Genomic DNA, 71,752 nt, shown 5'->3' with positions numbered 1-71,752 from the left:
AGAGACAGCTTTATAAGAAAAACTTTGACAGTGGCCTACAGGAATACAAAAGCTTACAAGCAGAAATTGATGAAATCAACAAAGAGCTCTCCCGCCTAGATAAAGAACTAGGTGACTATCAAGAAGAAAGTGAGGAATACATGACTACTGCTGATGAATATAATCAACTAAAGGAAGTTAAAGCATCTGCAGATTATAAGAATAAGAAGAAATATTGCAAGCAGCTGAAAAGCAAACTGTCTCATATCAAAAAGATGGTTGCAGACTATGATAGACAAAAATCATAGTCAGTGACTTGAAGTGTTGAGAGACTATGGAGTATATACCCTTGCCTTCTCTGCAAATGACTTAACCAATGTTATCAGAAGACAAAATATCTCTAGAGTGTAATCAATGAGAAGATATCTCTTTGTGATCTTTCTAAAGTTTTGGTAGCTAAAGCTAATTCAATTCAATGGCATCAGTGTTGATACCTTTTTAATAATACTTTTTTGTAACTTACCTTAACATTCTGACGTTAAGGGTTTTAGCCTTTCAATTTGGGTCCTACTATTAAGTACTAAATAAATCTGTTCTGAAGATGTAAACCTTAATGACTTCAAATGTCACCAGTGCTGTGACTTACACTCTAGTCTTCTCTGTCTTCTCAGCTGAATATGTAACCTCATTGAAAAGCTGTCTCTGCAATAGAGTTGTTCTAGCTCACAATCCAGGTGAACTCCATATAGAGTCTCTGACAATATGAAAAAATGAAGTTTTTTGCCTTAAATATATTCCTGTCCACTGTGTATGCTGCATTCTAAACCACAGCCCCACTGATTTCTTCTGAATGGCTTGAAAATTGTTTTTATAAGAGTAAACTATTTTCCTGAGCTGATGCTCCATAACCAAAATTATGCAAAAATATCAAGTGTATTAAATTTAAAAGTGTATATATTTTACTTTTTTAATAAGGGCATTTAGATTCATTATGATGTAGGTTAGAATTTATGTCCTGTACTTTTAAATGACTGTCGTTCACCTGTTATGGTTTACATATTGTTTTTTGGTTGTTGTGGGTTTTTTTTAACCAATTAGATGGTCTGTATAATAAAACATAAATTACTTTTGTATTACAGTTATAACTTGAATTCTATCTTGCTGGAATGTTTAAGCCCTGTACATAATTTTACTGAAAATTCAACCTGGTTAATTAACAACACACCCTTTTTTGATATTATGTGAGTGCTCACCATGTTATTAGGATGTGGAAAAACTTCGTGCTCAATGGAAGTAATTCTGATGGTAGCAGTGTGAAGGGTTCTATTCACACTATGCTGGTTGTTAATTATGCTGATTGTCAGGTTGCCAAGATTTTGGATGTAGACAACGGATTTATGTGAACACTGAAGATAAATGGCAGTTCATGGAATAGAGATGTCTAGTGGTGTCATCCAGTCTAAGTGTGTTTCATTTGTTCTAAAGTTATAAGTAGTCAAATAAATTTAGCTCAACTGGTGCTGACTGCTGTTCATCTTACCTACCACAGTTTAGAAATGCTCTTATAAAATCCCATGTTGTGCTTTTACAGAACTATCCTGACTTAACTTTGCACCTTTAATCTTAAAACACAAGCTTTAGTGCATTCAAGACACTTAACAAGTATGACTTACTAATGATGATGAAGTATCATTTCCAAAGACATGAGACATTGGTAAAAGGATGAATGTATCCTGTTTTATTGGTTGTTGAATTAATTTCTTCAAATTGAAGAAATTTATTTTTTGTGTGCTATATACATGAAAAAGCATAGTCCATTAACCTCAAAGAACAATATATTTATACCATAAACTTTGACTAATTAAAAGATATTGCTGTATTGGAGAAAAAAAAAAAGAAAAATGACTAAGGGGGGCAGCTAGGTGGCACAGTGTATAGAGCACCGGTCCTGGATTCAGGAGGACCTGAGTTCAAATCCGGCCTCAGACCCTTGACACTTACTAGCTGTGTGACCTTGGGCAAGTCACTTAACCCCAATTGCCTCACCAAAAAAAAGAAAGAAAGAAAGAAGAAAAATACCTAAGGACCCCTACCTTTTCCTGTGACACTGGTGATGAGGTAGAGTACCAAAGTTAATGGGATTTTGCAGGATTACACAATAATAGAATAGCTGGGATGTGGAAAAGTTAGAGAACTTCCAAAGTAGTACAGCTAGCTAGGAAATGAGGGCATGTTCTGAGGTGAATGAACTTCTTGGGACCCTTTGGAGAGCAGAGGGATATTGAATTTTTGTGCTATTGGAGTTGTGAATTGCCTTGGCCACATATGTACTCTACACATGTTCCTCATAAGTCTAGCCCACTCTTCTTCCCTGAGGGATTGAGTGTGTTCCTGAGAGACTATGCCCCCTGATAATTGGGAGAAATGCTTTATGACCTTGCTGTGTCATTTGAGGGTTTGGAGGTTGTTTTTTTGCCAAAAAACTGAATCTACCAGCTGAGTAATGGGAAACCCACCAGTAAGAGCTAGTATTCTAGTGTTAAGGAGAATAATGTTGCCCATAGAACCCTGGGATTGTTATGTTATGGGCCTCTGGGTACCTCAGAAGTTTTCTGGGGTAAATTAAAGAACCTTCTCCTTGAGAAACTAAACCAAAGGACAGACACACCTAAAGAGATAAGTGGCACTGGATGGGGACTGAGTTAGCTCCAGGACCACCACCCTTCATTCCAGTCTCCCCCACCCCTCAAGGAGATAAGATTAGGTGTGGCTGCTGCCTTTGTGGCAGGAGGGGGAAGAGAGATGGCTTGAGAGATCCAGAGCTGCCCCTCACCCAACTTCCCCCAGCTACCACCAGTGGGGGATGGTCCTCTCCCATAAGGGAACTTTCCACAGTCAGATGATCCCCTTATTGGACCACCATCAATCCTCTATAAAAGTATCTGCCTATCTCCTGCTTGAGGAGAAAACTATCTCAGAGAGACACGCCTCTGTGCCTTGCCTTCTTCCCATGTGAAGTCCAAGGATTAGGGGCAGCTAGGTGGCACAGTGGATAAAGCACTGGCCTTGGATTCAGGAGGTCACACTTACTAGCTGTGTGACCCTGGGCAAGTCACTTAAACTTCATTGCCCCACACACACAAAAAAAAGTCCGAGGATTTCTCTCTTGGTTTCCTTTCCCTAGCACCTAAATAAATTATTAATTGGATTTGTGTGCAAGAAGGGGTAATTCTTTTGTATTTATTTTATTTTCCATTTATATGTAAGGATAGTTTTCGACATTCATTTTCATAAGATTTAGAGTTCCAAACTTTTCTCGTCCCCTCCCTCCCTTTCCTCCCCCCTCCACAAGATCTCAATCAGGTTATATATGTACAATCCACAAGTGTTCTTTTTATCACTTCTTTCTATAGTAAGCTTCCTCATTAATTCCTTGGGATTGTCTTGGATCATTGCACTGCTGAGAGTAGTTAAGTCATTCACAATTGCTCCTTGAACAATACTGCTGTCACTACTCACAGTGTCCTCTCAGCTCTACTCACTTCACTATACACATCGATATTCATTAGTCTTTCAAGGTTTTTCAGGGATCATACTGTTTGTCATTTTCTGTAGCACAAGTCCATTCCACTACAATCATATAGCACAGCTTTTTCCATCATTCCTCAATTGATGGACATTCCCTTGATTCTCAATTCTTAGCCTCCACCAAGAGTTGCTATAAATATTTTTTGTACAATTTTCCCCCCTTTTCTCTTTTTCATGATTACTATTGTTAACTGTTTCCCTTCATCCTATTCCCTTCCCCATGATATTTATTCTATTACCATCTTCTTTCGTCCTATCACTCTTCAAAAGGGATTTGCTTCTGTCTGTCCCCTCTGCTATTCTGCCCTTCTTTTGCCCCTCTCTCTTTATCCCCTTCCCTTCCTATTTTCTGGCAGGGTTATAGAGATTACTCCACCCAATTGAGTGTGTCCATTATTCCCTCCTTGAGCCAATTCTAATGAGACTGAGGTCTTTGAGCCAATTTTGATGAGTGTTAGGCTCATTTACTGCCCAGATTAAATAGATTACTCCACCCAGTTGGGTGTGTCTGTTAGTCCCTCCTTGAGGCAGCTCGGATGAGTTTAAGATCTTTGAGCCTTTTCTGATGAGTATAAAATTCATTTACTGCCCTTCTCCTCTCCCATCTCTTCCCCCACTCCATAAGCCTTTTCCTGTTACTTTCATGTAGGATTTTACTTCTGCCCTTCCCCCTCCCCCTCCACCAGTGAATTCCTTTTACCCCTCAATTTAACCCTAAAAATGTTATCATCTAGCTAAGTGACACAGTGGACAAAGCCTCACCCCTGGACCCAGGGGGATCCCAGCCAAAACCCGGCCTCAGACACAAGACAGTTGCCCACTGTACGACCCTAGGTATGTTCCCCAGCTCCATTTTTTTTTAATGGTTCTCTAGGGTCTTGTATTTGAAAGTCAAATTTGCCATTCAGTTCAAGTCTTTTCATCACAAATATCTGAAAGTCTTCTTTTTCATTAAAGTCCCATCTTTTCCGCAGAAATAGAATGCTGAGTTTCGCTGGGTAAGTGATTCTTGGTTGTAATCCCATTTCCTTTGCCCTTTGGAATATCATATTCCATGCCCTCCGGTCCTTTAATGTAGAAGCTGCTAGATCTTGTGCTATCCTGACTGGGGCTCCACAGTACTTGAATTCTTTCTTTTTGGCAGCTTGCAATATTTTATTCTTGACCTGAGAGCTCTGGAATTTGGCTATAATATTCCTAGGAGTTTTCTTTTTGGGATCTCTTTCTGGGGGTGATAGGTAGATTCTTTCAATTTCTATTTTAGCTGCTTCTTCTAGAATTTCAGGGCAATTTTCCCTGAGAATATCTTGGAAGATGGTGTCTAAGCTCTTTCCTTGATCATGGTTTTCAGGTAGACCAATAATTTTAAAATTATCTCTCCTGGACCTATTTTCCAGGTCAGCAGTTTTTCCCAGAAGATATTTCATATTGCCCTCTATTTTTTTTATTCATTTGGATTTGCTTTATTGTGTCTTGGTTTCTCATAAAGTCACTGGCTTCCATTTGTTCAATCCTAATTCTTAGGCAATTATTTTCATCAGAGAGCTTTTGTACCTCCTTTTCCATTTGACTTTTCAAGCTATTGACTTTTTTCTCATGTCTTTCCTGCATCATCCTCATTTCTCTTTCCATTTTTTCCTCTACCTCTCTAATTTTATCTTCAAAGTCCTTTTTGAGCACCTCTATGGCCTGAGACCAATTAATATTTTTCTTGGAGGCTTTAGATATAGGGGCCCTGATGTTGACATCTTCCTCTGAGGGTGCACCTTGGTCTTCCTGGTTACTGAAGAAACTTTCTATGGTCCTCACCTTTCTCTGTCAGCTCATCTTGCCTTTCTTTTACTAGACTTTTAGCTCCTTAAAGTGGGGGACTGTTTCCAGGCTGCAGTATCCCAAGCTTAAAAAGTCCCAGGTGGTTTGATTTAAGGAGAATCAGGTTCTTCCCTCACCTGGCCTGTTTCCTGGTCCTAGATGACCCCAGACCAACTTGCCAATCAACCAGCTTTGTGTGTTGTGGTTTTTAGCTCTGATGAGCTTGTGCCCCTCCCCCACCTGGGCCACTTCAACTCGAGCCTACCACCTGGTTCTCAATAGGGGTTAAAAATCCAAGTTCTGCCTTAGCACCAGCATAGACTCCTGTAGTCTCTCCCCTGCCCAGGGCTCAGCCCACTCACCTGACTGTGAGCTGAGTTCCAGACGACACTGGTGCTTCAGCTGATTCAGAGGCTCTGGGGGTCTCCTTCTCTGGTGAGAACTTCCTGAGATTGGACCTGTGTCAGGGTGACTGTGGGGTTGGGCATGACTCCTGTATCAGCACAGCAGCTCCCTCCTTCTGACCTTCCAAGCTGTTCTTGGTTAGAAGATGATTTCAGCACATTCTTCTGTGAGTTTTGCTGCTCTGGGCATTTTCCTATGACCTTATTTGGATGTTTTTTGGAGCAATTGTGTCATGAGTTCGGAAACTCACTGCCTTTCCTCCTGAGGGTGTAATTCTTTAAAGAGGAATTCCCAAGAACCTCTATCCCAAACCCCTATCCATTTCCTCCATAACAGTTACAACCACTGCTCTAGGGACCCAACCTGCTGCTGGGGATATTGATATGGGCAGGTGAGCCCTGATTGGAATGTTACACTATTAACACATATTCTGAACTCCATAAGGTCACAACATATCCTGAATTTTTGTTTTATTTTATTTTGTTTTGTGGAGCAATGCGGGTTAAGTGACTTGCCCAGGGTCACACAGCTAGTAAGTGTCAAGTGTCTAAGACCAGATTTGAACTCAGGTCCTCCTGAATCCAGGGCTTGTACTTTATCCACTGTGCCACCTAGCTGCCCCCCTGAATTATTTATTTAAAAATTTTTTTATGACTAGAAATTTATTTTCCAAAATATATGTAAAAACAAATTTTGACATCAATTTTTAAAAAACTTTGTATTCTAACTTCTCATCCTCCCTCCCTTCCCACCCCCCATCCACAAGAACTCAAGCACTGAATTTATTTTTAATTAAAAATTTCTAACTGAACTTTTTTTCTTGTCTCAGAACAGCTTTCTTTTATCTCATTTTAAAACTGACCATTATGATATCTTCAGAATTATTTGGAAACTTTTTGTTGTTGTTGTTTTTGTGGGCAGTGAGGGTCAAGTGACTTTTCCAGGATTATATAGCTAGTAAGTGTCAAGTGTCTGAATCTGGATTTGAACTCAGGTCCTCCTGAATCCAGGGCCTGTGTTTTATCTACTGTGCCACCTCGCTGCCCCTGTAGACTTTTTTTTTTTAGTGAGGCAATTGGGGTTAAGTGACTTGCCCAGGGTTACACAGCTAGTAAGTGTTAAGTGTCTGAGGCTGGATTTGAACTTAGGTACTCCTGACTCCAGGGCCAGTGCTCTATCCATTGTGCCACCTAGCTGCCCCTGCCCCTGTAAACTTTAAAAACTATAATCTGATCTCTCCACCCTCATGACCTCCCACCTCCCTAATCTCCAGAAGTCACCATTTATACTGGTAGTCATAGGGTGAGACTGAGGCTCTCTCCCTCATGGATAATATTCTCAGTTCTCATCTTCACTTCCACTCCCATTCCCTTCTCTAACATCCCTGAGCTCAGCAGTATTCACATTTATAAGATCAGTGTTAATTACTCAGTGTCACCTGCAGATTTAATGTCTTCAGTGATGCCATTGACCTCATTCTTAGTATCAATTTCCTTTCATTGAGTATTCGTGTCTTCACTGTTTTTCTTGACTTGTGGACTTAATGCTGTAAAAAAAAAAATCCATCAAATTTCCACTTGTCTTATGGAAAAGTCTTCTTTGTGCTTTATGATTCTCTCCTGTGCTTCAATGTGAGTTAGGGTAAGATAAGTTCATTTTATTTTCTATCCTTTGCTATTAGATTTTTTATCTTGTTCTCTGTCCCAGCTTTTTTGTCTATGTATGATTTTCAGTCTTGGCTTGTTGATCTCCTGTCTTGTTTAAAAGATGTAACTTTGGGCTCAATTAGGAGATCAAAATGTCATGGGGAAAATGGGGTAAGGGGTAAGGGATAGGGGTTTGGGGTCCTTAGAATTCCTCTTTTAAGAATCACACCCTCTTGCACACAAAAGCAGTTAGAATAAGATAGTAGTTTATTTAGAGGAAGGGGAAGGGAAACCATGAAAGAAATTCTTGAATTTCTCATGGGGAGAAAGGCACAGAGCGTGGCTCTGAGATACCAATCTCCTTGAGCAGGAGACCGGCAGGTACTTTTATAGAGGACTGATGGGGGTGACCATCTGACTGGAAAGTTCCTTTAGTGAGGGAAGACCATCCCCCACTGGTGTTGGCTGGAGGAATTGGGTGAGGGGTGACTGCAGATCCCAAGTCATCTCCTCAGGACACAAAGGAAGCAGCCACACCTAATCTTATCTCCCCAGGGTTGAGAGAGACTAGAATGAAGGGTGGGGGTCATGGAGCTAGCTCTGTCCAATCTGGTTCCACTTATCTCTCTAGGTGTGTCTGTCCTCTGGTTTAGTTTCTCAAGGAGATGTTTCTTTGATGTGCCCCAGAGAACTTCTGGGGTGCTATGGGCCCATAACATTAACATTTTACTTTTGAAGCAGTCCCATTTGTTTTTTTCTTCTAAACTTCCTCCTGTTTTCTTCTGTGCATTTTCTTTTAAATGAGTAGGTGTTGGTACAAACAGAATCCACATATCACCTCAGGGTAAGGGACAGATTGCCTAGGAGAGACTTATGACCCATCAGCTACTTTGTCATAGATGATCCAGACCTGTGATGGAGATTAGTGATGATTTTGGAGATACTGTCTTCTGTGTTGTGAAACTGACATTCACGATTTTGTTCCTGGTCATTGTGATTGTCTTCTATTAGAAGATCTAATCTGCTGAAAGTGGGCCGGAAAATGAAGTAGATGATTGTCATAATTCTGCTTCGAATGCAATGGAATGAGCAACTTTGGGAAAGTTTGGAAGGCCGGGGAAGAACAGGAACTCTAGTCAGCGTAGTCAGAAGGATGGAAAAGTAACTTGTTAATAGGGTAGTTGGGCTACAACTGAAGCAAAGAGACCTTGAACATCATGGTTTTTAATTGGGGAATTTCCTTCCTTCCAGGGCCAAAAAGCCAACCTGCTGTCCCGCAGTTTGGGACTTTGGGTGATCACTTGCATCTATCTTCCGAACTTTCAGGATATGTTTTTTCTTTTTTAATAAACATTTTTACTTGAAGCTTTGAGTCCCAAATTCTATCCCTCCCTGAGGTGGTAAACAATCAGATATAGGTTATACATGTACAATTACATAAAACATTTTCAGGATATTCCCTTTTTCTTTTTTTTGGTGGGGCAATGAGGGTTAAGTGACTTGCCCAGGGTCACACAGCTAGTAAGTGTCAGGTGTCTGAGGCTGGATTTGAACTCAGGTCCTCCTGAATCCAAGGCCAGTGCTTTATCCAATGTGCCACCTAGCTGCCCCCTCAGGATATTCCTTGAAGCATGTCATCTCTTGGAAATGGACTCTCCTTCACGATTGTTATACATTCAAGGGAATTATATATCTTTATATATGTGTATATATGTAAAAATGTAAATTATATATTTAAATGTAATATGTATATAAATAGAAGATCTAATCTGACCTGGCTCTGATAATACCCTCATTTTATGAGGGTATTTATAGGGTGCCCTATATTTTACTTTGTAAAGTAAAAATTTTGCTTTTGAAAAATTGTAGTTTTATGTTTTTATGATTTGTATTAAACATTTCCTCCATGGCTGCTTATGCTAGCAGTCTGAAATCTGATGAATGCAGAGGTAGGGGGTGTCAACCTGAAATTTAATGAAAACAATGTAACAAAATCAAGGTCTTTAATTGGGGCGGAGGAGTTATAACTTGTAGCACTGCATAGCAGATGATACAGTACCCAAAGAGTGCAGCTGGAAACAATTTTTAGAGGGTACAAAGATGAGAGAGTAAAGGAACTTCCTTTGAGAGCATCAATTACCTTATAAGATCTTTTACATAGCAAGCTAAGAGAGTGACAAGATTACCCTTGTGAGAGTTAAGTATCTCGAGAGACTTCTGGGGTGGAGCCAAGATGGTGGAGGAAAGGCAGTGAGCTCTTGAACTGGTGACATGATCACTCCAAAAAACAGCCAAATAATGCCATTGGACAATGCCTGGAGCAGCAAAACCCACAGAAGAATGTGCTGAAATCTTCTAACCAAGAAGGCTTAGAAGGTCGAAAGGAGGTGACGTGGGCTGGAATTTGGGGTCAAATTGATTGTGAGTCGTCCCAAAAGAATTACAAGACTCAGTGACTCAGTTTCCTAAGTTTTATTGCAATATTGTGGGTGACCACGGGGAGAGAACCAGAATATTGGAAAGGTATCTCTCAAATAAGGAAAGACAGTTATATTAAAGTATGGATAAATTGATTATCAGTCTCATTATAATAATCTCCACCTTGGGGAGGTACAAGGGAGGACCTGTCCTACTCATTCTAATATTCTCCACCTAGGGGTGTTACAGGGGAGGGCTTATCCTAATTTGGAGTTCCTGGGGATCCTAAGCCAACCCCCAAGGCGGGTACCTTTTTCTGTGGAGGTGTGTTTTGGGGGTTTACATGTCATAAAGTGAATCTGGAGACCAATTTGGCCTTTTCTGCATATGTCTCTTTCTGATTCCCATGGCTAGTTTCAAAATAGAATCATTTTTCATTAAAATTTCTAGGGGCAGCTAGGTGGTGCAGTGGATAAAGCACCGGCCCTGGATTCAGGAATACCTGAGTTCAAATCCGGCCTCAGACACTTGACACTTACTAGCTGTGTGACCCCGGGCAAATCACTTAACCCCCATTGCCCCGCAAAAAAAACAAAAACAAATTTCTATAGGTTGTCTTTTTCCTTTATTGTTATTTTGACCTGACCCGTTCTGGTCCATCATGGATGTTGATCACTAATGGGTATGAGAACCTAACATAAGTTATCCATTAACTGGGATCTGACTCCCTTTTAGAGCTAATATCTGTACTAGAGCTTGGGTCTTAGATTTTTCTATTAACCCTTTTTTGCCTCCTACATCAGAGGTAGCTGCTATACTGAGACAGGAATGGAGCCCAACCCCACAGTCACCCTGACAGATCCAGTCCCAGGAAGGCCTCACCAGAGAAGGAGACCCCCAGAGCCTCTGAATCAGCTGAAGTGCCAGTGTCCTCTGGAGCTAAGCTCACAGTCTGGTGAGAGGGCTGAGCCCTTGGCAGGGGGGAGACTACAAGGGTCTGTGCTGGTGCTGAGGCAGAACTTGGGTTTTTCACCCCTGCTGGGAACTAGGCTTGAGTAGCAGTGGCCCAGGTGGGGGAGGGGCACAGGCTCGTTGGAGCCAAATGTATACCGTACAGGTGGGGCTGCAGGAGTGGGGTGGGGGACTAGGCTCTAGTGTTTATATAGTTCTTTAAGGTTTGCAAAGCAATATACACATTATTTTATTTGATAATGTTTAGATTGAGGAGGATGGCAAAGGTAAGGGAGGATAGTCTGGATCATCATGTGGTATAGTAACACTCCCAGAGAGACTTGCCCAACATCACACTGATACTAAGTTGCAGGTCCTGGATCTCAACTCTCTGGCTCTAGATGAACTTTTCCCAAGCAACATGGTTGCTAAATTTCCTCGTAGGAGAAGGAGCTTCAAGGCCTACACATGTTAAATTAAAACTTGCCCTATATTTAAGTTTACAATTACTTCATAATTAACCTTGCATTATTCTGTAATTGCTAAACCGGCATCACTCTCATTTTTGCAACTAGAAGGTAAGCTAAGGAGGGACTCCATCCTTTAATGGTGTAGGCTAGGCATTCAAGGAAAACTCATTTGAAGGATTTTTCCACCTCCTATCTACTTCTCTCTCCTTCCATCCTCTATTTTAATTTTAATTCCAGCCCAAACGCCTGGAGAAGGAAGAAACCATGCCCTACCATCGTCCCGGCTTCCGGTCCTGGGCGAGATCTCCCAGTAAGCACCACTTTGATTGGACTACCAGTGGGTGTCGCCCAAAGCCGGCCAATAGAGGTCCTGCCTGTTGCTTGGTGGGTGAGGTCACTAGAGACAGCTGTTTGAAGGGAAAGGAACTATCGGGAAAAGGTGGGACTAGGGCCGGCAGGTGGAGGTGAACCTGGGAGACCCCTCCGTCCGGCGCCCCTCGGCCACTTCCCGTTTCGTCGAATCTCAGGCTTTCGAAGCAGGGCGGGCGTTGATCACGCGGTCATCCTTGACCGTGCCCCGAGATCTCGGCCGCCTGTGACTAGGGGCACGGGCGCCGGCCCGGCCGGTGACGTGACCCGTGACGGCACGGCCGGGAGCCGGACCCCTCCTCCCCACCCAGTTAGAGCTGAGCGGCTGCACTTCGCTCTTCCTCCGAGGGCCCCCGAGGCCAGGTAGGCGGGTAGGTGACCAGCCCCGGGTCCCAGGAGCTGGAAGAGAGGGACAGAGCCCCAGCCTCGCGCCCAGCTTGTCTGGGCGGAGGACTGGCTCGGGGCCGGGGAGGGGCGCCGCTGGGGGCTGGCCTCTGGAGGGGCCCGTGCTAGCCGTGGTGTTCAGCTGAGTGAATGGCTGCACTGAAGCCCCTCATGTTGAGAAAATCTTTAAAGGGTTCCATCCCTTCTGGTGTTGTGCCCCAGGAGGTGGAGAGAGACGGGAGTTAGGTTAAACAACACTCAAAATAAGTCACTATTTCCTCACCCCCCCCCCCCCGAAACACGCGTTAAAGTTCTTGGTGGAGACTTTGTATATTTTTTCTCAGAAAAGCTCCCAAATAAAGTGGTTGATGGTCTCAAAGTACTACTTCTATAGAAAACAAGTATTTCATTTCTACCTCCGTCTCCTGTAATTGGCATATAACTAATGCCTACCCTTGTGGACTCATTGGTAAGTGCTTGCAGTCTGGCCATCTGCCTCCTTTTTTTTTTCTTTTTTTGATGAGAAAAGGGTAAAAATACCCCCGATCCTCAAGCTGCAGAAGGGATTAGGTTGTGATAGAAGAAGTTAGTGCCTTAGTTGACTCATCTGTGAATTGGAATAGTGCCACCTTGGAGAGATGCAGCAAAGTAAAAGAATGACTCAGAGGTTTTTGTTTTTGTTTTTAAACTACTCTTAGTAGGTGATGTACAAGCAGATATCCATTCTTACTGATCTTACAGTGAGATCTCCCTCAGTGCCTTTCTATATTACATTTTGATTATTATTAATTTTTTTAGTGAGGCAATTGGGGTTAAGTGACTTGCCTAGGGTCACACAGCTAGTAAGCGTTAAGTGTCTGAGACCGGATTTGAACTCAGGTACTCCTGACTCCAGGGCCAGTGCTCTATCCACTGGGCCACTTAGCTGTCCCTCAGTGCCTTTCAACCCTTTCTGAGTCAGTTGTTGTAGCCAACTTTGGATTTGGATCGAACTACGAGTGTTAATACTTTTTCTCATTTGTAAGAGAACCGAGACTTGACAAGGAATTTATTTCTCCTGAGTTCTTAATATATATACAATTTTTGTCGGTTTAAACTGCCAGATGGGCTTATATTGTTGTTGATGCTTTGAACAACTCCCCTTATGCTTTTTTTTTTTAAATAATCAACTTTAAATTAGTCTTCCTGGTACTCTTCCCAGAGAAAGTGGCTTTAAGAAGAAGCCAGCCTATTATGCCAACCAACTTCACTAACTCTTCTGGCTTTTCCCAATGCCAGTATCCCTAGTAAATTTACCTAAAATATAGATTGTACTTGGATAGTTTTACTACTGGGGAAACCATTTTCTTTTTTGCCTGGGAAGGAGTTCCATCTTGAAATGATTATAGATAAAGGTTAATATTAATTCCTCCTTTCTTGCTGTCCTAACAGCTTAATTTGCATGATTTCAACTGAGTACCTTAATTACACTCTACTTTCTGCTCCTCCCCCTCTTCTCTCTACTAGAAAGACAATTCATTTGAACATCTACTCTTCAAAACTCTTGCTACTCACTGAGTGGGGTATAAAGATTACTAAGAGGGGGCAGCTAGGTGGTGCAGTGGATAGAGCACTGGTCCTGGAGTCAGGAGGACCTGAGTTCAAATAGGGTCTCAGACACTTAACACTTACTAGCTGTGTGACCCTGGGCAAGTCACTTAACCCTAATTGCCTCACACACAAAAATTACTAAGACATAGGTCCTGTTCTCAAGGAACTTTTTAGTTTTGCACAAGATCTACACAGTGGCCACAGAGCAATGTGTCTGAAGCAGGATTTGATCCCTTTTCTTTCAAAGTTCAGCACTCACTCTATCCACTGTCCCACACTGCTTCTTATGATACAAAGTATCATAAGTAAACTGTGGTGAATGACACTTTTTCACTATGCAAAGATTTGGCCTAGATGACAATCCATTTATGTGAATTTGGACCCCCAGTAACTGGACCCGCAGGTATAGATGGATTGATGTCAGTTTAGGACAGGTGTCCTGGAACTTGTGGTTTCAAAAAAAATGATAACTTGAATTTCATTATGATTGGTTTCCTTTGTAGTCCTATGTATTTTTGTTTTAGTTTATACATTTAAAAACATTATTCTGGAAAGAGGTCCATAGGCCCTACCATGATACAGAAAAGATTCAGAAACCTGGAGAAACCTTTATTTAGAAGGAGTTGTCCCAAGGATCTGTCCTGTTCAGCATTTTTATCTGACTTGGATGTAGGCAGAGAAGACATACTTGTCAAATTTACAAAATAACATGACACTTTTTTTTTTTAGTGAGGCAATTGGGGTTAAGTGACTTGCCCAGGTCACACAGCTAGTAAGTGTCAAGTGTCTGAGGCTGGATTTGAACTCGGGTCCTCCTGAATCCAGGGTCAATGCTTTATCCACTGCGCCACCTAGCTGCCCCTAGCAAAGGGTGTTTTGACTAGACAGCCACTAGGATGGGGATAATAAATGGAGCAAAAGGGACACTGATCAATATGACTGTTCTGAAAGCTTGGGCAATATTTTGAGTACAGTTCCCAGAGCAGGTAGAGGGAGTAAGTATATTGCAGGGCACAGGATGGATAGCTGGAGAGAGCATGGTTTAGTGGTTGCTGGCTGGCAAAAGAGAGGTGCTATATGAGTTTGTGCTCATCAGTTAAGATCCAAGGTACAATCTTTGGAGGTTTAATAAAAGGAGGAGGTTTAGTAAAAGTGGATAGGGGGGGCAGCTAGGTGGTACAGTGGATAGACACCGGCCCTGGAGTCAGGAGTACTTGGGTTCAAATCCAGCCTCAGACACTTAACACTTACTAGCTGTGTGACCCTGGGCAAGTCACTTAACCCTCATTGCCTGCCCCCCCCCCCCAAAAAAAAGTATGTAGCCAGCTGAAAGTCCTATGGCAAGAATATGGTAACTTTTTTTTCCTTTTTTTGTTTTGTTTTGTTTTGTAAGGCAATTGGGGTTAAGTGACTTGCCTAAGGTCACACAGCTAGTAAGTGTTGTGTCTGAAGCCAGATTTGAACTCAGTTCCTCCTGGATCCAGGGCCAGTGCTCTATCCAATGTACCACCTAGCTGTCCCAGATGGTGACTTTTTTGTTGTCTAGTTGGAACATGAAACTATGTCAGCTAGTCAGTTCACATACTTAACTTTTGGATTTTGTGTTTGCATTTATGGTGTATGTATAGGCTATCAATATGGATTGATTAAGTGTCTATTGTGTGCAAGGCACTGTGCTAAGCATGGGGAAACAAGAATGAAAGCCCCTCTCCTCAAGTCGTATACATCTTAGGAGCACACAAAATCTACACATATAAGTATATACAAAATTCTAAGGTAGTTTTGGAAAGTGGGAGGCAGTAGCCCCTAGTGGAATCAGGAGGTCTCATGGCATCAAAGCAGCACGAAGAAATACAGAGAACAGAAATTCAGAAGAATATACAAACCAGGTGATTTGGTTACTTTTTTTGTACTTAGTATATGCTTTTTTTTTTTTTAATAATTTTTTTTTTTGCGGGGCAATGGGGATTAAGTGACTTGCCCAGGGTCACACAGCTAGTAAGTGTCAAGTGTCTGAGGTCGGATTTGAACTCTGGTACTCCTGAATCCAGGGCCAGTGCTTTATCCACTTCGCCACCTAGCCACCCCTAGTATATGCTTTTAAAACTATGTAACTAGTTTGCAGTTTCATCTATCGTACTTCTCTGTTTGTTGTATTTTCAAATGTTTGTTGCTCTGTAAGTTTGCATTAGAAAATAAATGTATTTTGTAAAGGTTTCGTGGAGGAAGTGCAAATTGAACTTTGAAGGAAACTGGGGGTTCTAAGGCAGAGATGAGGAAGGAGTGGGTTTCATGGTGGTCAGCCTATGCAAAGGCAAGGAATTAGGAGATGGAATGTCTTATGTGAGGAATAGCGAAAAATATTCCTGTTGTACTAAAGGGTATGGAAGAGAGTATAATGTGTAATAAAGCTGGAAAAGTAGATTGCAGCCAGGTTGTGAAGGGTTTTTAATTCCTAAGACAGAAGTTTGCGTGATCCCATGGGTAATGAGCTACCATAGTTGATTGAATAGGGTAGTGACATGGTCAGGTAAATGTCACTTTGGCAGCTGTGTGGAGGCTGGATTGGAGAGGAAGAACCTTGAGGAAGGGAAATTAATTAGGAGGCTATTGTAATTGTCCAGGCAAGAAGTGATCAGGACCTGAACTAGGATGGTGGCCATGTGAATGGGGATAGAAGATGGATACAGATGTTTTAGAGGTAAAATTTTTGTTTGTTTGTTTTTTGGTGAGGCAATTGGGGTTAAGTGACTTGCCCAGGGTCACACAGCTAGTAAGTGTCAAGTGTCTGAGGCCGGATTTTGAACTCAGGTCCTCCTGAATCCAGGGCCAGTGCTTTATCCACTGCGCCACCTAACTGCCCCTAGAGGTAAAATTTAAAAAGATTTAGCAACTGATTGGATATATAGGAAAAAGGAGAGGCCTCAAGGATGATTCTAAGGTTGGTAACTTGAATGACTAAAAGTTTGTAAGAGGAATGGGTTTGGGGGGAGATAATTCTGTTTTGGACATCAGACAGCTTCTGCTCTGGGATTTAAAGATTGAGTGTGTTATGTGCAAGGTCAGAGGCTGTCTCTAGAAAGGTCTGAGAATACAATATGGTAGAAAACTAGAATATGAGTGACTCATGTAAGGGCCTAAAATTCTAGCTATGATGTCTAAAATCTAATGAGTGGTCACTTTAAATTAGAAACTTTAGCAAGAGTTTAGATTTTTAAGTATTTATTAAAGTGCATCAGAAGTTAGTGAAGAGAAAGAGGTAAAAAGCAAACTTCATCAAACTGTCTAAGAGAGCCCAGCATCTATCCTCCTGCCAAGCTGCAGTCTGGAAACAAAAGTCTTGCTCCTCTCAGAGGCCTCCTGTGAAACAGGAAACAGGGCCATCCACACACACACACACACACACACACACACACACACACACACACTCACACACACAGTTCCAAGCTAATTGGTTGGTAGCATTGATTGACAGAATCCATGGGTGGCAAACATCACTTCCTGTTGCCGATCTGACTTTCAAAACCCCAGAAAAGGTCGCTTCCGGATGCTAAAGTCACATGGTTACTTTTCAGGCCAGAGCTCACAGTGTCCCTCCCAGCAGAGGGTGTCATTCAAATTCTCACACTCATTAATATAACATTTTACCATTTATAAACACCTTTCTCCCTTACAATAGCCCTGTGTTGTATTACAAATATTATTATTATCCTTTTATGGATGAAGATATAGAAGTCCAAGGCCAACAGAAGGGCAAGTAAATACTTTACATCTTTTAAGTGATAGAGCTGACCAACCCATATCTTCTGATTCCAAATGTAATTCTCTCTCTGTTGCTTCTGGCTATTTCAAGATGGAGAATGGCGGCCATTAATTTTATAGCAGGGGTAGATGTGATGCTGATGAGCTCTTTCCTTTGGTGATTGAGGTCTGTGGATGGTTCTCAATGGAAGTATTGGTACATGTACATATCTTTAGTTTTAGAGCCAAAGGGACTCTCTACATGCCTGAACAACAGATAAATTGAAGCTGTTATCAATGAGCGCACCTAAGCACCACACATACCAATAAAATAGCAAGTATAGGTATCCTTCTCATGCAAAAGTCTAGCAAGATTGGGTTTAAAATATACTCAGGAAAAATGAATATTTTTTCCCTATTTTTTGTCATAAAACCATAGATTTCCTATGGAAATAAGAGAAAAATTCTTGGTGAGAGAATTTAGAGGCATAGCCATTTCCATACAAAGCTCTGTATTTAGTCAACAGACATTTATTTAGTACTTACTCTGTGCCAGGAACTGTGCTAGGTGCCACCGACTCAAATAAATAAATAAACATATGTATTGTGATGATTACCTAGAGATAGTTTCTGGGTAATTTAATCATTTTATTAATAAGGCCAGCATGTTTATCAGTAAAAGGATGGTCATTTGGCCTGCTCTTGGAGACCAAAGACTATCGTGGCAGGCTCTCAGTTTATATATCCTTCTAACATTAGGTGACATCATGTCACCCTGGCACCAAGAAACTGTCTCTCTATTCTTAGATCACTCAGCCTGGGGCTATCTAGACAAAAGAATCTTTCTCCACCCTAGTTTGAGTAGAACATAATGAGCTTCCTCACTTTAGATTAAAGTCCTTGTAAAGTTAGGTGGGGTCTGACTAAGATTGAGTAGAGTTAATTCAATCTCATCAGTAATGTCCTTGGAGAGACTGAACTTAAAATCAGGACTTTGGAAGAAGGGGAGGGCTCTGAATCTCCCCAAGATACTGGTTATTAATAAACATTTCTCTCAATAGATACAAAAGTGAAAAATACATATATACACACATAAAAGTGAATTTATAGGTATATATGTATAGTCGTTGCCCCAAAGGAGTTTTTTTTTTCTACTGAGGGATACAGTATTTTCATAGGTCAATCATTACAAGATACATACTTTTTATTTTTTGTTTTGTTTTGTAAATACTTTTTCTTTCTTTTTTTTTGGTGAGGCAATTGGGATTAAGTGACTTGCCCAGGGTCACACAGCTAGTAAGTGTCAAATGTCTGAGCCAGATTTGAACTCAGGTACTCCTGACTCCAGGGCTGGTGCTCTATCCACTGTGCCACCTAACTGCCCCCTGTAAATACTTTTTTTTTTTTGTGGGGCCATGGGGGTTAAGTGACTTGCCTAAAGTCACACAGCTAGTGTCAAGTGTCGTAGGTCGGATTTGAACTCAGGTACTCCTGAATCCAGGGCCGGTGCTTTATCCACTGTGCCACCTAGCTGCCTCCCTGTAAATACTTTTTAAAAAACAACAAAATAACGTGACTAGACAGGAACAATACTAACAACTGGGAGAGTTAGGAAAGGTCTCTTAAAGTAAGAGGCTAGTGACTTTTTCTAGAGAGGCAGCATGGTATTAGTAGAAAGAAAAACTTGGACTAGAAGTCAGAAAACTTAACATGTTATTTCTAGCTTTGCCACTAAGTTGCTATGTTAGTCAACAAGCATTTTATTTTATTTATTTTTTTAGTTAATCAACAAGCATTTATTAAAAAATGCCTACTATGTGTCAGGCACTGTGCTATATGCTAGGGATACTAAGAATGGCAAAAGACATTTCCTGTTCTCAAGAGTTCCCAGTTTGAAGGGGGAAACATGGAAACAACTATAAAACAAACAAGATAGATGTAGGATATCTTGTAAATATGTAGGCTAAATTGTAAATCAACAGAGGGAAGGTAATAGCATTAAGATCAGAAAAGGATTCTTGTAGAAGGTGAGATTTTTCCTGGACCTTTTTTTATATATGAACTTTGGACCACTTTCCAACTCGGGGTCTATTTCCTTAACTAGAAAATGATATTGATCCCTCCCAGTCCCTCAGGCTTGCAACTCTGGCTTCAGAGACTTATTAGCTGTGTTATGCTGGGCAAGTCACTTAACCCTATTTGCCTCAGTTCCTCATCTGTAAAATGAGCATGAAGAAGGAAATAATAAACTGCTCCAGTATCTTTGCCAAGAAAACACCAAATGGGGTCATAGAGACTCTGAAATGACTCAACAACAACTCAGGTGCTCCAAACTCCAGGCTTGGCACTTTATCAACTTACCTGTCCCACAGTAAACATTTTTTTTTTAAGTGAGGCAATTGGGGTTAAGTGACTTGCCCAAGGTCACACAGGTAGTAAGTAAGTGTTAAGTGTCTGAGGCCGGATTTGAACTCAGGTACTCCTGACTCCAGGGCCGGTGCTCCATCCACTGTGCCACCTAGCTAGTCAATGGTTATCGACTATTGACTTCATATTCGTATTTTCCTATTGCTCAATAATATTTGTTTAGTTATTTCCCCAATCATGAGCACCTACTTTGTTCCCCATTGCTACTTCAAAAATTGTTGCTATTAATATTTTTGTATATATTGGGCCTTTCCTTCTGTCTATCTCCTTGGGATATATGTTGGCTCAAAGAAAATGGTTGGACCAATTCACACCTCTAGTGACACTGAATTAGTGTGCCTGTCTTCCTATAGTTTTTCCAACATTTATCATTTAAAAATTTTGTTATCTTTGCCAGTCTGATCCATTTGAGTTGAAACCTCAGAATTCTTCTAATTTGCATTTCTTTTATTAGTCATTTGGGGCATTCTTTCATTTGCTTGTTAATAGCTTGCATTTCTTTTGAAAACTGTCTTTTCGGGGGCAGCTAGGTGGCGCAGTGGATAGAGCACCAGCCCTGGAGTCAGGAGTACCTGAGTTGAAATCTGGCTCAGACATTTGACACTTACTAGCTGTGCGACCCTTGGCAAGTCACTTAACCCCAATTGCCTCACTAAAAAAAAGAAAGAAAGAAAGAAAGAAAACTGTCTTTTCATATTTTTTGACTATTTATTTATTGGGGTAGGATTGTTTTGCCATAAGAATTTCTCCTTGGCTTGGAAGATCCTGAGCTCCACTCTCAAATCTCCCAGAATTTAACTACCCTTCTTTGGTTTAGATATTTACAGGCTCAGATAATACTGATCTGTAATATTACATTTTGACAGTAGGTGCCACCATCTACCTATGATGCACTCCCAAGTTTCAGGTTTTAAGTTCTATAAAAATCAGTAATAATAATAACAACAATTTACTACTTTATTAGCTTTGTAGGTTCAAGATTGTGACTATTGGGTTTATTTGGATAAGTGGTTCATGGTTCACTACCATTTTCCTAGAGCTACAGGACTCTGACCTGTCAGGCATCTCTTGAATACCACCTGGCCTTCCTCACTGACCCTAAATCAGATTTTTTGGAGATAGATAAGAGTATCTGTGTCTTTTCCCCTAGCTCAGTGCAAGGTATTTACCCAAGAGTTGCTGCTGAGCCAGAAACATAATTCAGATCTCTAGATTGCCGGTCACTTACCCCAGTTATTGTGGTCCTAACACCTAAGGGATTGGGTAAGCAGGAATGAAAGAAGGAAAGATGCATGAATGTGAAACTTCAAGCAGTATGGCTAGAACTCAGAATATTTCAGGAGCTTTCTTTTTTATTATTTAAAAACATGGGTAGATACCCAGTGGCATTTGGGGTGGTCTCATGAGAGTACAGAACTTGGTGTTAGAACTCCTGGCTTCTTTTCCTCTATGGATCACTGAATGAAAATGCATCTTCCCTGAAATGAATTTTGGTTTCCATCTTTCTGCTTGGGGACTAGGATTCATTCTCCCATCTCTCTGTCTCCCTGGAGTGAAGGTGGCAACGTCCAGAAGGTGCTTAGAACAAAGAAAAGAGTCGGCTTCACACCCATTCCCTTCCTCCCAGTGGCTCCACTAGCCTTCAGCTAAAACTAAAAGATGGCAGCCTCATGTGCAACTTTGAAGGGAGTGGCAGCACCCACTGACTCATCAACATCTCTTCACTCTGGAGGCCAGTAATTGGCAGATTGGAGAGGAATGAATGGTGCAGGCTGCTTAATAGGCTGGGTGAGGATTGAGATCACTCTCTGGTTTAAATAGCTGCTTCTCCCCCATAATGAAAGATTAGGAATGAAGAAGCTGTATATAAAAATAGTACTTAACAGTTAACTGGAAAACAATATATTTTTGCAACTGTTGGTTCCATGAGAAAATAATTGGGTCCCAAGGCAGGGAATGACTCGTTTTCCTGAATGATTATATTGATCACTGGAGCAAAATATGTACATTCCCTTTGGTAAGCAGTGGGAGGGGGAAGCTTCTGGCTTATGTATATGCACCACGTGAAATTCAGGGAGCCCATTGAAAGGAAGGGGAACGGGCTGCATTAGAGATGCAGGTTAGTGAAGAAGAGGGTCCCTGGCTGTGTATGAATAGTCTTGTAGCTCGGGACTGGGCAAGATGAGAAGCCAGAGGCCTGTTTCTCCCCTGAGTTCTGAGTTTCTCTGTAGGGAACGGGGATGGAAAGGGATCTTTCCTTTTAATATCTCAGTTCCATACTCTCCATGTATCCATTTATAGGATGTTCTTAAACATTTCAATATGAGAGACTTGCCAGTGGTACATGTTTATGTGGAGAGAAAGCCAGGCTGAGAGGTCGATGCCCTTGGTTTGTCCCAGTTTGCTGTATGACTTTGCTTCTTGATCTTTGTCCCCCATCAGAAAAGCATGCCTAGGGGCAGCTAGGTGGCCCAGTGGATAATGCACTGGCCCTGGATTCAGGAGGACCTGAGTTCAAATCCAGCCTCAGATACTTGACACTTAATAGCTGTGTGACCCTGGGTGAGTCACTTAACCCCAATTGCCTAACCAAAGAAAAGAAAGAAAGAAAGAAAAAAAAGAAAACCATGCCTACCTTTATGGAGTTAGGACCATTGGATCAATGCTCTGTATGGCTGGATGCTTAGTGACCTATAAGGTAGCCCATAGTTTGCAAAGTAGTGAGATAATTCCAGTTGCTTTCACCAACACCATCTTTCCAACAGCCAATGTACATAAGAAACAAAGAGATGTCCCATAAAGAAAACTTTATTTGGTAAATAAACTTTCTTTTAGTATCATAAAGTTGTTAAGAGTTTGTCAGAATACTTATGACATCTGAATGCAGATTGAAGCATACTCTTTTCACTTTATTTGTTGTTATCTTTTTTTCTTGAAGTTTTCCTCTTTTGTTCTGATTCTATTTTTACAATATGACTAATATGGAAATATGTATAACATGATTGTACATATATAACCTATATCTGATGGCTTGCCATCTTGGGGAGAGGGGGAAGGAAGGGAGAGAGGGAGAAAAATTTGGAACTCAAAATCTTATAAAAATGAACGTTGAAAACAATCTTTACGTATAATTGGAAAATAAAATAAAATAAAATACTACCCCCCAAAAAATTGTCAGAATAGTCAAATGAATTGTAAGACCCATGATTCTCTTTCTTCTCAAGTGACAATTTTATTCTTGGTGTGGTTTGGGGAAAAAAGCTATTTAAATATGTTCACCTTCCAGTTTCTTTCTTTGGATTTGATTGAGGACTGAGAATCCTGATTCAAAGAGATAAGTCGTTATAAATAAGAACCTTTTGTGAGCACATTAAGTAAGAAGGAGATGTGCTTCTTCAAGGATACTCCAAAAACTTTATCACTGAATTGATTAGAAATCAGCTTGAAGTTTCTGGTTATTTTGGCAGTCAAGCTCACCTTTCACTGGATCATTGTTGCTATTTTTTTCTATTTCCATATGAAAAAGTTTTTCTATCCAAACCTTATTCATTTGATTTTGTTCAGCAGAAATTATGCTTGCAGCGCCTCTTTCAGATGTGCCATAATTTAGCTCCCTCTCTTTTCTACCCTGCCCCAACCACTTCACCTTTTTTTCTTCAATCCACAAATTTTTTCACCAACAATACTATTTCGGTAGTACAATACAGGATGATATTTCACCGGCTGAATACAGTAATTCACCAAATGTGGTTTGTATCCCTTTGACAAACTTCTACATATACACCAAATTGGGAAGGCCTGGCCTCATAGAACAGACATAGTATCATCTTCTATTCAGAGACTTTCATGGGATCATAGAGTTGGAAGGGACCTTCAAGACCATCTACTGCAGACTGCTCACTTTGGAGGTGAGGAAGCTGACTCTCAACTTGTGACTTTCCCCCCCAATCATCCTTTCTTCACAACTTTCTTGTTACTGGTGAGGGCACTACCATCTTCCATCTGACCCAGGCTGGCACCCACGTCAGCACTCAACTCCTCACATTACTGCCATTTCTTGTCATTTCTACCCTCACAACTTGCTCAGATAAGTCCCTTGCTCTCTACTCACAAAGCTGCCCCTCTAGTTCTTGGACTGTTGCAGTAGCCTTTTGGTTGGCTCCCTGCCTCAATCAAGTCTCTTTCAGCTCTTGGTATATCTTCTACACAACTACCAAAGGGATAGGAAGGCCTCACCAAGCCACCTCCTTCCTCAGTAAACTCCAGAGACTTCTTGTTATCTCCAAAACAAATGCAAAATGCCCCGTTCAGCATTTAAAGCTCTTCACAGCTTTGCCCCTTCCTACCTTTCAAATCCTACACTCGATTCCCCTGGTTATCCACTATTAATTATCCTGCTATACTGGGCTCCTTGCTGTTCCATCTCCAGACTTTTTTCACTGGCTGTATCTCAGATCTGGAATGTGTTCTAACCTACTGCTAATGCCTTCCCTTTGAGATGACTTTCCACCTACTTCATGTATATCTTGTACGTATATAGCTTATGGAATGTTGTTTTCCCCATTAAAATGTGTGCTTCTGCTTCTTCTTCTTTTTTTTGGTGAGGCAATTAGGGTTAAGTGACTTGCCCAGGGTCACATAGCTAGTAAGTATTAAGTGTCTGAGGCTGGATTTGAACTCAGGTCCTCCTGAATCCAGGGCCAGTGCATTATCCACTGGGCCACCTAGCTGCCCCAAAATGTGTGCTTCTTGAAGACTAAGATAGTTTTGCCATTCTTCCTCAAAGCTTTGAGAGTGCCTGGCATATAGTAAGCACTTAATAAATGCTTACTGACTGACCGACTTGATGGGCATCATGCACCTAGAAAGTGCCAGAGGTGGGATTTGAACCCAGGTCTTACTGTATCATGCTGCCTTTCTGAGGTCACTGTTAGCCTTTTTCTTCAGCTACTTTTAGTGCAAGTTTACTGCCCTTCCTCCATGTTTGATGTTCCTCCTTGAGTTCCAATTTGGATTCCTATCTGTGGAAATGTATGGTTTTGTTGGCATCAAAGGAATTTGCTTGCCCTCTTGTACACGTGGTCTAAACCAGGGCTTCTTAAACTTTTCCCATTCACTACCCCTTTTCACCAGAGAAATGTTTATTGGGACCCCAGGTATATAAAATAGGTATACAAATCAAACACTTAACTGCCAAAATTTTCACAACCCCCACATTCAGTTACTCAATCCCATAGACTCACAGTTGAAGAAGCTTTGGTTTAACCCACTAGTCAACAAGTATTTGTTAAGCACCTACTGTGTGTGCTAGATGCTGGGGATACAAAAATAAAAATGAGGGTGATCCCTGCCCCCAAGGATCTTCTGTTGGAGGAAGAAACTCACACTTCTATAAGTACGTACCAAAAAAATCCAAGATAATTTTGGAGGGGGAGAAGAAGGCACTAACAGCTAGAAGGATCAGGAAAAGGCTTCATATAGAACTCTCTCATCTCCTAAATTTGTAATCTTAAAAACTGCAAAAAAAAAAAATTAATCCAGGAAAGAAGACAGTGTGGGAGGTAACTCCAAAAAAGAGGCTGTTTTATTTGTGGGGTGACCCTAGAACTATTTGAAAGAAGCTTATTTTGGAAGAGAGCTTAGACTGAGAATTCCAAAAAAGAAAGAATTGGATGTAATTACAACTGTGAACGATCCACCAGTGCCTTTTCTCTCTTGGCTAGTGATTTAATCTGGGACTAATTACTCATTCATTTCTCAGTTTGCCTATCTCATAGGTTCTGACTAATACACTGTAGTAGAAAGAGCCTTGAAATGGAATTAACACCTGAATTGTAATCCTGATTCCTCTACCCACTACAGTGTTCGGGGTGTGCTGGTAAATATTTAACAACCAGCTTTCTGGTGTGTGTAGGTGGTGGTAGTGGTGGTGGTGGTGGGGGGGAGGATGTGGCTGTTACATCCTTTAAAGTTTAATCTGCATTATTAATATTTTATTCATAATTTTCTTGTCTAGACAATCAACAAAACAATAAATCAAGTCCTGATTTTGTAGCTTTTGCAGGTTTAAAAGGTGTTGATGTTTAACAATGCTCTCTTGAACCAGTTCAAACTAGCTCCTGCATACCCCTCCATGTAACGCTGGACAAGGCACTTAATTCTTTCTGGCCTTTGTACTTCCTCTTTTTTTTTTTTTAAGTGAAGCAATTGGGGTTAAGCGACTTGCCCAGGGTCACACAGCTAGTAAGTGTTAAGTGTCTGAGGCCAGATTTGAACTCAGGTACTCCTGACTCCAGGGCTGGTGTTCTATCCACTGTGCCACCTAGCTGCCCTTGTACTTCCTCTTTTAAGGGGGGGGGGGACTGGACAGATGAGCTTAAATCTCTTCCAGCTCAAATTCTTTGATTCCATGATCACTACCAGTGGAGTTTAGCTAACTGGATGCTGAAGGCTTGGTGTCCTGCAGAAGGACACTCTTTAAAAATTGGCCATTCATTTAACAAGCATTTTCTGAGTACCTGCTTTGTGAGGGTTGTAGAAAAGAAGTGAAGACTTGGTTTTTGCCCAGGAGTCCTTATATAGTCTTTCAGAATGCCCCATACGTGGCATGTTATAGCAGTAAGTAAAAGACCTAGAAGACCAGAGTTGGAAGAGGCATTAGAGGTCATCCCTTATCTTCTAGCCATGAAAGGGGGATTGTGATCACTTCTCTACCAGTCCATCTCCCTAGAACCTGTATTTGAGCAGCCACCTGGGGAGCAGGACACTCCTCAGTGCTTAGCTCTGCTGTTTGTACTTCTCAGCCTTCCACTTGCTGCCTATAAGTTGTCCATTCACTTTGCAGCTTTCATTTTTCTCTCCCTTGGCTCCCAAACTAGACTACATGTTTCTTGAGGGAATCCTGTTTTATGTCTCTATACACAAAAGGGCTCTATGAATGTCTGTGTGGTTAGTTAGAGTGTGCTTCTTGACCTTTAAGCCAAGGAGCCCGGAGCCATCCCAGGCTTGGATTTTTCATGCTCCTGGCCTTCTAGAGAGAGAACAGCTGTGCTTTGTTTTCACAGACAGACACAGGCAGATGACATGATTTGCCAGGGACAAACCTGAGGCTAGAACTTGCTTTTCCTAGCACTGTGTCCTGGCTGCATTGCTTTCTGTTATTCTGTCCAGAGTTAATTCTCTCCTCTCCATGAAGGTGTGGTGGTGGTGGTACCGTAATCAAAAGAACCAGTAGTATAAACATCATTTCTTTTTGCCTCTGGAGTATATTATTGTTTCCCTTCCCAGAAGATTGATTTTCCTGACTATGATTTCAATTAGATTAATATTAAAATGAATTTATCATGTTCTTTGGATGTCCTGAGAATCAGAGAGAAGAGATAGCCCAGGTTTGTCACAGGTAGATTAGGAATCAGGAGACTTAGTTGGGTGACTTTGGGCAAGTTCCCTAATTTTTCGGTGCTTCTACCTTAGCTGTCAAAGAAAAGGTTTGGGACTAACTCTCTACAGTTTGTTCAAGCAATTTTATAAATTGGCTGATTCTGTTAGTCCCTGGGGTTGGTAATAGAGAGGGGGAGGTGTACCCTGTGAGTCCCAGGGCTCCATCCAAACTCCTTTAATGTCACCAGTAAAAAAAGAAAAAGCCATTTTACTTGATGATGCTGAGCAGAAGAAAATATATCCGTTTTACTTCAGGAAAAATAGGCACGGAGTTGGAACAAAGAGTTTGGATCATAATGTATATTGCTGAGTTATCCACCAGTTAGGTGGTGTAATAGATGGAGTGCTGTACTTACATCAGGAAGACTGGAGTTCAAATCCTACCTCAGACATTACTATGAACCTAAACAAGTCACTTAATTTCTCTCAGCCTCAGTTTCCTTATCTGTAAAATGAGGATAATATTAGCACTTACCTCAGAGAGTTATTGTAAAGACCAAATAAGATAATATATGTAAGGTGCTATGTAAATGCTTTTTATTATTGTTTTTATTATTTTATTATTTGGGTGCTTCAACCAGGGTTCTAAGGCTCATTTGAATGAAATTCTCATATCTCTTCTATTGGTAGTATGAAAGTTGTCTCAAGTGACCACATTAGAGGGAAAATGATTGCAATTGCATAATATGGAACTGATGAGTCCATTGATTTCGGCTTCCCATTTTAGATGATAAATTCTTTTAGGAAAGGGTAATTCTTCATAGTGTCCAGTCAGTTGTCAATTATCTGTGTGAATTTTCCATGACAAACTTTAAAATTCTAAATTGGCTTTCCCTAGCACATATTTGGGTTGTCTTTTCCTCCATCACTTGATGTGTCCTTAGGGGAAGAAAATTAATTTCAGTATCAGCTAACGTAATCATAATTAGTATGGTAAATTTGCTGCTGCTGCAAAAAAGTAATCATATGACAAATTTGAAGGTCCATAAGAAATGGTTTTGGATTAACAATTGTTTGGGGATTATCTGTCCTACCATTCCCTTCAATCCACACAGATAATTGAGCCCTAATTCTAGATGACAAGGATATGGAAGGCCTAGCCCTCAGCTTAATTTCATCTAGCATGCAAGGTAGGGGCCCAGAATGGTATCTCCATTTGTTCCATTAGCTACAAAAATGCATCCTTGCTTTAGCAATGAGAGCATTAAAGGACAATAGGTAAGTTTAGAGGGGAAAAAATAGTTTTTTTCTAAAATGGGATGTCATCCCTTTTCATAGAGGCAGATTGGTGTTTTGCTAGGCCTAGAATGAGGAAGGCCTGAGTTGAAATCTGACTGAAGATACTTAATAGCTGTGTGACCCCAGGCAAGTCATGTAACTTTTGTCTACCTCAGTTTCCTCAACTCTAAAATGGGGATAGTATTACTACCATCCCCATTTTATTAGTATTAGTATTGTTGTGAGGATCAAAGGTGATAAAATTTGAAAAGCAATTAGCATAGTGTCTGGCACATAGTAAGTGCTTAAAAACATGCTGGTTTCCTTCCTTCCTTCCTCACCCCTCACACACTTTTTGGAGTATGAATCCTAGTTAGGGTTTTTCTCTGAAAATGAGATGAGAAGGTTTCGTGAACAGCCACGTTTTAAAATCTTTGATGGGGGATATTGAGTTACCTTTTATTTAGGTAACTTGGATTTTTTTTTCCCTGTGGGTCATTGACCTTCATCAGTAGAAAAAAATCTTCATCCTTGCTATAGATTATATATTAGATTAATTTACACATACAAACATTTCTGTCTTTAGTACCCCCTCTGAGTCACAGAGCCTTCTAGATTCTAGGGGAAGACCTAGAACCTCTGTTCCTCTCCCCTCCCCCTCTTTAATCTGGCCTCAGAATAGCTGTGTGACCCTGGGCAAGTCACTTTATCCTGTTTGCCTCAGTTTCCTTATTTGTAAAATAAGCTGGAGATGGAAATGGCAGACCATTCCAGTATCTTAGCTAAGAAAACTCCCCCAAGAGGAATCACAAGTCAGACACGACTGAACAACAAAGCTCTCTAGTCCTCAGTTACCTCATATGTAAAATGGACTAGATAAGCACCGAGGTCCTTTTAAGGACCTGTGATCCTGTCATTTCTCAGGCAGCCTCCAGTATGTGGGAAGAGAAAGGACACAGCTGTGGAAACAAAAGAGCATAAAGAATACGTGCACGGGAAATGGGCAACCAAGTAAAGTGAATAATATTGTAACTCACCATTTCTCCTTGGTAAGTTCCTCCTGGAAGCTCCATTTGAAGGAAAGGCCCCAGGCCCGGCCAGCCTTCCATTCCCCTCCTGGCTCTGCTTCTGACTCTAAGCTTTGCTGCTTTGTCACCCAGAGGGAGCTCTCCCCTTTGATGTCATCTTCCACCATTAGAATGTAAACTCCTTAAGAGCAGGGACCATCTTTCTTATACTTGTTCCCTAGCACTTAACCCAGTGGCTAGCACATAGGAAGCCCTTAATAAATTATTATTGATGGACTGACTGATAACTAGTGGTTGTAAGATAGTCAATGCCTCGTCCGCAGCCCCCAAAAGTCACTTACATTGATGCCTTGGCTTAGTTAGACCCTGTGAAGACCCTCTTTGCCCTAGAATTTCTTCTTGGCAAAAACCCATGTTCCAGCAGGCTTAGTGGCAGCTGAGCATAAGCTGCTGTTTGTGTCTGAGCTCCCCATCTGGACAACTCTGAGATGAGAAAGGAAGGATTATTTAGCTCAGACAGACTCAAGTCACTCAGCCCTGAGGCCAATATAGGTCTGAGTGGGGGGATTGCTTTGCCATCTTCTTGGGAGGAAGCTTCAGGGAATATCTGGCAGGAGGGCTGGGCTGAGTACTTGGGCACCTGCAGTGAATTTTTATTTTATTTTTTATTTTTATTGAAAAAAATTTTTTTTGCAGGGCAATGAGGGTCAAGTGACTTGCCCAGGGTCACATAGCTAGTAAGTGTCAAGTGTCTGAGGCTGAATTTGAACTCAGGGCCGGTGCTTCATCTACTGCACCACCTAGCTGCCCCTGGAGTGAATTTTTAAGGTCTCCGGTGATTTCTTTGTGTGCTTACAGGCATGCTTTTTCCTTTCTGTGAGCCTCAGTTTCCCAGTATGGAAAATGTCAGGTGACCTATTTTTCACCTTTTTTAGACAGAGGGAGCTTTTTTTTAAAGCACACCTGTAATTTCATCTGTGGGACCTTCTGGGGTAGAACTCCCTCTATCAATACAGATTGTCGTTTTCTCTGTAATTGAGTCCTAGAGAGTTATCTTTGGTTAAAGGTTAAGTGACTGGTCTGGGTCATACAGCCAGCATGTGTTAGGTGTGACTTGAACCCTGCTCTTCTTGACTCTAGGGTGAGATCTCAAACCACTAAACCAGCCTACCTCTCTTTTCTTTCTTTCTTTTTTTTTTGGTGAGGCAGTTGGGGTTAAGAGACTTGCCTAGGGTCACACAGCTAGTAAGCGACAAGTTTCTGAGGCTGGATTTGAACTCGGGTCCTCCTTAATCCAGGGCTGGTGCTCTATCCACTACACCACTCAGCTGCCCCAAGCCTACCTCTCAAAAGCTGGTTTATAAGAATGCAGGATTATATCCTGGATATGCCGTGAGTTTTCCATAGACAGCTGTTAATCTATTCCTCATTCAAAACCTGACTCAATAAAACTTGTATCTATTACAAGGGAAGTGTTTCTTAATTAACCCCACTTGACCTTGTTCCAATATTCTCAACACTTACACATTTAGGTAATACTATGCAGGAGTATAAACTCCACAAGGACAGGGATCATGTCTAAATTATCTCAGTGTCTCCCCTTGTGTTGGTACACTAATAGGTACCATTTATTAAAATGGTTCCTTGAATGAGGCAATAAATCAATAAGCATTTATAAAGCACTTACTACATGACAGGCACTGTGCTAAGCACAAAGAAAGGCAAAAACAACCTCTGTCTTCAAGAAGCTTACATTCTAGTGAATAATTTGCCTTCATAGAGCTAACGTGCATTAGGATTTGTTGTTGCTATTCAGTCGTTTACTGTGTGACACTTGCCCATAGTTACATAGTAAGTGTCTGAGGTTGGATTTGAACTCAGGAAGATGAGTCCTCCTGATCCCAGACCTGGCATTCTATCCACTGCACCACCTAGCTGCCCTAGCACGTAATATAGGACACTTTCAGTATTCAATCACTGCATAAATCATCATAATACAGAATACAATGGGATGGGAAGTACAGTATAAGACCTGAAGAAAAGGAGGGTTTCATGAAATAAATGGCATTTGTGCTTATTGTTAGGTTTCTTAGTAATAGTGTTCTTCATTCCTTTCATGTAAATGTATTCTATCCTCCCATCTAGACTCTTAGCTTCTCAAGAGCTTCCTCAAACTATAAATTCCTCAAAGGCAGAGACTTTATCTTTTAATTTCACACTGTATCCCCTTCCCCATGACAGACCAAAACATACTTTATGGGAACAGGTATGTTCTTTCCAAAATTCTGGTCTTAATAATGTGTTTGCTTTGTTACCTAGGGATTTCCTGGCCCCTCTCCTGTTGGACTGGCTGAGCTGACCCAGGCTTGCTGAGGCAGGATGTTTCTGGTGGGCCTGTCAGGGGGCATTGCGTCAGGAAAGAGCTCAGTGGTTCAGGTGTTCAGGGACCTGGGATGTGCTGTGATTGATGCGGATGCCATTGCCCATCAGGGTGAGTTGGGGGAAGGAAAAGGAGGGGATTCAAGTCAAAAAACACTAAGCTCTTCCTATGTCCAGAGATAGATGCAATACAGATCCTGCACTCAGGGAGTTTATAGTCTACTAGGCAGGAAGCATAGACATGCCCTCTTCCATGTCCCCAACACCTTTTACAACCTTCTTCCCTCTCCCCTTCTTTTAGTTGTCCAGAAGGAGTTGAGAGTGTTCCCACTATTCTTTCAGGCCCCATAGGTGGCAGAGTTGATACTTACTTAGCCTAATTTCCTTTTCTCTTTTTCTACTTATTTCATCATCTGTCCTCTCTTTTAAAAATTCTCTTTCTTGTGGAACTCCTTCCTTGCACTTGTTTCTAAGGTAAGGAATTGTTTATTCTCCTTGGTCCTCTACTTCTGCATCTTTATTTTTTTATTTTTAAAATTTTTCTTGGCAGGGTAATGAGGGTTAAGTTACTTGCCCAGGGTCACGCAGCTAGTAAGTGTCAAGTGTCTGAGGTTGGATTTGAACTCAGGTCCTCCTGGATCCAGGGCCGGTGCTTTATCCACTGAGCCACCTAGCTGCCCCTTGCATCTTTATTTTTACAACTGAAAAGGTAAATTATACCTCTTCCTTTAGGATATTCAGGCCCCACATCAGAGTGCACCATTTGTCAGATTATATCACCATTCTTGCCTAGAGACTTTTTAACAGCAATGGGACTGAGTCTTTCAGGAACCAGACCTGTGCTTACCTCTTTTTCCCTCCCTTGCCAGTGGTAAAGCCAGGTTACCCTGCCTACCATCGTATTGTGCAAGCCTTTGGACATGAGATCCTGCTAGAGAATGGTGAGATCAACCGCCAGGTCTTGGGAAGCATCATCTTCCACTCTTCTGAGAAGCGCAAACTGTTGAATGCCATCACCCATCCAGAAATTCGTAAGGAGATGCTGAAGCAGATCCTGAAGTACTTGGTTCAAGGTGAGATGCCAGAGGCTGGAGATTGAGGGGAGGGAGGGAGGCTGAGGTGCGATGTTTCCCTAATGAATGCTGGGACAGAAGCCTTTGTCCTTCTTCTTACCCTTTGTAGCAAGTCAATTGTGGTGACAAGAATAGGGTGATGGCACCAAGTTGACCCCACAAGAAGGAAGGTTACATGTAGAACAGAAGACATATTTTCCTCACAATTGAGGAACTTCAGATTTTATATGATGATGCTTTTGACTCCGTCTAGTGGAGGTGGACTCATGTTGACTTCTCCTTGGGAGTGGGAATATATTATACTGAATTTTATCTCCTCTCCTTTCCAATCCTCCTAACATGTGGTATCTATTTATTTGCAAGATAGCCAAGCAAAAGCAATGGCTTGAAATAGGAATTTTTCCCCATTGGGAAATAGGTAACCTTGACAGCACCGTGCTATAAGTATCTGGAGTAACTGAACCCTAGGCAAGTAGAAACAATGCAGTCATTCATGAAAGAAATACATAGAAGAATACATACATACATAAGAACTACTAAATATAATTATGAGGAGTAAGATACTCTAGTGTTCAAGGGAATAAGGAACAGAATGAGACAGTTAGGCAAGGATGGTTAGAGCTGGGTGCAGTCAGAGGGAGCATTTTCAGTGAAGGGTTTCTGGAGGAAGTGAGTCTTTAGCTGGAGCTAAAACAAAGTGAAAGGAATGAAGGAGCATTCAGAGGTGGGCCAACCAGGCTAGGGGTCTGGTCAGAGTGAGCCAGATATATGGAGAGACAGACGATAAAATGATTTGCTATGAAAAATTACTGCCATCTTAGGAGGAATTTAAGGTTCATAAAATTGGTCTTGATCCTCAGAGAACCCTTCTGAGGTTGGTACTACAGGTATCTTATCTCCATTTTAGATATGAGGAAGCTGAGATTCCAAGAGGTTATCATTTGCCTAAGGTCACACAATGAGCACATTTTGGAAGCAAGTTTTAAAGCCAGGTATCTCTTGATTCCTGGTCCACTCCTCTGGGCTACTTCTCTTCTAAGTCTGCAAATAATGGAAGAAGAATGTAGTTTGAAAAGGTTAGAGAGTACGAGTCATTTGGTTAATGCTTAGCTTAGCAGCCTTTCAAAAAATACTCCAAAATCCCAACATCTCAACGGGAAGAAGTATGGCAACAGCAACAGGGAAAAAGTAGCCTTCATTCTCTGACACATACACCATAGCTGTCACAGAACGAATGCATTTTGATTTTTTCCTTTCTCTCCCCGCCCCGCCCCCCCCTTTTTTCTCCCAAACTCCTAAATCTTAATCTTTTAAATTCCCCTTTGTGTAAGTGGCCACAACTACTAAGAGAAGTGGTATATTGAGAGCATTAAATTGGGAAGCAGGACTGGTCCAGCCTATTTCTGGCCACTTTGCCTGCTTCTTCTTTACAAAGCCAGGAGACATTCCTTCTTTCCTCATCTTTCTTTCTCTCGGGGTCTTTGCTGACAATATAAAGTCATTCAGTGACTCTGACTCAGGTTCAGACTGGGATCATGAGCCAGGTTTCCTCTCCTCCAGCCTGGCTTGTGTTTATCCTCTCTCTCCCACTGTCTCAACCCTCCTCTCCCCTGCCCTCTTTCTGGATGCTTGTGCCTTTGTGCTCCTTCCCCCCCCCCCCCCTTAGCTCCAGGAATGGAACCCTCTGCCTTTCATTTGTGCCCTTTGCATTCCCTCCCAGGCCAGTTACAAGTACATCTGTAGGGCTCGAAGGCAGCACTGTAGCTTCCCTTCTGAGATTACTCATTGGATAATGTCACCCGCTCAGAAACATTCTCTGTGCTTTCCCCACCCCACCCTGCCTCACTTAAATAAAAGCCAGAAAGCTCTTTTCAGCTCGATAAGGTGAAAAATGGGGATGACAGCTGTGGCTTCCACAGTCCCAGTTTTCCCCTGATGAGTATAACAAATACAACTGTCAAAGTTGGTATAATCAAACGTCAGATAAGATCACCAGCTGTTGGGGGAGGTCTCTGTGTAGGCAGAAGAATGTCTTAATAGAGTCAGGATAGTTTGTAGAGCTTATCAAGCAGGAGGAATGTGACAGCTGAATGGACCTTTACTGGTGAACCAAAGCACTGGCCACAGGCTCCCACGAGGAGCCTGGAGGAAAGGACAGATCGAGGGGAGAGGAGGAGATGGGAGTGGGGAGGCAAAGGGAGATAAGGTTTTAAAAGGAGCTTGTGTTGGCTCTGGCCCTGAGGTGGGTAAGCAGTGCTGCCAGCTTCCATTCTCAGTTCCCTTCATGCAGTCTGGTCTTTGTTGCTTTGGGGAGCCTCATGTGTTTCTCTTGGGCTTCTCAGTCGGCACAGCTAGGTGACTGGGAACCAGTTGGCCTGGGTTTTCTCCCTGGCTCACCAGTCTTGAATGTCAGCCCCACTGTGAGTCAAAGAGGGAATAATCCTGGAGCATTTGTGCATAAAAATAATTCCTCATATTTGTAGCATGTTTTACAGATTCCTAAGCATTTTCCTAGTGGGCAGCTAGGTGGTGTGGTAGATAGAGTGCCAGGCCAGGAGTTCAGAAGGCCTGACTTCTAATCTAGCCTCAGACATGTGCTAGCTGTGTGACCCTAGGCAAGTCACTTAACCCTATTTGCTTTAGTTTCCTCATCTGTCAAATGAGCTGAAGAAGGAAATGGCAAACCACTCTAGTACCTTTCCCAGGAAAACCCCAAAGGAGGTCACAAAGAGTCAGATGTGTCTGAAAATGACTATACACACAAGCATTTTTACTTAACATTTTCTCATTTGACCTTCACAAGATCCATTTGAGTCAGTCAGGACAGATGGTATTATCCCCACTTTGCCAGAGAAAAAACTGAGGCTGAGAGATTAAAAGCTTGGTGCTGATTTGACCAGTGGTTTTGTCCCCATCCAGTCCAGTTGCATACAAAGAAAATTTCTGTTCCCTACAGGGTTTCATCCCTTGAACCCAGTCAGTCTTTACTTTTTTTTTTTTTTTTTGGTGAGGCAATTGGGGTTAAGTGATTTGCCCAGGGTCACACAGCTAGTAAGTGTCAAGTGTCTGAGGTCGGATTTGAACTCAGGTCCTCCTGAATCCAGGGCCAGTGCTCTATCCACTGCACCACCTAGCTGCCCCCCCCCCCCCCCCCAGTCAGTCTTTTCACAGATTCCATTTGGTCATGAGGGGACTAGGTAACTGCAGCCCATCACCACAGGAGTAGAATTCCAATGACATGTTCCACTAATGTTTGAGGAGTGCCTTATTCAGATATAGAGAATGTCACGGCCCAAGCTTTTTGGAGAAAACATCCAGTCTGGGCCTTACTAGCACTGGCTTCAAAGGATGCACCGTGCATTTTGTCTCTTTGGAGGTGCTGTGGCCTTGCTTTAGAGTTATTGGCTTGGCCGCCTTGGGCAAATACACACATATCCCCCCCTTAAATACCAGTCTCTGTAGCCACAAGTTTCAGTGTGCCATATTTGGCTCTTATTCCTCCCTTTGAATGCCTTTGCACCTGCCTTTTCTTTTCTTTTCTTTTTTTTTTGTGGGGCAATGAGGGTTAAGTGACTTGCCCAGGGTCACACAGCTAGTAAGTACCAAGTGTCTGAGGCTAGATTTGAACTCGGATCCTACTGAATCTACAGTCAGTGCTTTATCCACTGTGCCCCCTTCCTGCCCCCTGCACCTGCCTCTTGATATCTCATTGCTCTGTTCTCTTCCTTCTGTGCCATGCTATCTAAAAAAAAACCCTTCTGTAGTTCTTTGCTGCTACTGAATAAAGTCTAATCTTCATAGTCTAGAATTCAGCACCCTCTCCCTCTGGTTCCACACAGCTTTATCTACTTCGTTTGTTTTGTATTCTAATCAAACCAACCATTCTCCAATACAAGGCCCCAAGGCCTTGTTATTTTCCCAGGTCCAGAACCACCTCACCAGCTGAGTCACAGTGCTTTTCTTGTTAGTTGGTTGAATGAAGAAAATAGTGTATCTGGAGCCAAAAGGCATGATGACTGGTTCTTTCTATTCTTTTGGGCCTTTTCCTTCCTCTTCCCAGGGTACCGATATGTGATCTTGGACATTCCCTTGCTGTTTGAAACCAAAGCAATGTTACGGTTCATGAAGCATACAGTGGTGGTATATTGGTGAGTAGAGATATGCCAGTTGATCTTGGGATAGGGATTCCCTCAGGGAGTAGTGTGACATTTGCCTGGGCAACAGTATACTATTCTCTCTTTGTCGAGATAGAGGTTAAGGCCTCAATGAACTGTACCAAGTGTGATGGTACACAGTTGTGCCTGGTGGGGAGGCTGTCTCATTCTTCTGATTTTTGTCATTGGTTCTCCAGGCGATATGGTGCATTGGGAGAGCTCCCCCTCCTGGCTGTTACAGGGATAAGGCAGTTAAAGCAAGATAGACAGGCAGTCATTGATAATAACCTTTCATGTTCCAAACAGATTGCTTTCCTGTCATCCTCCCAACATAAGGGTGGGAGAGGGATGATTATACCCATGTTGCCAATGAGGAACCCAATTGTGGACACACAGTTAGCGACTTGTCCAAGATTACTCAGTGGTTGAGCTCCTATACACTGGGAAACTGAGAGTAGCAGTGAGCAAGTAAAGCCCCTTTATTTTACATTTTCCCCTATGGGGTAGTGGGACAAGTCAAATAAAAATTCAGGCTTGACAAATGGAGGAGGATCAAACTGTCAAGGAAAAATGAATCATGGTCCCTAGCGATCAAGCGAGCAAGAACAGATTAAATACCAGAGCTGTCTTCTGCTCAGATGCTTCCTGGATGCCTCCCACAGTCATTTTGGTTTCTCAGGTATTTTGGATTCAGGGTGGTCCCTAGGAGAGGATATATACGAGGCACGTAATAGGAAGTAGTGCCTGGCATTCTACCTCAGTACCTGAAATATCCAAGACTACCTACTTTGTGGCTCTTTGAGGCCTTATCTTGTCTTAAAGAGTCCCCTATTTGGGGGGGGGGGCAGGGCAATGGGGGTTAAGTGACTTGCCCAGGGTCACACAGCTAGTAAGTGTTAAGTGTCTGAGGCCAGTTTTGAACTCAGGTCCTCCTGAATCCAGGGCAGGTGCTTTATCCACTGCACCATCTAGCTGCCCCCCCCTACCCCCCCCCCGCCCTATTTTTATCCCAGGAAGTGATTATACTTGGGCTACAGTCAACTCTTCCAAACTGTTACTGAATGAGCTGAATGAGATCTTACCTCTAGACTATTAGTTCCCTGACCCAATAGGGTCGCTTCCTAATCTGTGAAATGGGTATAAGAATACTCATACTACTTACCTCACAGTGTTATTGTCCTCAAAGTGCTTTGTAAACTGTAAAGCATTATATAAATGTGAGCTTCTATTATTAATTCAGAGCCAAACCACCCCAGCAGGAACTGACCCCATGACTTTAACCTTATTAGCTATGTTCTGCAATGAAATGCCAGTAAGATGAAATAATTGGGGAGTTCACTGTGTGGGTGAGAAGAGTTTGTTGTATATGTCTAACCCATTTATTTCTCCCTTGGTTATCTTGCCAAATCCCCCAGAAGGGATATGACAAAATCTTCCCATTTTTCAAATGGAGAAACTGAGGCCTGGTAGAAAACTCCAGAAGACCCAGAGGCTGATTCATAGCAAAGATGCCAAGAATCAGCCATTATGTCCAGATTTCTGAAAAGCTGATACAAACCTGCTATTTCACCATTTTCATTAATCTGCTAAGGTTGTCCACTGATCAAATGGGTATTAGAATAAAAACATTTCCAGGGTCCTGTGCAGCCAGCCAGCCCTTTTTGCACTGGGGGCAAACAAAAGGCTCAGAAAGGGAAGGCTCTTGGCGAGGGGGGGGGGGGGACACAGGACCTAGAAAGGGCTGCAGCTCCCTCTTCTCCAGGCTGGGTTAGCTTCCCTACAACTTTATAGCTTTATTCAAGAGGAAGGGACACTCAGGTGGAACAAGGAACCTCCTGAATCAGGAGTCACGGGACCTTGGTAGTAAATTCTAGATGTGAGGGGGATCTTTTGGATGTCTTTTTTTTTTTTTTTTTTTTTGGTGTGAGGCAATTGGGGTTAAGTGACTTGCCCAGGGTCACACAGCTAGTAAGTGTTAAGTGTCTGAGGCTGCATTTGAACTCGGGTCCTTCTGAATCCAGGGCTGGTGCTCTATCCATTGCTCCACCTAGCTGCTCCTGGATGTCTTGAAGAAAGACATTGGAGTGGCAGGGAGCCTTCCATTCCAGTAATTAGCTGACCCCACGAGCTGAGGTCATTTCAAATTCCTTCCAGCTCCTATGTGGTACATTGGACATGGAAGGCTTTTGATAAATGGTAGTTCAGTGTTGACTGAGTGGAAAGCCCTTAGTTCTCTCTAAACCTTTCCACTCCTCAAACACACACAGCCCTCTATGTGGCCCAAGGAATTAGCCACACTGGCCACATCCTCAGCACTGCTTGGTTGTTCCGCATAGCTTTCTGGATGGGGGGAGGGGGTGGCTGCAGGAGGACTTGGGACTGATCAGCCAAGGAGGGAAGCTGCTAGATAGCCCTAGGAAGCTATTCAGAATGCAGCCAGCAGCCTTGGGGTCTCAGGGGAGCTAGCTGAAAGGGCTTAGCTGGTCGAGACAGTCCTTTAAGTAAAGGTCACACTGACTTGGCCAGAAACCCTAAGGGAGAGGAGGAGAGAGCTAATGTCACCATCTTGGATTGCTGTTCATGAAGGGTTAAGTTGAAATTCTGGGCTGCAGGGCCATGGCATCACTAGAATTTTGCATACCTGGGGTTCATTTCAAGACATGCTCTTTTTCAAAGGCACCTTAAAGAACTGGGGAAGGGGGACGAGATATAAGTAGAGGTTGCTGACAAATCTCCATTCATAGCTAACCTTGTCTAGAAGCAGGGATCTGCTCTCTCTGGAATTGGGGATAGGACTATAGTCGAATTGGAACCTGGGCATCTGAGTGAGAGGGACCCAATATGTATTCCCTGTGTCTTTCTCCCAAGAGAGAATGTCCCTGGTGGGTGGAAGTGGGGTGAAGGTCTCCCTCCTATTTGACCACTGTTCCCTTTCCCTTTCTCTTCCTTTCACCAGTGACCCCCAGACCCAGCTGTCACGTCTGATGCAGCGGAATGGGCTGAGTCGAGAGGAGGCTGAGGAACGGATTGCAGCCCAACTGCCCTTGGAAGAGAAGCGCCAACTGGCTCGGCACATCCTGGACAACTCAGGGGAGTGGGAGGTCACCCGCCGACAGACCCTCCACCTGCATTCCCAGCTAGAGGATTCCCTGGACTTTTTACCATTGAGGCTTGGACTGTTTGCTGGTTTTGTCGGCCTCATATACCTATTCTCTCGGCACCTCCTGCTTTAATAGTGCCCCTAGCTCTTAAACACCTACCCCCAGAGCAGACAGCTCAGCCTCATGAGGCTGAGGCTGAGCAACTGGGTTTTGAACACTGCTCGGGAGAAGGCAATGTTCTATTCTGTCCTTCCCTCCCACAGATGGAGCTGTTTCCTCACCCTTCTGTTAGGCAAGCCTCCTGGGCTAAGAGGTTGGAGAAAAGGTTGGCACTATTGCCACAAAAAAATGACCTTGGAGGGGGCACCCCTCCTGTGTTAGGAACTAATTTACCAATGTCTCTTTTTCCTTACTCTGTCCCAGTGGCTTCTTTGTGCCTTTGGTAGCACCCATAGTTCGTGCTTTAGGGTGATTTTTTTTTAAACAATACAAAAACACTGGTAAGAATGATCCTTGGGAGTTATGAAGAGGTCTGGGAGAGAGAGGTGTTACCCAGCAGCCTTTGTATCAGTCCAGAGGCTTCATGGCTCCTGAGAGCTGAAAGATCCTTGGCACCACCTGACAGGAGATTGACTTTAAAGAAAGCCTCCTCTCTTCCCTGCTCTCCCTTCATCTGCATTTGAAGTAGCTCCTGTGGAGCTGTGGGCAATTGTAACTCCTTAGGACTAGTGTTGTTCCTATCTAGGAGTTCAATAAATGTCCGTGGATGAACACTCAGCTGTTCTCAGAGACCGTTTGGCTTTTGCCCTCCACTGCAAGCCCTCATGGGTGGATGTGCCTGTAGTATCCTTTCTGTAGGCCACTGGTTTGGAGCCCATGCACCCATTTTTGCAGTCTTGGATACTTCCATTTCTGATGCTATGCCTACAGTGGAAGGATGGGCCATGCCCCTACTGCCTGGTTTCTCTAGTGCCCCCTGCTGGTGAGGTTAGTGCAGCTTTTCCAAGGGGAGTCACTCTGAGCTTGGCAGGCCTGCCTGCTTTGGATTGAGAGGACCTCCAGGGCACTCATCTTCCCTGTCGTTACTGCACCCAGGGCAGCTGTGCTGCTTGTGCTGCCCTAGTTATGCCACTGCCTTGGAGTGACAGCAACATTTGAACCAAATGACAAGCACAGGATTTCTGGATTTGGTTCATCACCACCAACGGGGACACAGTCTGTGTCCAGCTTTGGAACTGATCCGTTTCCCCCCCCCAGCCCCCCGCTTTTCTCTTTCCTACTCCATACTAGCTCATCTACTTGGCTAAAGCACACATCCCTACCTGAGCCCACTAGTGACTCTGGCTCTGCCTCTGCAGCCCCTCCACTTTTCTGTGTTCTTTGCCTCGCCTCCAATCCTTCTATCCCTAGGTCTATTTTGCAATTAAAAAAAAGTCTTTTCCTTCAGAACATAGCAGACCTGCTGCTGATGTGTTCATCCTGGGGCAGGAGCATCCTATTAAGCCCAGAAATAATTGTGATAAATGTTAATAGTGCAGTGGCCACATTTTGTGCCCCTTTCCTCAGAGCTTGTGTGCTTCAGAGACACCAGCTCATTAACGCTCAATGAACCCCCAAAGGGAAATAGGTTCTTCTGGTTCACTGGCTGAGGCGAGATAGGCAAGGAGGAATTCATGTCCCTGTGGCCAATGGGGGAGGCATTATCATGGGGAATCAGGGCTTCTCAGGTCAGCAAAGGAAGCTTTTAAATGTCTCATCCTCCACCACTATCTTAAGAGAAGAGACTGGAAACTTGGGGAGTTCCTTCTAGAGGTAAGTGCTCCCCTATTGATGAATCAGCTAGGTGGTGCACTGGAGAGAGAACTGGACCTGAAGTTGGAAGGACCTGAGTTCAAATCTCACCCAAGACACTTACTAGCTCTGTGACCCTGGGCAAGTCCCTTAACCCCAATTGCCTTAAACATCTAGGACCAATTCCGGTCATCCTGATAGGGCTTGCCACTGGACCCAGATGGCTCTGGAGGAGAGAGTGAGGTGACTTTGCACAGCCCTCCTTCACTTAAATCCAGTTCACTGCAAACCATGACATCACCTGCTGATGTCATAGTCCTCTTCAAGAACGCAGGACAAAGGAGCTCCTTTGATGACCACAGTACTTAGGTGATGGGGCTGGGAAAGAGGGGAAGACATGACCCGGGGAGCATTAGCAGCAGCTCCAGCTGCAAGCAAAGTGGTGGGTGGGGTAGAAGAGCTGGAAACAATTGGAGACCTGGGGCACCCACTCTGAACTGGAACCAGAAAACAAATTCCAGAAGCCCCAGAGCTGCAGCTATGTAGAGGTAATGTCCCTTGTCCACCAGTAGGTGGCACCAACATCCTGAAATCAGCTCTAGTCTGTAGAGGAGAGCTGAGAGAGATGCTAACTTTTACATATTTTCACTGTTGCTGCTGCTGCTGCTGTCGCCCGACATTTCCTCCTGCCATTTCTCTCCATTTTGGTTTTGAGAATTGGCATCATCACTTTCCCCTTCCCGAAGTCTGGCAAAACCTATGGACCTCCTCTTGGAGTAATGTTTTGAAAAAGATAAAATAAATAGGATTACAAAGGAAACCAATTATATTGAAATACAGCTATCAAAACATTTTTTAAAACCAAGTTCATGAACCCCAAATTAAGAATCCTTGCTGTAGAGGGAAAGCAGACCCAATGAGAAAGAAAAAAGGGGAAAGAGGATAACTAGAACTTTGAACTTCTTAAGGTCTGGGGGCTTTCATTAAACTTGCTCAGCTTGTGGCATCTTCAGGCAGAAGGAGGGGCCCTCAGACCTGGGGTCTGCCTGCCCATTTATTTAAATTGTCTATCAAATATCCCAAAGCATATGCCAAGGCCAGGTGTGTTATTTTTCCCTTTAGTATAGGCATGGATACAAGAGGGTAGCAATGAGTTCATGTAACATGAGATTTTGTGATAGGACCCCATAGGTCCTACTACCAAAATCTTGTGTCTTAGGCACTTAAGCCTTTTCCTATCCTTTTGCTAGCCTACTTGGCTTAGAAGGTAATGAAGAGGGGCAGCTAGATGGCACAGTGGATAAAACACTGGCCCTGGATTCAGGAGGATCTGAGTTCAAATCCAGCCTCAGACACTTGACACTTACTAGCTGTGTGACCCTGGGCAAGTCACTTAACCCTCATTGCCCTCCAAAAAAAAAAAAAAGGTAAAGGAGACATTCTGGCAGAGGTTGTAATCCCAGAAGCAACAAATGGGGTCCAATCCATTCAACAAACATTCAACTGAACAGATATTAAGATTTTACTATATGCAAGTTCTTTTGATGAAGGTTAGGAATATAAAGATGATTGGCATTGTATCTTCCCTCAAGGTGCTTACTGTATATAAAAAAAAAAGCAGATGTGACATCTTTGCAAATAAGCATGCTACAAGGTAGGATGTGAGAAACACAGGAGGGATCTAGTTCTGGATAAAGCACTTAAAAGAAAATTTGAGGAGGGATGGATCTAGCCAGCCCAGGTTCCAGTGTCAATGATAGCATCGTGGGAAGAGAGAATGGGGAAAGTCCTGGCACTTGCCTTCCATAATGTCATCCTCATATTAGGAAGTGTAACCTGAGATATTCCTAATGCCCCTGTATTTACACATCAGGCATCTATAAATGATCTGAGGGTCATCACTATATTTTTGACCCTCTGTAAACTCTGGGGAATGGATTTCATTTGTTTATTGCCTACTTTGTATAAAATCATTTCTTTTGATTCCTCCTAAAACTATTTTCATCACAATCTGAAAGGGTACATATAGTAAGCTTTAAATTTTTTTGTGACGAATAATGCTAGTGGGTGGGCCTCTAGTCTCTCTTTTTTTTTGTTTAGTGAGGCAATTGGGGTTAAGTGACTTGCCCAGGGTCACACAGCTAGTAAGTGTTAAGTGTCTGAGGCCGGATTTGAACTCAGGTACTCCTGACTCCAGGGCTGGTGCTCTATCCACTGCACCACCTAGCTGCCCCAAGCCTCTAGTCTCTTAATAGAAGATGGGAGAGGAAGGCAGAGTTCAGGAAGAGTCTGCTGCATCACAGTCATAGTAACAGAGAAGGCTCTTTCACTAGGATGTGAAGTGAAGGCAGGATTCAAGCCAGTATGAGAGAAGGATCACTCGAAGCAGTGACCGGGACAAGACAAGCCTAGGAAGAGATCGGTATAGCTCAGAGCTTGACAGGTGGGGAGGCAAGTTGCTATACTGCTTTAGTGACCTTAAACTCCTATCCCCACCCCCCAGTACAGCTTTCTGGACCCTAGGAGACAAGCCTAACTCTCACCTCCTGGCTTGTCCACAGCTAGTAAAGGAAAGTCTCCTTTCCTTTGCATTCTATCACATCCCACCCCAACTCCCCCCTACCCCGCTTTGCTCACATTCCAATACAATTTTCAGCTAACCAGCACGTCAATAGAACAAGCCAGGCGACCAGATTGCTGGCCAATTACAGGAAATCATTCTGCTCCACAGCTCCTTTGAGAGCTCTAAGAGGGATGGGGAGGAGTTGGGAGCCTACACTCAGATTCCCCACACTCAACCACAACCAAGCACATTGAGAGAGAGAGAGAGAGAGAGAGAGAGAGAGAGAGAGAGAGAGAGAGAGAGAGAGAGAGAGAGAGAGAGAGTGTGTGTGTGTGTGTGTGTGTGTGTGTGTGTGTGTATTGGAGTGGGTGACACAAGGACTGATTCAGGAGAGGGAATCAGCTCACCTGGGTCTCTGTGAACAAGTTGGAAGTAAAGGAGCAGAGGGGAAAAGCTTTTAGGGAAATCACCCTAAATTTGCCTGCTTGCTCATGTTCATTCTCCAAACAATATGGAACCTCCCCATTGTGTGGAGAAAGGGACCAGGAGCTGGGAATCAAAGTGGTAGATGAAATCAGTCTGATCTAAGAGGGACAAAGAGGTTAGGTTTGGTGGTAGGGAGAGGGAAGGAAGTCTTCCAAAAGGAAGAAAGATAATCCAAGTTCGTAGGGACTGGGATGTGAAGGAGCCACCCCCCTGTTATACAGAAATGTGTTGGGCATCAAAGTAAATGGAGATGGGGCAGCTAGGTGGTGCAGTGGATAAAGCATCAGCCCTGGATTCAGGAGGACCTGAGTTCAAATCTGACCTGAGACACTCACTAGCCGTGTGACCCTGGGCAAGTCACTTAACCCTTATTGCCCCACCAAAAAACAAAACAAAACAAAGTAAATGGAGAGGAGAAGTCTGGAATGGAAGCAAAGGGAAACTATAGCGGGGTCGGAGTTTATTAAGACCAAAATGCTGTCAAGCCTGGAAAACAGCAACATGGTGGAGCATGAGCCATAGTGAATAGAGAACTAGATTTGGAACGCAGATCCTGAATCTAACTAGTGCTTGGCATAGAAAAAATGCTTATTAACTGACTTCTGCTTCTCATCTGTTACTGATCTTTGGCAGATCATTTTGCCTCTTCGCCTCAGTTTATTCATCTGTAGAATAGTCATGGTGATGGTGTGGACTAGGTAATTGCAAAGATGGCTTCCTGCTACACATCCATGATCCATCCACAAGGTTCTTCTGTCTCTGTCTCCCTGTCTCTGTCTCTGTCTTTCATACACACACCTTTCTATCTTATCCATATCTATCCGTCTCTCTTTGTCTCAGTCTGTCACAGTATTTGTGTGTGTCTCTTCCTGACACTCACTCTCTTTCTCTCCCTAGTTCATTGTTTTCCCTTCTCATCTATCATTCACCATATGTGGCTATATGTACTGTAATGTTTATGTACATATTTGACCTTTCTGTGTCAGCATCCCCTGCCCTTCAGACCTCTCATGACCTCTGGGGTGGGGCGGGGAGGAGCTATGGTTGCTGCAGGTTCACCTGTGGTTACCCTGGCTCCCCAGCAACACAGAACCCAAGCTGGGTCCGTGCCAACCTTCTGAAAGCTGAGGTTGTCAGAGACTGGGCACTGGGACAACTGGCTTTCCGTCATGGTTTTGCCTACCAAGGAGCCTTGCCTTTTCTTCCTTTTGGGCAGGGTCAGAGGAGAGGTGCCTTTGTGCAGCCCTGCCTGTGTCCCCTAAGTCGGGGTCTCACTCCTTATCCCAAGCCCAAGTCCAGGTCACGTCCTTCCCTGCCACCCACGCATTCCCCAGGGCCCCGAAGCGTGCTAAATGATTTGGGAGAAGGAAAGAGAAAAGAGCATCCCATTGCCTTCGTCCTTCTCCTGCCTAGCGCAGCGGTGGCGATGCGGGCCGAGTCAGAATGCAGAGAGAGGAGCTGTCCGTCCCATCGATCGGGCCCACGGGGAGCCAGCCCCGCAGCCCGCCCCGCCGCTCCCTTCCCCTCCACTACATCACTCGCTTTTAATTGAAGTTTGTTTGAGCAGCTCGCTGAGCAGGCAGAGGCAGAAACCAAATATTTAGCTGCTGCAAATTGGCAACTCCAGATCAATTACCCACCCAGTGTCAGGGCCCTGCGCCCGCCCTCCTCCCACCCTCTCAGGGCTGGAGAGGAGCAGAATGCCAAGCAGAGGCCCCCTCCTCCCTCCATGGCCCCCCTAGTCCTGGCTGGGCCGCCCCTCCCTCCGCCCCCAGCCGGCTGCTTCCGTCGCCTCCATTCCCGGACACGTTTCTCATCAGACCCAGTCATACATCATCCGGGCCCAGGAGGGGAATAGATTTTCAATAGGAAAAGTTCTCGATGAGGGTCCTAGTTGTGGATTCGCGCGGCGCCCAGCTCTGTCTGGCTGCGACAGTCCCTGTCCCTGTACCCGCCCCCACCGCGGGCTTTGGGACTGGGGAGAAAAAGCCGAGATTTTGTTTGACCTCTGGGGAGGGCCTTCTCGGTACGGCGAGACCCCAGAGATGAGACTCATTGTCCAGTGACTGCAGTCTGTGGGTACAGGACAGGCTCCTGGGAGGAGGAGGATGAAATTGGATTGGGGGCGGAGGGGGGGGGGCAGGGAGTCGTGGCAGGAGACAGGATGGGGGCTAGCTGGAAGAAGTCAGTCCATCTGCCATTTCCCTTTAAGGTCACTTGCAGATGTGACATATTTGACTGGAAAACTAACTATGAGTGTGTCTGTTTGTGTGGGTGTCAGCTAGCATTAAGTAAGCACCTACTATGTGTAAAGCGCCGTGATAAGTTCTAAGGATACAAAGGCAGGCAAAAAAACAAAAATCAAAAAACCCCAGTCCAGGCGCAGTCTGATAGGAGACACAACATGTAAACCACTATGTACAGACGATATAGATACAAGATAAATTGAGGGTAGTCTCAGAGAGAAGGCACTAATATTAAAGGAAAGGCTTCATGCAGAAAGTGAGACTTTAACTGAGACTTGAAGAAAGCCAAGGGAGGCAGAAGAAGGAAAAGCACTGCGGTCTTGGAGGACAGTGAAAATGCCCTATTCAGGAGATGCAGTGTCTTGTGAAAGGAACAGCAAGGAGGCCAGTGAATCTTCTCCAGAGTAGTTGGGGGGGAGGGGGGTTGCAGCTAGATGGCCCTAGATGGCGCAGTGGATAAAGCACCGGCCCTGGATTCAGGAAGACCTGAGTTCAAATTCCACCTCAGACACTTGAAACTTACTAGCTGTGTGACCTTACCCAGCTCCCCCCCCCCCCCTCCAAAAAAGGTTATAAGAGTAAGAAAGGACCAGGTTATGGAGCCAAGCAAAGGATTGCTTTAAAATCCAAGCAAAGGATTTTCGATTTGACCCTATGTTTATCTGGCCACATGTGCTACTGATATGGGGGACCATTTGTCTGTCTCCATGCCCAAGTGGCTTAACTTCCTTTTCTTCATCATTAAAATTGAATGATTGGGGGCAGCTGGGTGGTGGATAAAGTGGATAAAGCTCTGGATTCAGGAGGACCTAAGTTCAAATCCAGCAGCAGGCACTTGACACTTACTAGCTGTGTGACCCTGGGCAAGTCACTTAACCCTTATTGCCCCCTCCCCCATTGAATGATAATATTTGTGTATCTGTGTAATTAAAATACCTTGCAGATGTATCTCCACCCCACTCTCAAACAAGCTCCTTGAGAGCCATTAGTTCTTTTGTCTTTGTGTCTCCCCCTACCTCTCCCTCCCCACAATGTTGTCCTGGGCATAGTAGGTGCAGATTGAATTGAATAAGGTTATTGTCAGGAAAATGTTTATGGACTTTCAACAGCTATTGAAATATATCTTGCTGCTGTGTGTTATTATTCCAATCCCAGTAGTTTTTAATCTATGCCCTTCCCCCAACACACACACACACACACACACCATTCACACAAAAAACATATGCTGTCAGTCTGTCAAACTTGGAGTATTTTTTGAATACTTCCTATGTACATGCTCAGCATTTGAAGAAGCAGGGAAGAAAATGTAGGAAAAGTGAGTGAAAAGAAATGTCTGGTTCTTTTTGTTGTTGTCTTTTTTTTTGGGGGGGGGGGGTTAAGTGACTTGCCCAGGTTCATACAGCTAGTAAGTGTCAAGTCTTTGAGGTCAGATTTGAACTCAGGTCCTTCTGAATCCAGGGCCAGTGCTTTATCCACTGTGCCACCTAGCTGCCCTGTTGTTTTTCTTTTTTGAGGTTTTTCCTTTTTGCTCTGATTCTTCTCTTATAACATGACTAATGCAGAAATATGTTTAATGTTATTGTACATATATAACCTATATCAGATTACTTGCTGTCTTGGGGGGGAGGGGAGGGAGAAAAATTTGAAATTTGAAATCTTATATAAACAAATGTTGAAAACTAGCTCTACATGTAACTGGAAAATAATAAAATATTTTCACAATTAAAAAAAAAGTCCCCTCTCCTACCCCATCATCTCAAATTCTCTTCTTTGCTGAGTGATACAGACTCTAAGTTACCTAAGCTCTCAGAGTAGGAGAAGGTTAAGAGTCTGGGACTCAGGGCATAGTTTCTCCCTTAGGTCATCATCAACCACCCTTCCCAAATTGCACATGAGGATTTGGACTGGAAGTGAAGTATAACTGAATCATAGATACATTATTTTTATACTGGTTTTGTCTGATACAAGACAGGGATGGGGGATCAGAGATGTGCTTCCTTGACAGGAGAGGAGTTTGGGAGCCCTGGATATAGACTTAAGGAGATGGGAAAGGTGAGAGTGTACAGGCAGTTGGTACTATCAGAGGATAAGAAAATAGTCAGCTTGGAACAACTCAAAATGAGCTGATTGGGGGCAGCTAGGTGGTGCAGTGGATGAAGCACCAGCCCTGGATTCAGGAGTACCTGAGTTCAAATCTGGCCTCAGACACTTGACACTTAACTAACTGTGTGACCCTGGGCAAGTCACTTAATCCTCATTGCCCTGCAAATTAATAAATACATGAAATAAAATAAAACAAAAACCAAAATGATCTGATTAAGGTTTGCACAGGTTGGAGGTACAAAGAAAACAGATGAAAAGCTAGGTGAAGGAATTTCATTAGGTAGAATTTTAGGGATGTTATTTTTGACCTGAGGTTGAGGGAGGGACCCAAAATCAAGAAAATAAAAGACTTTCTGGGGGTGAACTAATAAGAAGGGATAGTGATCTCAAGGATTTGGACCAGAAATGGAGCCAGCCTATTAGAAGAGGAGGGGAATAGGAATGTCTGGCAGAGATTAATTCATGTTTTATACTTGGGCTAAGTAAATTGAGTACCTTGAAACTTTGTGCCTTGAACTTACCAATTCTGTATGTCTCATGTACCGTGAGCTGTAATAAAACATCTCTACACTTTCAAACTAGATGGCCCTCAAAGAGAAGTGAAAGGAGCAAATCCTGAATCACAAAGCTGTGGTGGGTTTTTTTGTTTGTTTGTTTGGTGAGGCAATTGGGGTTAAGTGACTTGCCCAGGGTCACACAGCTAGAAAGTGTCTAAGGTCGTATTTGAACTCGGGTCCTCCTGAATCCAAGGCCAGTGCTTTATGCACTGCGCCACCTAGCTGCCCCTTAAAGTTGTGTTTTTTCTTTTCTTTTCTTTTTTCCCCCATAAAAGTATTTTATTATTTTCCAGTTACATGTAGAGATAGTTTGCAACATTTGTTTTTATAAGATTTCTAGTTTCAATTTTTTCTCCCTCCCTCCACCCTCCCCAAGATAGCGAGCAATCCGATATAGGTTACATATGTACAATCACATTAAATATATTTCTGCATTAGTCATGCTGTGCAAGAAGAATCAGAGTAAAAAGGAAAAACCTCAAAAAAGAAAAACAAAAAAATAGAGATAGTATGGTTCAATCTGCATCTAGATTCCATAGTTTTTTGTTTTGTTTTTTCTGGATTTGGAGAGCATTTTCCATCATGAGTCCTTTGGAACTATCTTGGACCATTATATTGCTGAGAAGAGTCAAGTCTACCACAATTGATCAATGCACAATGTTGTTGATACTGTGTACAGTGTTCTCCTGGTTCTGCTCATCTCACTCATGTAAGTCCTTCCAGCTTTCTCTGAAATCCACCTGCTCATTGTTTCTTTCTTTGTTTGTTTTTGTTTATGTTTTGCAGGGCAATGAGGGTTGAGTGACTTGCCCAGTGCTTATTGTTTCTTTTTTTTTTTTTTTAGTGAGGCAATTGGGGTTAAGTGACTTGCCCAAGGTCACACAGCTAGTAAGTGTCAAGTGTCTGAGGCCGGATTTGAACTCAGGTACTCCTGATTCCAGGGCTGGTGCTCTATCCACTGCGCCACCTAGCTGCCCACTTATTGTTTCTTACAGCATAATAGTATTCCATTACATTCACCTACCACAACTTGTTCAGCCATTCCCCAATTTCCAATTCCTTGCTACCACAAAAAAAGCAGCTATAAATATTTTTGTACATGTGGGTCCTTTTTTTATCATCTCTTTGGAAAAAAGACCTAATAGTGGTATTGCTGGGTCAAAGGGTATGCATAAAAGCTATGTTTTTTCAAGAAGAATTTACCTTACCCCAACTCCTGGCTTCTACAATAGAAATTTACCTAGAGAAACAGCTACAGACCCTAGCTGGGAAAGAAGCCCTGGGGTCCACAGTTAAGGAATCTGAGTTCCAAGTGATTTCTCTCCTCTTACTTCTACCAGGACTAGTTAGTGGATCCAGGAAATTTTAAGGGTTAGGCCCTATCATGGAAGAGGACACTTTAACTAGGGGAACATGTGACCTTGGACAAGTTACTTCATCTCTGAAAGTTAACTTCCTCATAAGTAGAATGAGGTTAGACTAAATTACCTCTGAGTTTCACTCTAGTTTTGACATTCTATTATCCTATATCTCTTCTCACATTTCTTCCATCTTCTGGTGCTCACTGAAACTTAGCCTTCTCCCTAAGATGCCACATCTCTTGGCACTCGCTCCTGATCAAGCTGCTCCTTCTTGAATGCCCCTAACACACAGAGCCAAGAGGAGTTGGCATAGTCCTTGGTCTCCACTGTTACTTTCTTTTTAAAAAAATCGTTTAATTTAATGTTATTTTCAGTTCCAGATTCTCTCTCCCTTCTTCGCCCCTCTGCTTCTCTCACCTGCTGAAAAGGCAAGAAATATAAAACCCATTTCAAATATGAAGTCATGCAAAACAAATTTCTCCAGTAGCCATGAGAGGAAAAACAAAACAAGAAAAAGAAAGAAAAAATATGCTTCAATCTGTAATCTGGGTCCATTAGCCCTCAATCCCTCTTTTTTGTTTGTTATTTTCTTTATTTGTTTTGTGGGCAAATGAGGGTTAAGTGACTTACCCAGGGTCACACAGCTGGTAAGTGTCAAGTGTTTGAGGCTGGATTTGAACTCAGGTCCTCCTGAATCTAGGGCCAGTGCTTTATCTACTACATCACCTAGCTACCCCCCATTAGCTCTCTATCTGGAAGTGAATAGCATTTTTAATCCTGAGTCCTTTGGAACTATGGTGGGTCACTGTGGTCTTTCACAGTTGATTATCTTTAAAATATTCTTTCTGTGTAGATTGTTCTCCTGATGTTGCTCATTTCATTTTGCATCAGTTCATACAAGTCTTCCCAGGCTTTTCTGAAATCATCCCCTTCGTCATTTCTTACAACATAATAGTATTCCATCATATAACTTGTTTAACCATTCCCCAGTTGTTGGACATCCCCTCAGTTTCTAATCCTTTGCCACCACACACACAAACAGTTGCTATAAATATTTTTGTAAATGGGTCCTTTTCTTTTTTCTTTGATCTCTTTGGGGGTATAGACCCAGTAGTAGAATTACTCCATCAAAAGGTAGACACAGGGGCAGCTAGGTGGTGCAGTGGATAAAGCACTGGCCCTGGATTTGGGAGGACCCGAGTTCAAATCCAGCTTCAAGCACTTGACACTCAATAGCTGTGTGACCCTGGGCAAGTCACTTAACCCTCATTGCCCTGCCAAAAAAAAAAAAAAGGTAGGTACAGTTTAATAGATTTTGGTTTCAAATTGCTTTCCAGAATGGATTAGTTCACAGCTCCATAAACAGTACCTTTTTTCCCACATCCCCTCCGGGATTTGTCATTTTCCTTTTCCATTTTCTTTTTTCTTTTTTTTTTTTGCGGGGCTGTGGGGAATTAAGTGACTTGCCCATGGTCACACAGCCAGTTAAGTGTCAAGTGTCTGAGGCCAGATTTGAACTCAAGTACTCCTGAATCCAGGGCCGGTGCTTTATCCACTTCGCCACCTAGCTGCCCCCCCTTTTCCATTTTCTTAGCCAATCTGATGGGTCCATTGCCACTTTCAGAGCCTCCCTTTACCACCTGAACTCAGCCATCACTGTTTGCTCCACCTTTAGAGTTCACACTGATGAGGAAACAGGCTCACATAAGGCAAAGTGATTTGCCCAGTCACACAGGTAGAAAACGGCAGCACCCAGACTCTCACTCAAGTTCTTTGATTCTAACTCCAGTAAATTTTCCACTGTATCATAAGAGGAAAATTCCAGAGAGGTGGAAGAAATGAAGGAGAAGAAAGGGATAGTGATTGGGGGAGGGCTAAGGCCTGAGTTTTGATGAGAGGGGTAAGACAGTGACTAAAGTGACAGCCTGCTGGTACGCCCAGATCCCTGTGGCTGTCAGATGTTGTCCTCTGGGTTATTCTCTCTCTACAACTTCTCCTCCAAGAAGGTCAATTGTACCTGGAATCTTCTTTACCCCTAACATCCCTTAAAACACATCACCCTCCTCAACTCTCATAACCTCTGATTTCTATTTACCTCAACTGTGCACCAGAGTGGCCATACCTTAGAAACCTCCCTTTCCCCCTTTTCTCTCCTAACCAGCTCATTTGAATTTGTGCCAAGTGCCAAAATTCTGAGTTACTGTTATGCTGATGAGAACCAGATCCATTCAGAAGATGCGTTGTCCCCCCTTGAATCCCTGAATGACTAAGGTTGTCCCAGATGTGCCACACTCAGCCTCATCACCTCCACCACCTGGAGTCCTACCCTATCTGATTTTCTCTGACCCTGCCCATAGGTAGATTGGGGCAGAAGTTCCATTCAGATTCCCTAGGATTCCACAGCTGTTTGAGGAAGGGAGGAAGGGAGGAAGGGAGGAAGGGAGGAGGAAAGGAAAAGAGAAAGGGCAAAAAGGAAAAAGGGAGGAAGAAAGGGAGGGAATTGGAGCTATTTCCTTCCCCCTCCTTTATCTGGGAGGGGCAACTCAGAGCCCAAAGTCTTATTAGACAGATCTTGGAAACACAGACTGACCTTGAACCCAGAAGTCCTGGTCTCTAGCCTGCAAATGCTTTACCTAGTGACTGTGATGCCTCTCCCTGGATAAGCGACAAATTCCCTCCTCCTCTCAGTTTCTCCATCTGTGTAATTGGACCAGAGGTCCTTAGTTGCTCATTATATGTCAGAAAATAATCTCAAACAGGGGTCCTTGAGAGTATAAATGCCCTCTAGAGGTCATTGAGTCTTTCTTCTTTCCTTCAGCCAGTCCTTATCCAAACCATCCCAGAAATGGAGTAGTCTTTTCTGAGAAGGGGCTGCCCCCAACCTCCCTGGGAGTAGTTCTGAACAGTGGCCCCAAATTGTCAAATCAGGAAGTCCTACCTTGGCTCTAGCTTGCCTTCCTGGGTAGGGGTGGGGGTGGGGTGAGGTGGGGAAGAGAATTAAGAAACAAAGGAAGATAAATGCTCTTGTAGGAGAGACACAGCACTATTTAAATAATAATAAAACACAGCCCCAAAGAAAGGGGGAGGGGGAAATTACCTTCGGACACAATGCTCTTTAGACTAAACATCGTAGTGATAAATATAGCTATGCAATTTTTTTTTTCTCCCTGGCAGGGAGAAAGGCTGAGACTGGGCAAGAAGGCAGAGGGACCCGAAAATATAAATCAATATGTGACTTTAATATATGTGCTCTCGGTGTCTGTGTGTGTTGGGGGATTATTAGTAACCTTGATTCCAGCTCTGTGTCCATGCAAGGCAGGGAGATGTGGGGCCCCCGGGGGAGGAGAAGAGAAATTAGGAAGCCAAATTCTCCTCCTGATTGACACCTGAGCAAACATTATCTCGACAGAAGGAGAAGAAAGATGATCAATGCTGGGTATTTTTAATCACGTTCGAGGCATGGGGGGAAAAAATGAAAGAAACAGGCCATTACTTGGTTTCATAGCTCTATCTAGAAAGAGGCTTGGGAAGGGGTCCAGACAGTAACCTCCTCCCCCTTCTACACAGTCACAGGGTTTGGGTATTGGTGGGTAGGAAAATGGACTGGGTCACCAAATCCCCGGGGGAATGATGCTTTCTGCAGGGAACAGATCACTGGGGTTACTGGGGATGGGGGGATAACAATGGCTTTCACAGGAAATTGGGGGCAGCTCTTTGACCAGAGCTCTTCTTCCATTGTGCAAAGGCCACTGACTTTAATGGGAGTTTGAAGGGCACCGGCTTTAATGGGGGTGGGGTTCAAGAGGCACTACATCTAACAGGAGGTCAATTACACCGTCTCCAATAGAGGGTGGGGAGCACTGGCTCTAATGGTTGACTCTGGTCCATTTATGGAGGGCAGTCTGGAAATGTATGGAGTCCTCCCTTCCATGCCCAGTCAGGGGCTCTGGAATTAGGAAAGATGTCTGCTTCTGCATTCAACAACAAGCACCTACTGTGCCCCTTATTAACATTGCAGAGCTATGGCTAAAAAGGAGACACAGCAAAGTAAATAAGGGAGGTGTAAGTTTCGTGGTTAGAGTGAGGGCATAGGGCCACTGTGGACTCACCCTCTTCACTCCTCAGTTTCATCTGGGCAGGTCCTTTATTTATCTTATTGTTATTAGCATCAGATCATTTATTTATCTATTCACTCATCTGTTTATGTGTTTGGTTGTTCATTAATTTATTTGTTAAGTTCTCCCCCCTGACTCTGGGATTCAGAACAGATACAAAGGTGTTACTGGTACCCTCAAAAATTCCCCCAAGAATAACTCAGAAAATGGTAGATCTCTAGTTAGAAGGGACTTTAGAGAACATCCAGTCCAAGGGGTCTCAGCTTTTTGGGGGGAGTCATGGATCCCATTGGCAAGCTGGGGCAGCCTAGGGACCCATTCTCAGAATAACATTATTAAACGCATAAAATAAAACACATAGGATTATAAAGGAAATCAATTATATTGAAATACAGTTATCAAAATACTTAAAACCAAATTCTCAGGTCTCAAGTTAAGAACCCTTGATCTAGTTTAATACACTCATTTAACAACTGGGAGAACTGAGGCTGATAGGAGTTTGTCTAAGGACTTATGGGTAGTAAGGAACAGAGTCAGGATTTGAACCCTCTGACTCCAAAGTCCAGTACAATTTCCACTATATCACAATGCAAACCAGGCAGGAAGATCCTGGTAGTAATTAGCCGTGAGAGGTTATGTGACTTGCCAGAACTGGCTCAGTCAGTCTGGACAAGGTAGAAATACACTGAGATTCGACATGGTGGTTTGGAAGACAGGATGTCTAGATAGCCCATTTCTCTGTCCCTTTCAGCACCAGGGAAATGAGGGGAGGGAGAAGAAAGGCATGGAATTTTTTTCTCCCACGGAGGTGGGCACTTTGATAACTGGGAGGCAGGATCCTTCTACCTTGGATTTGTAGTTGCTAAAAACCGGAGCAGAAGGAGGGGAGACTGCATTAGAACCTGTGGTCGACTATTTCTAAAGACTGATGAGCATAGTGGCATTGACAGTCTCGTTGTGTCCTCTCATCTTCCTGCAGAGTCTGTCTGTGATGGAGAGATAGAGTCCCTGGGAGTCCCTTGGGGTCAGGAGTACATGTAATCATATTAATCCAATCCAATGAAACAAGCTCCTCAAGGTTTCCAAAGTACTTTCCCCACAGCTTTATCATCAAAATCAATCAAGTCATAAAATAGAGAGATGTCACTTACCAACAACGTTGGCCACCATAGTGGATAATGGAGAGGGTTTTCCTCCAGATATCGAGGTCCCCTAAATGCTTCCGTCTGTAGGTCATATTGTACTGATTACATCAAACTCTGAACATTGCAGAACCTCCTAAATGAGATTCATAATTACTCAGAAGTGTCCAATGCAACTATCCAAACTAGAAGAGCCAAGCAGTTTTTCTGCTTATTATGCCAACTGTGATACGGAGTTGTATGGATGAATCACCTATAGAGCTTATGTCTGTCCATAGATCATGGACAGACACTGTGAATGATGACAAAATGGGTTCAAAATGGAACAGGAGGAGAATGGGGTGGATTGCCTTTGGGAAATTGTGTGATGCTTTTCATGACCCTGGGCTTCTCCCTGAAACAAAGGTCTTCCTTTTTAACATCAATCTTCCTCCAGTGATAACTTTATGGCTGGAAGTCGTGGAGGGCAGCTAGTTGGTTCAGTGGATAGAACGTGGGTGTGGAGTCAGAAAGACTCATCTTCCACAATTCAAATCTGGCCTCATATACTTACTAGCTGTGTGACCCTGGGTAAATCACTTAACCCTGTTTGCCTCAGTTTCCTCATCTGTCAAATGAGCTGGAGGAGGAAGTAAAAAACCACTTCAGTATGTTTGCCAAGAAAATCCCAAATGGGGTCATGAAGAGTTGAACATGACTGAAAAAAAATCACTGAATGACTGAATATCATAGTCTCCAAAGAATTAAAGTTAAAGGTTACCCAGAAGGCAGTGAAGTACATAGTAAATGAGAGTAGGCTGGTAATCAAGTAAGCAAGCATTTATTAAGTACCTAGAGCTAGGTGGCACAATGGATAGAGTACTGGTCCTGGAGTCAGGAAGATCTGAGTTCAAATCTAACCTCAGACACTTATTAGTTGTGTGACCCTGGGCAAGTTGCTTAACCCTCTTTGCCTCAGTTTCCTCATGTGTTAAATGAACTGAAAAGGAAAATGGCAAACCCCTTCAGTATTTTTGCCAAGAAAACCCTAAATGTGTGACTCTGGGCAAGTCACTTAACCCCAATTACCTTACTAAAAAAAAAAAAGAAAAAAGAAAACCCTAAATGGGGTCACTGAGAGTCAGATACAACCAAACAATAACAAGGTGGTGTATCGGATAAAGTGATATCCCTTGGAGACACTAGCTATGTGACCCTGGGCAAATCACTTAATCTCAGTTTTTCCTCATCTGTAAAATGAGGGTAATAATAGCATCTACTTCCCAGGGTTGTTGTGAAAATAAAATTATATGATGTTTGTAAAAAAATCACTTTGCAAAGCTTAAAGTGCTATGTAAATGCTAGATATAATAATTATAATCCTTGAAATATTGAATATTGAAATAATGCTGGAAATGGAGTCAATTGATCTGACTTTGAATCCCACCTCAGACACTAATTGTGTGACTATCATCAAGTGCTTTGCATATAGTATTACTCCTTGAATCCTCACAACAATCCCCATTTTACAGATGAGGAAACTGAGGCACAGATAAAGTGACTTGTTTGTTGATTTGAATATATAAATGTATCTGTGAACAGGAAAGTATAGGGTTAACTTTTTAGGGCTCCAGTTTCTTCATCCAGAGAATGGGGATAATAATAATAATAATAATTATACTAAACAAAGTGCTATATAGATTTGAGTTATCACCCCTATTTTGTCCATAAGGAAACTGAAGATCAGAGAATAAGTCTGAGATCACAGAAACAGGATTCAATCCCAGGTCTCCTAATTCTAAATTCAGCACTTTTCCTTCTACATCCCAGCTGCCTCCTGTACACACAATAGGATTCACTGTGGTGCAATGGAAAGAGTGCCAAATTGGAAGTCAGAGGATCAGAGTTCGAATTCTGACTCTGCGATTTACAATCTGTGTGACTTTGAGCACTCAGTCAATCACATTCAGTTTGTTTCCCCATCTATAAAATATGGAGTTTGGACTACATGACCTCTAATATTCCTTGAAACTCTAAATTTATGATGCAATGATCTATATTGCCCCTTTATAGCTCTACCCAATGTGTTTCTATTCACAGATGTATTCATATATTCAGCAAACAAATCATGTAAATCTATCTGTGTCTCAGTTTCCTCATCTGTAAAATGGGGATTGTTGTGAGGATTCAAGGAGTAATACTATATGCAAAGCACTTAAAAAAGCTTAAAGTACTATATAAATGCTAGCCATCATCATCATCACTAACCTTCCTTTTCAAAATATCCTCTTTATTCTCTTATGCTATTTTTTGTTGTTCAATCATTTCAGTCATGTCCAATTCTTTGTGACCCCTTTTGGCAGTTTCTTGCAAAGGTATTAGAGTGCTATGCCATTTCCTTCTCCAGCTCTTTTGACAAATGAGGAAAGTGAGGCAAACAGGGTTAAGTGACTTGCCCACCGTCATACTGCTAGTTAAGTGTCTGAGGCCACATTTGAACTCACGTCTTCCTGACTGCAGGCCTGGTGATCCAGCACCAGGGGACTTCAGTATCATCTAGCTGCCTTATACTATTTACTACATCCAAACCATTCTGGGTAACAGTTTAACCAGCATTTTCCAAACATGCATTGTGCTTTACTCATTTTATATCTTTCTGTGCTTAGAAAGCCCTCCTCAATCATCCTATCCCTCTCTACCTGATTCTACCTGATCTTCATAGGCCAGTGCAAAAATCAGCTCTTTCATGAAGCTTTCCTTGATCACACCACTTAGACATTTTCTTCCTTCTCTGTTCTCCTATGGCATTATTTGAATCATTCATGTGGGCACTTACCACAGACTGCTCTCTACTATGATTATTTGTGTACATGCCTCATCTCCCTTACTAGACTATAAGCTCTTCCAGGGCAGAAATTATATTTCATTCAACTTTGTATTTCCCACCGTGCATGGTTCAGGGCATGGTTCTGAAAAAGGTAAGCATCCAGTATTGGGGGAAAGTGAATAAATGTTTTCCAGAAAACAATTTGTAACTCTGTCAGAAGTCACAAAACCATTCTTACATTTTGACCCAGAAATCCCATTGCTGGGCATCTACCCCAAGGAGGTCAAAGACAGAAAGAAAGACATCATATATATCAAGATGTTCATAGCAGCACTCTTTGTTTATTTGTTTGTTTGGCTTTTTTGCGGGGCAATGGGGGTTAAGTGACTTGCCCAGGGTCACACAGCTAGTAAGTGTCAAGTGTCTGAGGCCGGATTTGAACTCAGGTACTCCTGAATCCAGGGCCAGTGCTTTATCCACTGCGCCACCTAGCTGCCCCAGCAGCACTCTTTGTGGCAGCAAAAATACTGAAAACCAAGAAGGTACCCACTGATTAGGAAATAGCCAAAGAAACTGTGCCTTATGTGTATAATGGAATAATATTGCATGGTAAAAAATGGTGACTATGAGGAATTCAGAGAAACATTGGAAGACTTGTATGAACTGGTGCAGAGTAAAGTGAGCAGAATCAGAGGAAGCCTATACAGAATAACTGCAATATCATAAAAGAAAGGAACGTTAAAAAAATATAAAACCGGGGCAGCTAGGTGGCGCAGTGGATAGAGCACCGGTCCTGGAGTCAGGAGTACCTGAGTTCAAATCTGGCCTCAGACACTTAACACTTACTAGCTGTGTGACCCTGGGCAAGTCACTTAACCCCATTTGCCTCACTAGGAAAGAACACTGACTGCCTCTGACACTACTTGGGTAACCTTGGGCAAGTCAAATAACCTCCCTTAATTTCCTCATCTGTAAAATGAGGTGGTTATACTAGGTGATCTATGAGATTACTTCCAGTTATTTATCTATAAACCTATCAGATCAAGGATGAAGGTTGTGTGCTAGGCAAGGTTATGGCATCACTTGGTTTTGCTTAGTATGTTCTTTGTTATAAGAATGCTAGTTGTGTATGTGTGTTTGAGGAAGAGGTATGCAGCTGAGATGGTATATCCAGAGGATATGGTTATATAAAGACATCAATCAAATTTATTCTAAAAATAAAAATAAATGTTGTATGAATGAATGTACATATTATTTTTATCTTGCACACATATATGTGTGTCTGTGTGCACTAGGTACAAACACTTTCAAACAGAGGGGTCTGGGGAAAGGTCCCAGGTTGAGATGCAAGAAACCTACCCTCAGGGGTATGCTGGTAAATGTTTAACGACCAGCTCTCCAGGAAAAAAAAGCATATAACATTTAAAAAAAAAACCACATTCATATAAAAAAAATTAAGTTCCAAATTCTCTCCCTTCCTCCAGGCTTCTCCCAGCCCTGAACTGAGAAGGGAAGCCATATGATAGCCATTATACATGTGAAGTCATGCAAAACATTTCCACATGACACATTTTTAAAGTTTAATCTGCATTATTGACATTTTCTCCATCACTTTCTGAAGTCTAAACAATTAACAAAACAATAAATCCAGTCCTGATTTGCATTTGCCAATTTCTAGTGTAGAAATGCTCACACTGAGCATTTAACAATCAGTTCCCAAGATAGTTCCAGCTGGCTCCAGGACACCCCAGCTAATAATTAACAACAATAACAATAATAGCTAACATTTGTATGATGATTACTATGTGCCACACGTTGTGCTAAGTGCATTGCAATTATTATCTCATTTGATCCTTGGAATAACCCTGGGAGGTAGGTGCTATTATAATCCCCATTTTACAATGAGGAAACTGAGGCAAACAGGGTTAAGTGACTTGCCCAGGGTTATACAATTAGTAAATGTCTGAGGCTGAATTTGAACTCAAGTCCTCCTGACTTTAGGCTGCATCGCCTAGCTGACACAAAAAGTTCCTGTCTTAGTTCCATCTCTGATCTATTGGATGGCCTCGATCAACTCATTTTCTTTTTTCTTTTTTTTTTTAGTGAGGCAATTGGAGTTAAGTGACTTGCCCAGGGTCACACAGCTAGTAAGTGTTAAGTGTCTGAGGCTGGATTTGAACTCAGGCACCCCTGACTCCGGGGCAGTTGCTCTATCCACTGCGCCATCTAGCTGCCCCCTCAACTCATTTTCTTATACTAGGTCTGTGTTCCCATCTGTATGACCTCGGGATTCCTTACCCTACACAGGTATTGAAGAGCAGGGCTTCTTAAACTTTTTCTCCTTGCAACCCCTTTTTGCCAATAAATTTTTAGTGACCCCAAGGTATGCAAATATATAAACCAAACATTTTCTGCCAAAGTTTTTGTAACCCCCACAATTTAAGAAGCTTTTCTGTAGAGGATAGAGGAAAGAGGTAAAGACACCCTTATTTCACAGTATTCCAACTTCCTCTGATGCCCACCCCAGCAGCTCTGTAAGCTACACTGGTGTTCTTACTTGGAGAGGCAGCCCTCATACTCTGTCACCCAGTCAGTCTGCTTCCTGTAGTCTTCTAGCATACATGATATGACCCCATCCTCTCAAGTGTCTTTTATACTCAGGCAACCTTCCCCATCCCTGCACAGCTCTTCCCTCCCCCCCTCCCATATCTTTCGAGCTCTTGGCCTCGGTCATGACTCTATCTCCAGTCTGGGTTATTGCCTTTCTGCTCCTCATTCTACCCTTCCTTTTCCAGAGGACCTCTTAAATAAAGAGAATTAGCAACATATATGTGACTAACTACAGTGTGGCCCTGTTTAACTGATTTACATACATTTTAGAAAGCTTTCTGCTCTCTGGCGTGTAGGCATATCATTCAGACTTGATTAACTGTGTTATTTTGGTAACTTCTATAAAAAAGTGGACATCGGGCCCTTGGTCTGGAATGTAAGCCCTTATTATAACATGGTTTCTTTGGGGAAAATGTAATTCAACCTACATCATTTTGACTTACAGTACCTTTTCTGGAAAGAAAACCAGCCATAAGCTGGAGGACTCCCTGTGGAGGTGAAAATGCTTTGTAAATAAAAATACAGACTCTTATCTGTCTCCTCCCCAAAATCTTCCCTGACTCATCTCCAACCTTGGCTCTGTTCCTTTCATTCTGCACCCCCACCCCTTACTCCCCTTCTCCTTGCACTGGCTGAGACTGTCAGACTCACAGAAATCTAGAGCCAGAAGAAACATTAGAGATCATTTAATTCATCCCCCTCATTATACAAAAGAAGAAACTCAGGCCCAGCATGGGAGAAGAGACTTGACCAAGGTCATCTGTGGTTCTGTTAGGCTGAAAAGTCTGCCCTTGATTCTCTCTGGGTCTGTATCCTGGAAATGTCTTCTGCCTCAGCCATCAGACTGAGGCTTCAAAAGGTTCTCAGATTCCCTTCAGACTGTCTTTCTCCTCTGGAGTGCCCATCTTCTCCCTTTTGGTATAAGACCCAAGCCATGACCTCCTCCACCTCCACCTCCACCTCCTCCTCCTCCTCTTCCTCCTCCTCCTCTTCCTCCTTCTCCTCCTCCTCCCTCCAGGGGCTCCAGGGCTGATCTTCGGGCAAAGAAGGTAGGAGAGCTAAGTCCTAGGCATTGTCTGACCACCCAACCATCTGGGACCCTTTCCTATGTCCTCACCTCAGCCACTGTCCCAGCTCCTAACTTTTCCCTTTTCCCCACCCTCCCCTATCTGCAACCTCAATACATTCCATCTGTCCGATTAACTCAATTGATTAATTAAGTTCTAACTAGAGTGGTGACTCACCCTGGCAGCTGCTGACCGGGAAGCCAACTGTGCCAAAGAAGGTAATGGGAATCCTAGGTGTGGAGGCCGAGTGTTGGAATGGGCATAAGAGAGGGTCCAGGAGCTAGGATGGCTCCTAAGTAAGGGCCGCCTGGGAATGGGATAGTAGCATCCAGCTCACCAAGGTTCAGTCTGTCAACAAGCATTTGTTAAGTGACTACTATGTGGTCTCCCTCCTAGGAGCTATAGCCTTATTGTACATGTATCTATGGGAGAAGGGAAAATGAGCAGCAGCAAAGATAGGGGAGTCAGGTATGGTGAGCCATGGCGCCCCTATCAGGAGCTTGAGATTACTTTATACCCTAGCGAGATGGAAAGGACTAAATTGGGCTGGGGAGGAGGGAAGTTACTGAAGGAATGATCATTGTTCTGAGAGGCCCGGGAGCGCTAGGAGAGTCTAGAAGCCTATTAAAAAGCAAATGCTCCGGTTTCTGGAAGGAGTCCTGACGCCAGCTGGATCTACCCAGCCAAAAGCAAAGACCAGACTCCAGCAACATCTGGGCTGGAACCTGGCCACAAAGACGGCCAACTCAGCACCTCTTCTCACCAAAATAAAACACCCTCTAATCTGGCCAGAACATGCTGGGAGAGGGACACAGCCAGAAACAGCATCCTTAACCAGGACATAATATAGTGGAAAGAGTGTTGACTTGGGAGGCAGGAGATCAGTGTTCTAACCCCAGCTCTGATTCTAACTAGTTACGTGACCTTGTTCAAACAAATCGCTTGGTCCTTTGGGCACCAGTTTGTGCAACCTGTAAAGTGATTGTTTGGGCTGGGTGATCATTTCCAGCTTCCACCATTTCAGAGCACCCCCAGGTACTATACTTCTCTTCCTCCTCTCCGGGTACCTCCTTACCAAGACAAGACCCTTCCACTATGTCTCCTCAATATCTGGAATGATAAACTATGGTTAAATCAACTCTGCTACTGTTCCTGAATGGTATGTATTGATCTTTTCCTCTATGCCCCCCTCACCATTTCTGTAACTCTTTGAACCAAAGTGCCCCTCCCTGGCAACAACTCCCCTCTGTGTGTGTTGTTTCTTCCATTAGAATGTAAGCTCCTTGAAGGCAAGGACTAGCTTTGCTTTTGTATTTGTATCTCCAATGCTTAGCAGGTAGTAGAACTAAATGCATGTTTTTCCATTAATTTATTTTGCTCAACTGGGCCCTTGCTACTGCATGAAAGTTCTATCTCCTATCAAGGAATTGAAAGCACTTTATAAACCCCTTACCTCAACCCAGGCTTAGCTATTATATTGTATTGTTGTATCTCATCCCTGCCCTCACCCTCTCCAGTACTAATACCTGCCTGATAGGTGAACTCACCTCAGTATTGAATGAAGTTGTGTGTAGAGCAATAGGATTACTTTATGGTGCTCTGAAGTCAAGCCCAACTGAGCAAACTGGCAAACCCTTCAGTGCCTATAAGCAGAGCAGAGCCAAAGGCCAAGTCATCAGGAGGATTTCTGTCATCTGGAGCAATCAGAGGGCTGGGAGAGGGAGGAGACCCTGAGGCTGATTCTGTGGAGGCTTTCAACAGAGGAGGCAGCATAGTAAGAATGGGTTAGGAGCAGTTCACCTAGGATATCAGACAATCAGATACCAGCTCCACTGTGTGCTAACCTTCACCTTCATTCTGCAATGGGTGGCTTATGCAAGTTACAGTGAGTCAGGAATAGTCATGCTGGGGGAAAGGTAGCCTGTCCCCTAGAGAGTCCAGACTATGCCCCCAAAGCACAGTCAAAAACCATTTCCTTTCCCCGCAAACCCTGGAAAAAAGAAGAGAGTGGGGAAGGTGGCAGGTGGGGATAGGATAATGAGAAAAGCATGGCGGTAGTTCTTAGTCTCAACCGTAGGGTATGGTGAGAATGATGTGGTTTGGAGAGGTCATGGTGCTATATAGGAAAACCATGGCAGAGAACCATCCCAACCCAGTATGCCCTCTAAATTTTGGTGCCTTGGCAAAAGTCCTGTTCACCTCATCCTAGTTACAGCTCTGTTCATAGCGATCACAAAAGTCTCAACATTTGAACTGACTTCAGAGATTATATACTCTGGCATCTCATCAGTACAGAATTCCCTTCTAGAGTAGCCTTGACAGGTGGCTATTCAGCCTTCTGATTCTAACGTTTGTCATCCCTGACACTCAGCCCCTCCTCATTCTTGGCACTGAGACCTCAGTTCTCAATATTGAATCCCTCCCATCTCTGGCATTGTGTTGGGAATCAAGGAATCCCGACTTTGGCCAAATAACTTTCTTTCTCTAAGCATTGATTTCCTCAACTGTAAAATAAGAGGGTTGGAATAGATGATATCTTGGGTCTCTCCTAGCTCTCCCATTTTATGACAACCTCCAGTTCTTCTGAAATAAACATCAGGAAAACTCTTCTTCCTTTTCAAGTTTAGCCTGAGTATGGACAGGACACACGCCAAACATTCAGAGATCAGAATTTAGAGGTTTGGTTCCTTCTTATATGAACACTGCTCCTAAAACTTTTTTTTGGGGGGGGGCATTTGTCTTATTACAATTTGAATCAGAATGGTTTGCATGGATCGGGGACCTGCTGGTGTTCTAGTATGTTATGCCAACTTTGAGCAACTTTGACCAACAAGACCTACAGATATAGAGAAGTAATAATAACAACAACAACAACAATAATAATACTAGCATTTATATAGCCCTTTAAGATTTGTAAAAGTGCTTTAACAAATATTATCTCATTTGATCATCACAACAACTCTGGGATGTAAGGAGGACCTGAGTTCAAATATGACCTCAGATACTTACTTAACTACATGATCCTGGGCAAGTCGCTTCACCCTGTTTGCCTCCATTTCCTCATCTGTAAAATGAGAAGAAAATAGCAAACCACTCCAGTATCTTTGCCAAGAAAACCCCAAAAGGGGTCATGAAGAGTCCGACATGACTGAAAAGTGACTAAACAACAAAAAAGATTTGAGTAAAAAAGCATTTGACAAAACCTCTCAGGATCTTCTTGTGGAAAAGATAGAGTAATGTGGGCTTGATGAATAAATATAGTTAGATGAACTATGAACTGGTTGAATGGCCAGGTCCAATGAGCAATTGATGTCAAGATGGGAAGGAAACAGGTATTTATTAAGCACCTACTATGTGCCAGACACTGTTGAAAAACACCTTACAAATATTATCTCATTGGACTCCTCACAACAACCCTGGAAGGTGGGTACTATTATTATCCCCATTTTACAGCTGAGGAAACTGAGGCAGACAGAAGTTAAGTGACTTGCCCAGGGTCACACAGCTAGTAAGTGGCTGAGACTTGATTTGACCTAAGGTCTTCCTGTCTCTAGAACCAGTGCTCTGAACCATCTATCAGATAGTGTCCCAGAGATCCTGGCCCAGCCCTGTGCTGTTTAACATTTTTATCTGAGACTCAAATAAAGCCTTTTATAGCATGCTTATCAAATTTACAGATGACCCCAAATTGGGAGAAGGGGCAGTCAATAAGCTGGGTAACAGAATTAGGGCATAAAAGGATCTAGACGGTACTAATCTATTAAGAGGAAAGGTAAGGGCAGCTAGATGGTGCAGTAGATAGAGCACCGGCCCTGGAGTCAGGAGTACCTGAGTTCAAATCTGGCCTCAGACACTTAACACTGTGAGATTAAAATTGGATATTAGATCATAAATCTCCCCTACTTAACTTTTCCCTTAATTTATCTCCCAGACTAGTAAATGGAAGAAGCTTCTGGTTTTCTAGATAGAGCCTTTATTGTATATAGTCACAAGGTGATGTTGATTAGAAGGATAGGAAAATAGAAATACAATACAAATCGTCTTAAGTCTAGGCTTAGTCTATATTCCTTATAAAAACTCACCAAACCGAAAAGGCCACCTTTGGAGAGAGGGAGACCGTCTGTGCCGCGCCGTCAGGAGTCCCGCCAAGCAGGCAAAAAGCCTTACTCCCGTTCTCTCCACCCCGGAAGTCAAGAGCCCGGCAGGCAGTCTGACATGCGCAGCAGGCAAACTGTTCATCTCCTCCCCAAAAGGGTGGTCCTTGAAAAACTGGCATCTTTCAGTTATCCTAACCGACTGTTAAAAACTTTCATATTTTACCACAACACTTACTAGCTGTGTGACCCTGGGCAAGTCACTTAACTCCAATTGCCTCACTAAAAAAAAAAAAAAAGAAAGAAAGAAGAGGAAAGGTAAGAGGCATAAATGTAAAATCTTAAAACTGGGTCCAAAAGAAAAACTTTGTGAATCCAAGATGATGAAGGTGCAGCTTTGCAGTGGTTTATCTAAAAGAGATCAGTGGTTTTTAGTGGATCGAAAGCTCCATATAAGTCAATACTATGATATAGGAAACCTGGCCTCTCGGTGAGTATAATCTTAGGTTGCTCTCAGTCCAGAGGCAGAATGGCAACGACTGGAAAGGAGACAGTGCCACTGTACTTTGCCTTGAACTGTCTGCAGTGCCCTGGAGTGAGGAGGGCATGAGTTCAAATTCAACTTCAAATACTTATTAGCTGTGTGAACCTGGACAAGTCACTTAACCCTGATTCCCCAACCCCTCCCCTCAAAAAAAAAAAAATTGGACAGCTTCCTTTGGGATAAGTAGTAGAGAGTATTCAAGTTCAGGTGCATGTTGAACTTGATGGCTCCTGAGGTCCTTTTCAGTTCTGAGATTCTTGCTCTAAGTCTTGTCAATGCTTTCAGGTCTGGAATCCACAGAGAACATTTAAGAAACACTAGCCCAGAAGCCTGGGCTAGCTCTGCTTCCGTAAAAGAACTGCAAATACCCTCAGAGTAGGAGAGAAGCTGATCTCCTCATCAAAAGGATGAGCAATAGCTACCATCTTCCCGCCCTGATTTTGCTGCCCTTCTGGCCACAGTAAAATTGTGAAAAGTATCTGGGGGTTGGAGAAGTGACCTCTGCACAGGGTTGGAGGCAAGAGAAGATTAAATGGGGGCAGGACAGCTGAGCACTCAGTGCTGAAGAAGTTGCTGAGGTTAACCAATCTTTGCCTTTAGTTCCTTGCTCAGAAGTGGGATGAAGAGAGGGTGGCGAAGCTTAGATGGTGAAATTCTTTCTCCCTGCTGGGGGTTGTTGGATAGGGGAAGGCTGGGTCTAGATCGATGGTCCCAGGGAATTCGGTGGCTTGGGTGGAGATGTTGTGGTTGTAGTACCCAGCCTCAAGCTCTGATCATTAGCACAGCTTTCCTTCTGCTGAGAACAGAAAGATCCAGAAGTTGGTCTGCTGGAGACTATGGCCACATTCCACTGGGGGGAGGGGAGTTCGTCCAAGATGCAGGTCAGGGCTCTGATCAGTGATTGCAAACCTGCCTGGCTACTCCTCTGAGTCTTTCCCCGGTTACCAGCCCCCTCAGATTCAATTACCAGCCCAGCTTTCAAATCAGGCTCCAGCCGGTAACTTTCCCCGAGAAAATGATTATTTGATTATTTCAACCTTGCTCCAAACACTATTTTAATTGGATTGAGGAGAAGGCGATTTCAACATGAAGGGGGACACAGGGGAAGGCAGATGTGTGGGAATGTAAGGGAAAGGAACAGGGCTAAAAAACTCCTGAGCCTCTGTTAGGATTGAAGAGTCCTCTTTACCTGACATTGACCTCCTCTGGCCCAGCTGTGAGCCCTCTATCCCTGAATCTGAACCCCCATCCCGCTCTGAGTTCCAACTGCATCACTAGACCTTCCTATCTCTGATGTGAGCCTTGAGCTCTGATACTGAGCCCTCCCTTCTGGTCTTTTTAATGTAAATAGTATTTTTCCCAATTTTCAACATTCATTTTTTATAAGATTTTGGGTTCCAAATTTTTCTCCCTCCTTCCTCTCCCCCCTCCCCAAGATGGCAAGCAATCTGATATAGGTTGTACGTGCACAATCATGTTAAGCCTATTTCCACAGTAGTCATGTTGTGAAAGAAGAAACAGAACAAAAGGAAAAGAAAAAAGAAATAATACCCAAAGAAAGTGGAAATAGTATGCTTTGATCTGCATTCAAGCTCCACCATTTCTTTCTCTGGGTGTGGAAAGCATTTTCCATCATGAATCTTTTGGAATTATCTTTGATCACTGTATTGCTGAGAAGAGCTAAGTCATTCAAAACTGAGCATTGGACAATGTTGCTGTTACTGTTGTATAATGTTCTCTGGTTCTGCTCACTTCACTCAGCATCAGTTCGTGTAAGTCTTTTCATGCTTTTTTGAAATCTTCCTTGAACACTCTATTCTTGACAGTGGTACCCCTTTATTTCTGACACTATTCTCTCTGATTCTCTTTTTTTTTTTTTTTGAGGCAATTGGGGTTAAGTGACTTGCCCAAGGTCACACAGCTAGTAAGTGTTAAGTGTCTGAGGCCGGATTTGAACCCAGGTACTCCTGAATCCAGGGCCGGTGCTCTATCCACTGCGCCATCTAGCTGCCCCATCTGATTCTCTTTTAATCATCAAAGTATTTTATTATTTTCTAGTTACATGTAGAGATAGTTTTCAACATTTGTTTTTTTTGTTTGTTTGTTTGTTGTTTTTTTAGTGAGGCAATTGGGGTTAAGTGACTTGCCCATGGTCACACAGCTAGTAAGTGTTAAGTGTCTGAGGTCCGATTTGAACTCAGGTACTCCTGACTCCAGGGCTGGTGCTCTATCCACTGTGCCACCTAGCTGCCCCAACATTTGTTTTTTATAAGATTTTTAGTTCTAAATATTCTCTTCTATTCTCAACACTGAGCCCTCTTCCCTGTCACTGAAGCCCTTTCCTTGATACTGAGTACCAAATCCCTAACACTGACCTCTTTCATCTCAGACTCAGCCCTCACCCCTGAATCTGAGCCCCAAATCCCAACACTGAACTCTTTATCTCCGACATGAGCCTTTATCCCCCAAAGAGATGACTTCCCCCCATCCTTGACAGTAACCTCCTATCCTCTCCATCTTTAATACTGACTTACCCAGTTTTAATGTCAAGCTCTCATGCAGTAACACTAAGCTCCCATCCCTAGTGATCAATTTTTCTCAATCCAGACGCTAAAACCCCATCCTCGAACCTGAACCTCTTATTCCTAACACTGAGCCTCCAGCCATGACACAGAACCTTTCCTATCTGTGACAATTAGTCGTCTATCCTTATAAGAGAGACTCCCATCCTCAACATAGTACTCCCTATTTTTAAGACTGACCCCCCCCATCTCTATCTTTATCTCTCTCTATCTCACTATCTCTATCTTTATATTATCATCTATATCTATTTTTTGCATTTTTGGGGGGGGGGCAGGGCAATGAGGGTTAAGTGACTTGCCCAGGGTCACACAACTAGTAAGTGTCAAGTGTCTGAGGCTGGATTTGAACTCAGGTCCTCCTGAATCCAGGGCCAGTGCTTTATCCACTGCGCCACCTAGCTGCCCCTATCATCTATATTATATCACCATCTATATCATCATCAATATCATCTCTATCTACCTATGTATCTCTGTATGTATCTCTCTCTCTCTCTCTCTTTCTATCTATCTATCCATCCACATCTGTATCTCTGAGAAAACCACTCCATGGAGCAGAATGACTCCATTAGACTAAGAGCTACCTGAGGGTACAGACTGCATCTCTATCATGCAATTCAATTTATTGGGATTCCATAAGCACCTATTTTGTTCAAGGCATTCTATTAGGCCCTGGATCTACTAAGACAAAAAAGGAAAATAGGCCTTGCTTTCAAGGAGCTTAAGTTCTACTGGGGAAGAAACATCTTGCTCACAGGTGAATACAAGTGTCTCCATCAGCTTGGGGGGTGGGCGGAGAAGCTCCTTGAGGGCCAGACTGTGTCTGTCCTCCCAGATAGACACAAAAGGTAGGGCTCAGCCCTCTGCTTTTCAGACACCAAGGCAATGACTCCAAGTTGACAATCCTGCATTGACTCTCCTGGGGCTTGGCTGGGCGCAGATACTGCACTGGATTCTTGTTCCCCTTCCTCCTCCCTGCTCTTGGTGTCTGGCACTGGGAAGCAAAGAGATGCTACCTGGGGAGAAGGGGTAGGTGTTACAATCAGTAGAGCAGTAGACTTGAAGTCTAAAAGGTCTCAATAGTCAAATAAACATTAAGTGCCTACTGTGTACCAGGCACCGGGCATACAAAAGAAGAGAAGAGACAGTCTGACCTCAAGAAGCTCACAATCTAATGGGAGACACAGCAAGCAAATGTGTGTACAGGCAAGCAATATACAGGATAAATAAGAAATAATTGAGAGAGAGAAGGTACTAGAATCAAGAGGGGTTGGGAAAGACTTCCTATAGGAGATGGGATTTTAGTTGGGACTTAATCATAGTTTGAACCCTGCCTCATACACTTACTATCTGTGTGACCCTTGGAAAAACATTGAATCTCTGCTAGTCTCAGTTTCCCCATCTATAAATTGCATAAGAGAGCACCCTCAGAGGGTTGTTCTAAAGATCAAATGAGATAATCTAGGGAAAGCTCATTGCAAACCTTAAAGGGCTCTATGAATGTTTTTGTTGTTG

At 43.1% G+C, this 71,752-nt stretch overlaps 1 protein-coding gene and 1 pseudogene across 3 annotated transcripts; both read left to right on the top strand.

Annotated features, from left to right (window-relative positions):
• LOC122726184 overlaps window positions 1–287 on the top strand; it is a 1,535-nt pseudogene extending 1,248 nt beyond the window's left edge.
• An 11,385-nt stretch (window positions 288–11,672) lies between these two features.
• On the top strand, window positions 11,673–41,752 carry DCAKD (dephospho-CoA kinase domain containing). Of its 3 annotated transcripts, XM_044004564.1 has the most exons (6): window positions 11,673–12,001; window positions 29,363–29,487; window positions 31,786–31,957; window positions 32,715–32,918; window positions 36,979–37,066; window positions 40,029–41,752. In XM_044004564.1, the coding sequence occupies exons 3-6, from the start codon at window positions 31,846–31,848 to the stop codon at window positions 40,303–40,305; spliced, it is 681 nt and encodes a 226-aa protein (XP_043860499.1). In that variant the 5' UTR covers window positions 11,673–12,001; window positions 29,363–29,487; window positions 31,786–31,845; the 3' UTR covers window positions 40,306–41,752. The 3 variants fall into 3 exon arrangements, with proteins under 3 accessions (XP_043860499.1, XP_043860497.1, XP_043860500.1); XM_044004562.1 differs by lacking the exon at window positions 29,363–29,487 and having other exon boundaries at window positions 40,029–41,751; XM_044004565.1 differs by lacking the exons at window positions 11,673–12,001; window positions 29,363–29,487 and adding an exon at window positions 15,217–15,501.
• The last annotated feature ends 30,000 nt before the right edge of the window (window positions 41,753–71,752 follow it).

This window comes from Dromiciops gliroides, chromosome 4 (genome assembly GCF_019393635.1).
Source record: "Dromiciops gliroides isolate mDroGli1 chromosome 4, mDroGli1.pri, whole genome shotgun sequence".
NCBI lineage: Eukaryota > Metazoa > Chordata > Mammalia > Microbiotheria > Microbiotheriidae > Dromiciops > Dromiciops gliroides.
This window is presented reverse-complemented; position numbering and strand designations above follow the sequence as displayed.

Excerpts from the sequence above, each read along its gene's own strand:
- DCAKD (XM_044004564.1), top strand. The coding sequence starts at position 31,846 with ATGTTTCTGGTGGGCCTGTCAGGGGGCATTGCGTCAGGAAAGAGCTCA. Across the intron at positions 32,919-36,978 it reads CCTGAAGTACTTGGTTCAAG|GGTACCGATATGTGATCTTG; the intron begins GTGAGATGCCAG and ends TCCTCTTCCCAG. Across the intron at positions 37,067-40,028 it reads CATACAGTGGTGGTATATTG|TGACCCCCAGACCCAGCTGT; the intron begins GTGAGTAGAGAT and ends TCCTTTCACCAG.